Consider the following 72,089-nt stretch of genomic DNA (forward strand, 5'->3'; position numbering starts at 1 on the left):
GCATGGGCTACTAGTACAAGCACAAGTACATGCGCAAGGAGCTGTCCGAGAAGGAGCTATCCGAGAAGGAGCTGTCCGAGAAGGAGCTGTCCGAGAAGGAGCTGGCCGAGAAGGAGCTGGCCGAGAAGGAGCTGTCCGAGAAGGAGAAGGTCGAGAAGGAGCTGGTCGAGAAGGAGAAGGTCGAGAAGGTCGAGAAGGAGAAGGTCGAGAAAGAGAAGGCCGAGAAGTAGAAGGCCGAGAAGGAGAAGGCCGAGAAGGAGAAGGCCGAGAAGGAGAGGTCCATGGAGAGTTGCAAGTAGAGGTCAGTGAAGAGGCCCATGTAGCGGCGCATGGAGCGGTGCAAGTGCCCACAATGGTTCTTCTTCCAGGAGTAGGGGCACAGGAGGAAATTGACTTTGGAGCCGGGGTATCATGTCAGGAAGACGAAGGCACTCCTCCTGATGATTCATTTTCTCCCAGCTCCCCAGCAAGGAAAAGATCAAGGAGTGTGTGTAGAAGTTCCTCTTCAAGCCCCGCTCCATCAGATGATCTGGATCTAGATTGGCAACCATCTCCGACGTCTGAGAGGGAGGCACACCACTCGCTGCGAAAGGTATCAAAAGTTAAAAGGAAGGGCCCCGGAAAGCTCATACTTATGGATCCGAACGCCGGACTTGATGAAGTGGTTCATTCTGATGTTGATGAACAGAATGACAGCAATGACCTAGTCATCACACACGTCATTCCAGCCACACCGGCCATGCAGCAGACAGACATTTATACCCTATCCCGACGTCATGCTGAGCGTGACCCTGGCGACGTGGCACTGGTAGCACCACCAACGCAGTCAAGTAGTACGACAAGTTCAACAAAACCTACAGCTCCCATATTTTCACCCCAGAGGGGGACTCCATCCAGCTCGACTCCCTCAAGTAGGGTTGCTGCAATAATTGCACAACACAGTAGATGTCTGCAAGGCTCATCCACCCCTGCTTCATCTGGCATTGGCAGTATCATCTCGTGCGTCAAAACCAGAAGTTTCCAGTCCCCAGTTTGGAACTTTTTTAGTGTCCATGCAAAGTATGATAACATAGCCGTTTGTTGCATTTGTAAGACTAGAGTTAGCCGTGGTAAGACTGGTACCAACTATGGAACCGGAGGCCAGATAGGTCATCTTCAAAGAAGGCACGCTGTCGTATGGTTTGCGCACCTAGCAAACATCAAGGGAAAGCAATCCCAAAGGGCAAGTGGCCAAAATATACCCATACTAGGTGTTTCATCTGAAGATGACGGGGAGGTAGAAGAAGCGTCAGACATTTGTCCGGTTGCACCCAGTACCCCTGGCAGCACCACACCCTCCAGAACACATAGGAGGCACACTGAGAGTCTGGGAGACACACCAATGCGGAAAATGTCAACACTCAGCACAAGTGGGTCGAAGAAGGCATCAGCATCATCCAGTAAATTTGTCCAGCGCACCATTTCAGCCATGTTCTCCTCAGATGCGCAATTTCAACGCAACCACCCAATTGTACGCCTGTATAACACTTAGCTGGCTAAAATGCTAGCGGTGGACCTTCTCCCTTTTTCGTTTGTCGAAGGTGTGGGTTTTCTTGAACTCGTGGCAACACTGGCCCCTAAATGGAAGGTTCCTAGCCGGTTCTATTTTGCCAGGGTTGCTGTTCCAGCACTACATAAAGAGGTGCTTGAGTTGGTTGGGGCAGCTTTGCAGAAGAGTGCTGTTCACACTATACACCTGACAACAGACATGTGGACCAGTTGCCAAGCCCTTGATTACATGTGCATCACTGCACACTGGGTCTCTTTTTCAGGGGTTGCAAAACAGATAAATGCAGGTGGTGACTTGGCCGAGATTTTTAAGGGTGCTCGTAAACATGCAACATTAGCCATGTTTGGCATGGAGAAAAGTCATACTGCAGCCAACATTTTGGATGACTTTAACAAAAAGGTCTCGCAATGGCTGCCCCCAAGAAATTGCAAGGTTGGTTATGTTTCTACTGATAATGGCAGCAATGTAGTTAAGGCCATGGAGAACGGTTACTATTTCAGAGTGCCGTGTTTGGCGCACTGTATGAACCTTGTCGTGCAAAAGTTCTTGAAAAAAGAACTTGCAGTCGACAAAATACTGACCATCTGCAGAAGAATATGCACACATTTCAACCATTCTTTTAAGGCCCGGAAGGAGCTGAGGCGCCAGCAAAATGTACGTAGAATGCCAGTGAAAGCACTTATCCAGGAGGTGGCAACACGTTGGAACTCAACCTTCTACATGCTTGAGCGTCTGCATGAGCTGTTTTCAGTAGTCAATGAGTATTTCTACAACCTGGGTGGTGATACGACAGAAATGATGCTAGCGGTGGAGCAATGGCAGCTAGTTAAAAGCCTGACAGACATGCTTCATCCTTTTGAGGTCTTCACGCGTGACGTCAGCAGGGAGGACTGTTCTTTGAGCAAAGCTATCCCATTGTTGCTGAAGCTCGAGCACCAAGTCAAGGTGGTGTCTTCAGAATTAAAAGATGCTGGAAAGAATGAAGCATATGAGTTGGCGCAGAGATTATTACAACGCCTAGTTAGCAATAAACGGCTTGTAAATATCAAGAAACAACAGCACTACATTTGTGCTACTATTCTGGATCCACGTTACAAAAAGCCAATGTTTGGCAAAGTAATAATTCCTTTTGAAACATCAGATGTTACAGAGTACAAAGGTTGGCTAGTTCAGTCAGCCATTCGTTTTGAAAGAGAGCGGAAGGAAACTGTAGAAGACAGTACTACTAGTGAATCAGCAGGCCATCAGGCATCCCAAAAAAACACTTCTGCATCTGTGCCTGTGGCAGAAGTGAGTGACTTTTCCTCTGAGCCGTTAACCACACCAGCAACCGTATCATCTGCACCAGGCCCAGGCGATATGTCTGAAGCGGATTGGCTAAGTGAGCTAGGGTTTCCTTGTCCCAGAAAGGACACAGAAGTGCAAAATACAGGAATCCGGGAGGACATTCTTTCAATGGTGCAGGCCTATCTGGATGACTCAACAGCGGTCAATATAACTGAGGACCCATTGGCGTATTGGCATGGGAAAAGAAACATATGGCGAGAGCTCACCAACCTGGCTATCAATTACTTGTCTTGCCCACTCGCAAGCGTGTCTTCAGAACGTGTTTTTAGTTCTGCTGGTGGCATTGTGACTTCCAAAAGGTCCCGCCTCTTGCCCGCAAATGTGGAGCGGCTCACCATGATAAAGATGAACCAGCACTTCATACCACCAGATTACAAAGTACGAGAATGCACGCAGGAAGAAGACGAGGACACCGACCTACCTGAGGAAAGTTCTCCTCAGTTACCAGAAGTACTACCGACTCAATTTGCAGAGTTTGAGGACGAGCTCTGCTTCCCTGACAGCGAGTTCTGAAAATGAGTCAATGATCCATTAACTTTAATATTAGTCCTTATTCACTTTTATTCCTGTGTGTCTGTCTTTCTTTTTTTAGCAAGTGCTTCATCACATTCACAACAAAACTGTAATCACCCAATCAAACAACAAGCCCATCAACAGAACTGTCTTGATTTTGATGCCGCAGCATTCCTCAGGTTCACAACAGTTAGTTGACAAGAACTCAGTCCTGGTCGTCTATCCTCCTCCTCCAGACTCACCCTATCCATTTCCCGTAATGCTGATGCCTGGATTCTGCACAATGAAGAAACTTACGTTGACGAGTCCCCTAAAGAGGGACTGTCTGGAAGTAGTGAGTCCTCATTTAAATACATTTTGCTAAGTGTGACTTTTTTGCGTTTGGGTTTACGGGTCTTGGCTGGGCCATTGCGGGCAAGGTCTATTAAGGGATGAAATTGGTTAGGCATTTACTTTGGAAAACATTTGGCCTATTACACGTGAACGTTTAGGAGTTATTATTGCTCGCTTGCCTGTCTTAGGGGTGCTGTCTGTGGGGCTTCTAGGATTTTGGGGTCTGTGAGCACCGCTGCCATATTTCTAATGTTGATTGCTTTTGTTTTGCAGACAATCCACGCCGGGAAACTCCAGTTGGGGCCCTGCTGCAGAACGCTTTAGGACACTGTGAATTCCAGGTGGAGCCAGCCCTCAAACACAAATTACAGGTAAGATAAGCGTTTGGATGGGAGGTAGTATAATGGAGTATTAGGAGAGGCGAGAGAGTGACAGTGGTACTAGTAGTAAAGTCCTAGGACTCCTCAATTAACAAACTCTGTGACAGGCATTTACTTTGGAAAACATTTGGCCTATTACACGTGAAGGTTTAGGCGTTATTATTGCTCGCTTGCCTGTCTTAGGGGTGCTGTCTGTGGGGCTTCTAGGATTTTGGGGTCTGTGAGCACCGCAGCCATATTTCTAATGTTGATTGCTTTTGTTTTGCAGAAAATCCACGCCAGGAAACTCCAGTTGGGGCCCTGCTGCAGAACGCTTTAGGACACTGTGAATTCCAGGTGGAGCCAGCCCTCAAACACAAATTACAGGTAAGGTAAGCGTTTGGATGGGAGGTAGTATAATGGAGTATTAGGACAGGCGAGAGAGTGACAGTGGTACTAGTAGTAAAGTCCTAGGACTCCTCAATTAACAAACTCTGTGACAGGCATTTACTTTGGAAAACATTTGGCCAATTACACGTGAACCAACACGATGACAGTGTTCAGTAAAACGAACTTACTGCAAAACCACCACCCACCAGGCTCAAAAGTAGTAAAAAAAAAGATATGCTCAGATAAAGTTTGAAAAAGTATATTTTTAAATCCCTAACAAAATAATCTCCCGCAAGACCCTCCCTAACCCCAACAAATAAATAGTCCCTCAAAAGTCCCCAAAAAACCCAACTCCCAATTCCCACCCCCCAAAAGTCTCTAAAAAAGGGGCAAGGGACACTCTAGGGATGCATGGTGTTGTTAACTTTGGCCTCCAGGGCATCATGCCTTAGGGCCAGGGCATCGTATTGCTCCCGGAGGGTGGCGTGATCTAAACGGAGGCCCTCCACCAAATTTTGGTACTCTTTCCATTTCCGGACCTCGGCCTCCAGGTCCGACACTCTGCAGATTGCTCGGCGCAAGCGAGCCTTTACAGTACTGTGAGGTGCAGCCTTTGCTGCTCGGCAGTGGCGTCTGCCAGCACGGCTCCGTTTGGCTGGAGCACTGCGCTGACCGGCAGAACGTGGGGTCACGGAGGAGGATGCAGATGTCACGTTGGAAGTACTGGACTGCGTGTCGTCCCCCTCCAGTTCCACCAGCAGCCGATATTGGGCAACAGTTGCATCCAGCCTCCGTTGCCGGGCCAGTACAGCCTGCATACTCCTTGTTGGTTTTGTTTTAGTATGACCAACTATATGAAGAAAGAAAGACATAATCTGTAACCAATGCTCTTTAAGAATATGATTAACACAAAATGATTCAGCAGGAAGTTGTGTCACAGTACAACTAGCAACTAGCCAGCGCAGTACAAAAGAAACTATTCAGGCCAATATCATGGGCGTCCGCAGGGATGGGCAAGAGAGGGCGCGATTGCCCCCCCCCTGGATCGCAGGTTCATCCAGTGCTGGCCCAGTGACAAATTACAATATGGTAATTACAGCAGGCTGGGACCGACAGACAGATAGAGGCAGAGACAGAGAGAGAGGAAGACAGAAGGAGAGAGAGAGAGAGGGAGGGAGCCAGAGGGTGACAGAGGGAGGATGAGGGAGGGAGACAAAGAGAGAGGGAGGGGGAGAGAGAAAGAAAGATGTGTGTAATGTGTATGCCAGGTCTGGTGGCTCAGTGGACGAAGGCATCCGCTGCAGGGGCATGATTTCAATTTCATGGTCATATTTTTTTTTGTTGCTCTAGATCCACCCCCTCCCCCACTGACCCTGCCCCCTTCGGTGCGGCCCTTGGCCACAAACCACACTATCAATCATGTCAGGAGTAGGACTCAGGAGATGGTGATGATGTTGCACCCCCCCCTGGAAACATTTCATAGTATGTTCGTAGTTCATCCAGTGACGTCTACTCTCTGTAGATACACATCATATGCTATCTAAGAGTCAGATAGTACCATGATCCAGCTTACCTGTACCCGCCACCACCACTGTCTCCTTCCTCACAGTCTGTACTTCTTGGTCCTCTTGCGCCGCCTCCTCCCCAGAGTGATCCTCGGACTCGGAGTCGATCACTATTACCACATCCGAGCTGGCCCCGCCACCAGATGTTCCACCTACAAAGTAGATTTAAGAATGTTAGATTACACCACTCACTAGTATTTGGTCTATGAATGAAGAATGTGAAAACAACAGAAAAAGTAATTGACTGTCTACTCTAGTCTAAAGTAAAAATGTCCCTCCTACCAGGGAAGGCTGTTATCTTGCTGCATTTTTTTGTCATAATTGATGAATGCTTGATTAATTTTAACACACATCATTTTTCTCTGAACAGACAGAAACTGGACTTCTAAGGACAAGAGCAACATCAACTTCAAACCAGGTGAAAGCTCGGCTCGACCACAAGAAATGTGTTCCATTACTCATCAACTCAGCACCAAGCACTTTTCCATTTCCAACTAACTTTATTTTAATATATGTGTTTACTTTAACTTTTAATAAAGCTTTTAAACTTGAATAGACTCTGTGGTTTTTGGTCCTCCAGACTAGAGTGACTGAGCGAAAGGTTTTGCAATTTTTGCAAGGAGGAGTCCGTGCCGCTGACACTACCAGGTTTATACAGTGTGCCAAACACGCCACTCTGAAATATTATTACTCTGGTCTTTGGTGTCCATAGTTAGGTTTGTGGAGAATTGTCCCTGCAACAGTAGTATTATTGATTTTGCTCCTATCTAAACTCTATTTTGAAAAAATTAAATTAGGAACGCTTGGACAACAATAGGTCCTCTATATTTAAATGAAAACTTACTGGGGCCAGCAAAGGAGCACTCGCCGCCCTGGCCTGCATCCTCCTCCTTTGGAGCCACTGCATCCGCTTTTTCTGTCCGCTTGCCCCTGGGCGGACCTGACGTACAACATGAAAGAATGAACAGAAAACATTGATGATTGCTGCTTGTCGATGTCCTTGTCAACCAAATCAAACATTTAGAAAGAACAAGAACCAACTATTTCAGCCAAAAAGAGGGCTACAAAGGAAGGACTGCACCTGAGCCTCTACTCTAGGGGCAGATTTACAAGCCCCTTGCAGCTCTTTTGCTCCGTTCTTGCGTCACTTTTGTGACGCAGCGCCACAACAAGAGAGGCGCCATGGTGTGGCGTATATTAACAACGTGACGCATATGGGAGATGCATCCCATTCTAAAGCCCTGCGCCATAAGGGAGCGTTCCAGCGCAAGGGAGGGCGTTCCTGCGCAGGAACGCATGCTAAAAGTGGCTATGGGGAATATATAAAATTTCAATCAGTCATTTAGGACAATGATGCATCACTGAAACCCTGCGCCTGCATGAAGCAGACTTACGGCTTGACGCAGCATTGCTGGAGCTGCGCCATCATTGCAACGCAACTCCATCAATGAGCCGCCTTTAGGGCACCGATGCGTAACGCTTCGGTGACGTTTTGGGACCATGGTGTGCCGCATTGTAAATACGGCGCACCATGGGTGGTGCTGGCGTGCCGCACACTTTGCAGGGATGCGCAGGTAATTGCTAATCTGACACTTAGGGGCATACTTACGAGTTCTGAGCTGGACACCTCCAGATGTGCACCAGAACAAATGCGTAACGCAAAACTAACCTTGCGTCACGGCAGATGCGCCGCAATTACAATGCGGCAAACCCTGGCGCAAGGGTAGGCAGATGCGTGACGCATCTCGTGACGAAAGAGGGGCGCATCTCTAGAGTCGCGTCGCAGGCGCGATGCAACTATAGCAATGCTCAGGGCTGCCCAATACTCAACATACCGCATCAGTCCTTACGCCTGCTTCAAGCAAGCAGGCATAAAGAATTGACGTAGCAGCGTCGCGGAAGTGCCTGCGTTAAATCTTGTAGATTTCACGCAGGCACTTTTGCGAGGCGCACAGCTGCCTGACCGCCACCCCCCACCCCCCACCCCCCCCCCCCTGCGTGGGAAGGCACCCATTGTGGCGCAGGCCCAGGCCTTAACGTGGCGCATCTCCTTAGATGCATCTCGTTGTACATGACTCGCATGGATTCGCCACGTTTACGTCGCTGTGCGTCAGGTAAGGCAGCGTAAACGTGGCGCAAGGGGCTTGTAAATCTGCCCCTTTGTGTCTAGCATTACGCAGTTCTGTAAAGTACACTCATACATTACTCAGCCCAATTAAATGAACACAAAATAGAAAACAAATAAGCAGTGGCACCGCCACAGAGAAGGAGAACAGTGGACCTGAAATGCACAGAAGATTTTGAAATATTAATTTACCTCTCCTATCAATGTAATCAGCAGCATTATTTTTGTTTGTAAAAAAGTTAAAGCAAACATTTGCAATATAACACAGTCACACAGAGCAGGAGAAAAAACAGAGTAGTGAGTGATGAAAAAATTGCTACTACTACTCACCAAGCCCAGGGACCTCCACTCCCAGCAGGTCTAGCAGGTCGCGCTCCCGGTCCAGGATATCGGTCCAGCGGTGGGTCACTTGATTGTAGGTGCGCTGGACCCCCGTGATGTCAAAAAGGGCCCGGCACACCTGCCCCCACCGCTTCCGTCGCTCCTGGCTGTTGGTATAACCAGCAGCGATCCTGCTGCCTGCCGCGATGGTCCTGGGGAGACGGCGCTGCACATAAAAAACGAGTGAGCCCACCTCCTCAGGGCTGAAGATCTCCCTGGGCACCACCATTTCCGCCCTCAAACGGCCACACCGGAGCCGGGCACGGGCTGCGGTGCCCGTCTTGGGCAGCTTGACAGCTGTCTTCACCATGTTCTGGGCAGGTGTTAGCAGTAAGGAGACAAAATGAAAAAGAATAAGAGTAGGGAAGAAGGAAATAAAAGTTTAAAAAAGTAGTTGAAAAGTAAACAAAAGTAGCCTAAAACACAAAAATATAGACCTAGAAAACTAGAGGGATAGAAAAAAAGTTAAATAGATCAAAAAAATATTAAAACAAGCAAAGGATGGCAGAGATATACAGAGGATAGAAACACCATGCCCAGACACATAGGAATGAATGAAAAACAAGATGGCGGCCCGAACACGTGCGTGTAAGTAAGTTCGCACGCGATTTCTCTCGCGAACTCGTGCGAACTTGCATTCGCAAGGCGCTCATTGCGCGAGATTACACATAGCGGGCGGAAACGGAAATACGTCACGCAAACAAAATGGCGGCGCCCATACTCAACCTTGGGGTAACTCGCACGAGTTCGCGGCTTCCACGGTCGATTTCGCACGACGCCGCGCCTCGCGAATAGGGCGAAATTACCGAAAAACGAGTTTTGCAAAAGCAAAACCAACGAGCAGGTGCAAAAGTTCGAGCTCATCATTTGTAACCATTTACCTGTAGTGCTTCCTGAAGGGGCCCTCCAAAATCCGGTTGTCTACTTGCAACTATTGTGTGACCCTGCTCTGACAGTCACAGAATAGTTACAAGTATGCCATTGCATCCTGTTATTGCAACAAAAAGGAAAGGGAGCAGACAAGCAGGTGCCAGCCTTCATTAATGTCAGTTGGGGCAGGGCAGGTGTTGTTGTTTGCAAAACTTAAAGCACTTAGCAGGTGTGCTTGGCTTTGCCACAATAATGTACACTCACTGGTCAATCAGAGGGTGCTGTGATGACACCGAGGGTGGCATGGGTGTGCCAGCCAGAGGGTGGCATGGGTGAACCAGAGTGCCAGTGTTGATAGAGGATGGCAGTGCTTTGCTTTGCCCCAATAATGTACACTGGTGAACCAGAGGGTGCTGTGATGACACAGAGGGTGACATGGGTGAGCCAGAGGGTGGCATGGGTGATCAAAGAGAGTGTCAGTGGTGACAGAGGGTGGCAGTGATGAAGAAAGCCTTGCAAACAAACAAACATTCCTCGGCTTGTTGCGCTGACGTGGTGTTGCATATTTAGGTGTTTGTCCAGAGTTATGCCTATTGATCTAGTTGAGTCCTCAATATGTGGAGTGCAACTGAGGGCCGTTGGTTGTTTGAGCCAGCCATGAATGGGTGTAGAGAGATTAGGAGAGGAAATCAGGAGGTATTCATTTTCAGAGTATTTAGCATAAGGTGATAATGGGTTAAACAATGTTGAGTTATCACAAAGGCAAAGTTAAGAGTTTTGATGTCATCCAGTGTGGAAATTTCAATGTACGACTGAGTATCTTCTGTGTACATGTGGTAATGTTCAAGTGGTTCAGAATTTCTGTGAGAGGCTCCATGAACAAGTTAAAGAGTGTGGTTGATAGTGCTGAACCTTGAGGCACTCCAGTTGAGACTTCGATACTGTTAGAAAGGGAATGGTAGGCTTTGATTCTTTGCGTTCTATTATGTAGGAACGAGGTCAGACCAATTTAAGACTGGTCCTAATAACCCTATCCTTTTTAAAGAAGAGTAATCAAGTGGTCATGTTTGACTAGGTAAAACACCAAGAAAAGATCAATAAGTATAAGTAGGCAATTTTCTATTCTGGACCAGTAGTCTCAGAGAGTCGTCAACATTGTGTATCAGAGCAGATTCAGTACTGTGTCCCGATCTGAAGCCTGATTGCTGTAGGTCGAGGAGTTGAAATTGTTCGAAGTTATTACATAGTTGCATGTGTATGCATTTCTCAAGTAGTTGGGATGAAGCCATGATATTGGAAATAGGCCTGAAGTTGTAAGGATCAGTGAGCTCTACATTTGGCTTTTTGAGATTGGGGTGACTTGACCATTATTGAGGCAATCAGGAATCAGTCCTTGCAGGAGAGATTCTTGGACGATTTTTGACCAGAGTAGGAGCACAGAGGATAACATTTCTTTGAAGGTATCTGTGGGCAGAGGATCATTGAAATGATTTGAAGGTTTTAATGAAGTTATAACATTGAGTAGCTCAACGTCGTTTGGGAGTACAAAGTTATTTCACGATGCCTGGGTTTTTAATGGGTAATACATAAAGCCAGAAAGAGGGGAGCTCAACAGGGGTAGCGGAGATGCAGTGGACTGGGATAGACAATGAGTATTTGGTGTGATGCATAGTAGTTCTAAACGATCTTTCTTGTCCTTTCAATGAAGTGTGCACAAAACGTCTCACTACTTGGGATTAAGCTATTGAGTGCAAAGTGTTAGTTAGTTGAGTGGTTTGCTTGCTATTTGATGATTTTGAACAGTTTATTTTGGCCTGTTCTTGTGTGGTCAAGAGATTGACCTAAAATGAGCAGTTTTGGCACTGCAGATGTGTTTGTTGTAGGTACTTCTTCTCACCTTCAGCTGCTTGAGGTTTGTAATGGAGGGAGAGTTTCTCCATGACCTTTCCCCCAGCCTTAGTTTGTGTCTTTCCTCATTAAGGGAGCAGTTGAACCAGGATTGGATGGTGTGCTGGGAATTCTTTTGAGCTCTTTTGGAGCAACTGAGTCAAATATATTAGTCTTTAAATGATTTAAGTGTTCGGTGAGGTCATCCATATTTGTCAGCTTAGGGGGCAGAAGAAGTAGGTTATTACCGATGCTGGTTAGTCATTCAAATTGATGTTCCTCAAGCCTCAAGCATCTTTTTTTCCATGAATTGTATTGTCATTTATATCATATAGACATTGTTTTACAGCCGGATATCAAAGTAACTGTGTGGTCCTCCGACCTCCCCTCCCGAACATATTACAACATTTGATCATATCATTTTCCAGCTCTCACATTTATCTAACCTTACAAGTCCGAAAACTCTAACGAGCGGAGAGCAGGTTCTCAGTTGCCAATTAACTAAAATGGAATAACATTCATATCCAGTACTTTACATAATGTCTACCTGAGTTTTGCCAACCTTAACTCCCAACTTCCCCTTCCCTCAAACCCTCCCCTTTCCGCACCAAACATTGAGTCATGGTTCCTTTGTTATTATATGCATGGTTGCTGTATCCAGTTCTCAACGTTTCATGTTAGACCATGCCATGTCCACCTCATACATACTCTCCTGTGATGCAACTTCTCTTGGATCTTCAGATACCTGTTTCCCCGACTTCTGTTCATCCCTAAGATCTGCCATCATTTGAGACCATGCCCGAAGGTCTTCCTCCACTTTTTCATCCTTACGTACCACCTTCATTCACACCCTCTCTGCCGTCGCCCATTCGCCTATATTTTTCATCCACTCTGCCACCAGAGAGCGGCCTGGGTCTGAGCCATCCTATAATGATGTGTCTTCTTGCTTATAAGAGCCCCCACGAGAGAACACACTGGGTTATTTTTTTTAACTTTGGGGCTAGGTAGGAGCCCTAATATTACGTGTCTGAGTTCTTTAGATATCTCCCATCCTGTGGCTCTCTGAATATGCGTTAATACTACATCCCAATAGGGGGCTATCATGGGGCATGTCCAAACCATATGGATGAAGTCCGCCCCCTGTGCCTTACATCTCGGACATTCAGCATTTCGTGTAGGATAGATTGTATGTAGTGTATGTGGAGTAAGGTATACCTGGCGTACTAAGTTATATTGTAGGAGTTTAAACTGTGCATTTGAGCTAATGGTACGGATCACTTTCTGAACTCTCTCCCACTCTCTATCAGATTGTGGCACCTCCAGCACAGCATCCCACCTGCGCTTTTCCGGTAGAACGCCCCAGGCAGGACGTTCCTCAGGTCTCTGTATATGTGGGAGATCAGTTATCCACCCTGTGCCATATATGACATTAATTTTAATGTATTGGTACTAGAGGGTTCATCGGGGAATCCCGGGCATATTTCTCGGGTCACACTGGGGATTTTCCCTTATTGGAGAAATTGCTCCATCCCCAGATTAAAGGCGTCTGTTGCTTCCTCTTGTGTCAAAAATTTACCATTCGTATATAGATCTCCCAATGTCTGGTAGCCCCCTTCCTTCCACTTCCTTACGGACATAGAGTCCATTGTAAGAGCATAGGGTCGTAGTGCCCACAGAGGCATATCAGGAGAATAGGGTGCTTGTTGAATATAATATAGCTCTATGAAAGGAACTTCCAACCCTCCCCGGGTCCATCTCCTCTGTAGCTTTAGTAGCTGTACATGTTTTAGTTTGTTCCCCATAAAGGGTCTATGAGAAGTTGATCAAGTGTTCGAAAGTAGGCCCGGGGAATAAGATGAAGCAAGTGTTCCATTGTGTACAAGCACCTGGGAAGGATAATCATTTTGATTATAGCAATTTGACCCATGAGGGGCAGCGGCAAGTCCTGCCAGAAACTTCTAGGGCCCCATAGTCCCTCGATGACTCTACCAATATTGAGATCAAAATACATGGATGTGAGCTTGCCCGCCTTATACCTAGGTATCTCTCCCCCCTCCCACCCATGGTAGTTCATCTTTGTGGAGTTCTGCCTGTGGCACCCTCACTAATTCCCAATGGGGATTAATCTGGATTTTCCCTGGTTAATCCGGAGTCCACACACCACACCAAACTTCCTTAGCTTAGCAAGCAGCAGTGGCACTGATTCTGCTGGTTGGCGGAGATATACTAGGGTATCGTTGATGTATAGGGACACCAAGTGACAGTATTGATTAGGGGAATAGGCTTTAATATTACAGGTTTCCTTGCCATCCATTCTACCATGCAGAATGACATACCTTCCCTCTGGATCCACTACATGGTGCTGGTATTGAAATGAAGCTCCCTGGGCCATCCATATTAGAACCTCCCAGGTAAATTCCGAGTATGAGGTGGTATACAGCTGCCCTCTCCAGCACTTTTTCAGACAGTGTAGAGAGTCCCCCCAAGTATGCGTCTCCCGTAGGCATGTTATGGTTACTTTGTAATGCTTCATATATTAAAATACCCTCCTACACTTTTCATAGGGTGCTATCCCACGTACATTCCATGAGATTAGCTTTTGTACAGTGGCTGTCATCTTTTGTACGTCCGTATTCCACCTCATCTTCTTAGCCATGCACTGTAATAATTCCCCTGGTACTCATGAAACCTTGACATTGACACATATTCCTTGACTCCATAAGCAGGTGGAGGAAATATCCCCAATTCTTTCCCAACAACAAAGAATAACCTCCACCCCTTGGGCAGTAATGCACCCCCACCCATCGCAACATGGACAGTATAAAGACATGCTTTTCCTGCCCCATTACCTCTTAAAACAAAACTACAGGAAATAATGCAACTATGTTATAGGAGCCTCTCCACTATGCTAGTGGTAGACTCTTCACTAAGGTGCAAGGACATACCTCTAGCCCCGAATTAGTTGTCCGCCCCTTGGGGGGAGGCAAGGCCCCCCCATCAGTTTCCATATCCAGAGTTCCAAATATACTCAATTCCATATATAATAAACATTAATGTTATCATTGTTCCTCTGTATATAATTGGGGATGGTTTCAGTCATCTTCTAGCAATAAACAGCTGAATACGTATCAGGACCCAATCTTGGCAAACCCTGATCCGCCTGGACTACGTGTTCTGGTAGCGGGCTGTCGTGTATTCTGTGATCTTTTATCCCTAGGAGGACGTCCCGAATCATCATTTCGCGATGAGTTCCTCGACGAGGCCATCCCACTCTCCAGATGTCCCAATGTATTCAGCCATTCACTGGCCTCTGCTGCTGACAAAATCTGAGCTTAACTGGAAAAAGGAGACTGTACTTGAGGTTTAAGTCTCTAAGATGACGTTTTACCACCAAAAAAGACTTTCTTTGATCCTATACACGTTGTGAATAGTCTGGATAGATTGAGATCTGGTGTCTTTTAAACTGTACAGGGGCTTCTTTACGTGTCATTTGTAAAATAGCATCACAGTCCCTGAAGTTGAGGAATCTTGCAATGATAGCTCCGGGTGGTGCTCCCAGTCAGGGTGGGGACCAAGTTCCCTAAGCGCTCTCTCAACAGTAAAAAAACTTTGACAATTTGTTCGGAGCCACTGTTGTGGTAATCTATTCCCCCAAGAAAGGTTCTGCAGAGGGGCCCTTTGCCTTTTCTTGAAATTCCAGGAAGCATAAGTTGTTTCTACGTGACCTCCCTTCTGAGTCCTCTACCCACTCATCCAGAAGAGTCACCTTTGAGTTCTGTGACCGTATCCCGCAATGTGTGAACTTCCTTTTGCATGGTATTTACTGCTTGCTCATTTGTAGTGACTCTATCTGTAACTTTGCAGAGGTCGTATCAGAGCAGATTGACCTCAATACCTACTAAGTCTATCTTTTGTACCATTTCATTGCAAGTGGTAAGTATAGCTTCCAGGACATCTGCCATAGAGGGAGGTGGTTGTCCATCCCCTGCAAGTTCTCTTGCTGCTCTGCTGGTGGGTCTATTTGCATCTCAGGCGCCTGTGAAAGTGTTTGCATGTATTATGAGATCTTATTATTTTGAGGCACACGGTTTCCCTTTTTTGTAACCAAATAGTCAGAAATGTTAAATGTTTTGCATTGCCCACACCAATTTGTGCCTCGACTAGTATGGATGTGCCCTAGGACTGTAGATCCTCTTTTCGTTTGTCCCAGCGCCCCTCTACGGTAGCTATTAAGTACCTGTTCTAAGAAGAACTGGGCACAGGTCGGAACGTGACTATTATTCCTGGCTGTCCGATTTGCGAGGTTGCTAGTTCCCCTCATCCAGTGTTTGTGTGCCCTCTTCTAGTGCCTTCACTTGTATCCTGTATCCCTGCAGGCAGTCTGGTCCAGTGATATGCCTCTCCCCCTGGGTGTGCTGCGGCCGAGGCCAATGGGGCCAGTTCTCTCCCTTCGTTTCTACCCCATTGCCGGCTTATCGTGGGTCTTCTCTCCTTCCGAAAGTGCCGCTGGAGTTCAGGCTTCCTCTTCCCAAGGGTCCCTCTGGGGTTGCACCCGGCTCAGCATACAGTTAGTCCCCGAGGCAATGTTCTAGTGTACCGCATGCGGCACCGTCTGGGAGGTCCCCCGCTGCACTAATCGACCTCCAGCTCTACCCGGACAGATCAGAGCTCTCCGCGGGTCATCCCTTTGTTTTCCAAGCCCCGGGCTATCCACCGCACTCCCAGGGCAGTGACCATTCACATTCCAGACAGGAAGCCAGCTCTCACCTTCTCCACCAACGGGACTGTCAGCTACCGCCACCGAATATCTGCAGTGCCGCTCTGCTTTCGTCCCTCCCACAAGGTGATCCACTGACAATTTCTGTCCCTTAGCATCAATCTGCTGGCCTGCCAGCCACCGCTTCACTTCTTAGGTCAGGTTGCAACGTAGATTGTATTCTTGATTCGGCTCTGCTCTCGATCTGCTCCTAGGCCTGTCCCAAAAGATGACGGCTGAATCAGGGTTCTGTTTCTTTATTTTCCCTTTTCACAAGCAAATTTCTTCCAGAGTCCTGTATTATCACCACAAGTGGTTGCCGTATGTGCACCTGAGTGTTGTCCACTGTTCCATATGGCAGTTTTATCCATTGGGAGTGCTGAGAGACATGTCTACTGGGCCATCTTGCCAGGCCACGCCCCCCAAGCCTCAAGTCACTTGACCATTGTTGACACCTTGGCCGTACAATGTGGTCCATGCCTAAACGCCACCCTTTCCAAGATGCAGAATAAAATTAGGTAATGATCCGTCCAGTCACATGGTGATATGGCATTCAATTGAATAACATTATCCTTAGCAATGACTAAGTCGAGGATGAATCCCTTGATGTGGGTAGGTTTATTGCAGGACTTTGTGAAGTTTAAGTCAGGGAGAAAGTCCTCGAAAGTGCACAATAAGAGATCATTTGTGTAGTTCCAGTGTAAGTTAAAATCACCCAAGAAGATATAGTTAGCGTTTTTGGTCTCCATTATTTGTTCTACTAAGAGAAGATTATCACCAAGGGGTGATAGATTTTGTGAAATATACAAACTAAAATGTATTTGTTCCAGATGTCCATGCCCTGGTGCTCAAAAGTGGACATTGGGTCACTTTTGGTGTGTGGCTTAGGGTGAGAAGTGATTAAAATATGCAAGCAATGCCACCTCCAACTTTCCGAGGCCTATCTAATCCGATTATGTCATACTCAGTAGGAACTAAAATGTCTAAAATTGATGAGGAGGAGTCATTAAGCCAGATTTCTGTTAATATTAGGAGGTCCAGTTCTTGAGAGAGAATGAGGTTGGCGATATCAGCAGCATGTCGTACTGCTGACCTGCAATAAAGAAGCATTGATTTGATGTGTGATTTAGTTGCTAGAGCTTCAAGGTGAGAGGTAATGACAGGGAGTAAATTGTCCATGTTCGTGGTTCTGTGATTGACACTGGCTTTCTAAACGTGTTTGACAGAATAGTTTGGATATTGAATGGTGCGAGTGAAGAATTGTTATATGAGGTATTTTAAGATAGTAGAAGGTAGTGGATATCATCATCCCGAGAAATGGTCAATGATCCTATGGCATATAAACACTGCTAAGTCTGACCTCTATTGAACAGAAATTCTCATATTTTTAGAGTCTTCAGGGAGTTCTATCTAAAATGTTCAACTTTCCAAACCAGTCCAGACTATTATCCATGAACTGCTAATCCTTACTGTTTAATTTTAAAAAAAGGAATGTCAATAATCACATCACCTGCACATAACCAAGTGGTTTCAAACCATCACATAAATGTGTACAACAGAATATGTGAGACAAGGCCAGAAAGCACCTCATGTATGCAAACCCAACGAGCTGCTGGATGGTACTAGTCAGTTTACCCACGTTATCATTATCGGTTGCTTTCTTGGCCTCAAAAAGAAAATGTGTGCTTAAAATTCCTCAGAGGTGAGAAATCAAACAAACAGTGAAACACAAAAAAAATTGTGTGACAGACAGCACTGAGAATGTTTGACTCACTTAGTGCCCACTGATCCCCAACCGTGAAAAGAGAAAACGTATTCTCGCTAAGTATAGGCAAATTTTGCAGATTTGTGGTCCGCGAAATCTCGCAAAATGGCAAAAAAATCCACGAGTTCGCGGGAAAATCCACGAACTCGCGGATTTGCACAAATATATACTAGAGTTCTGATCCTACTGGCTAATCAGTAAGTGCTAGCTCATTGGGTAAATGTCTAGTGCTTTTACTACACTGCAGCTGCGTAAAGGGCCAGAAGAGTTGTCTCCAGTGACCACGTGTGTCTGTAACTTTGCCACCACACCGAAAGGCACCGAGGTCCCTCGAGTGAGCTGTCCATCATAGTGAGGAAAGGGCGCGAAGACGCTGCATACCCTAGTGTGTGTGGGGTGGGGTCAAACTGGCGGGGCTTCTATGCGAGTTCACATGCCTCTTGTTTGTAAAGGGTCAGAGACCGATCAGAGCAGCAGATGAGGAGGAAGCAGCCTCCTGGTCACAGGAAGTACACGGTGATTTGGCTCGAGAAACTCTTGGATGCAAAGACCTCCATCAAGGATTACATCTAATTGTAGATGGTAGTTATAGGGAGGAAGCACACCTGCCTAGCCTCGACCGTGCTCACTAGTTGTTTGGGATGATTATAATGCGTTACTGAATTTGAGCTTCAACTCGGGCACCTGCTTTATTTATATCTGTAAGTGCTTCCTGTTGAGGTTTAATTTTTGTGACAGGAGCATCGTGCCAGAATAAATCCTGCCTGCATATTTATCCACGAAGATGCCACCGTGTTGTGCCATACCTCTACTCAACTGGAGTACTTTCTACTGGCTAATCAGTAAGTGCTACCTCGTTGGGTAAATGTATAGTGCTTTTGCTACACTGCAGCTGTGTAAAGGGCCAGACGATTTGTCTCCAGTGACCACGTGTGTCTGTAACTTTGCCACTGCGCCGAAAGGCGCCGAGGTCCCTCAAGTGAGCTGTCCATCATAGTGAGGAAAGGGCGCAAAGACGTTGCATACCCTAGTGTGTGTGGGGCGGGGACAAACGGGCAGGGCTCCTATGCGAGTTCACATGCCTCTTGTTTATAAAGGGCTAGAGACCGATCAGAGCAGCAGATGAGAAGGAAGCAGCCTCCTGGTCATAGGAAGTACATGGTGATTGGGCTCGAGAAACTCTTGGATGCAAAGACCTCCATCAAGGATTACATCTAATTGTAGACGGTAGATATAGGGAGGAAGTACACCTCCCTAGCCTCGATCGCGCTCAGTAGTTGTTTGGGCTGATTATAATGCGTTACTGAATTTGAGCTTCAACTCGGGCATATGCAAAAAAACAAAAAAATCCGCCCACGAGAAGATTTGCGGATTTTTCAGCAATTTCGCGAGATTCGCGGATCGCGTAATTGCCGAAAATCTGCAAATTCCGCAGACGGAACGGATTTTGCGCTCATACTTAATCTTTAGTCAGATGTACTCCGGGTATCTCTAAAATACGATTGTAACAGGTATAGCGAGGACAATGGCTCAGACCTGCTCCTCATCTGGCAAAATGTTTCAGCCAGATGAAAATAGTCAAAACTGTCTGGGGCATTCTTCAGGCCGTGAGGATCCCTTCTAAAGTAAATGTGACTACTAAGAGTCTCTGGAATGAGAAAGAAAGCTAACAGGAAGGTGCATACTACCTTTTAACTCAGGTGATTCCTACCTGGTTCTGGTTCTACTGTTCAATAGACTCCTACATCTAAACGGTGGATAAAAGTAAGCAATTTTTTCATTGCAAACAAATTACATGAAAATGAGATTTGCTAACACAGCGTATATAAGCTATTTATACAACTGGAATTGTGGGTATGCAAGTGCAATATCACAGCACACATAGAAAACAGAAATGTAAAAGTGACATCGCCCTGGCAATCATCACGAGTGCATATGCTACAATTTAGGTGTGCCCATTTACTTTTATTGTTACAACGTTAAAACATTATTTAAGCAAAGCATATTTCTTCCTTACCCTAAACTTTGGGGGATACCTACTAGTTGGTCTCGAAGAGGGTGATGTCTTTTGTAGTCACACTCTGAAGTATAAGGTAAGAATATTTGTCATGTTGAAATACGAATATACTCATGGGTGAGAATATATCAGTAGCAGGGTAAAAAGAATAGGCCTGGGTGGTAGACTCTGCTCCATTTGGGGAGTTTGTGGATCTTTCTGCCCACGGAGTTCTGAAAAACTCCATTCCACGAAGCAGAGCTGAGTTTTTTCCTTGCTTGTTCTTGCCAGCGTTAAGCTGGTGAGCGGGACCGAGGAAATACCAATTGTATAAGACCTTCCAATGAGATTTCTCAACATGGGCCACAACCGCTCGCATTGAGAAACCATCCATTTGTGTTGACAAAGCTGCCACTTGCGTAGAAAATCAACGAGAGCGACAGAAGGAAGCAGTGCCCTGTTGTGCTGAGCAAATCCACTACTTATAAGGGTACCACCCCATGTCATAATTGTGGGAACTGCAACAGCATTATACCGGGCACAACTTTGATGCATCCTACTCAAGGTACTCCTATTCACCTGCAGGTTAATGCTACATGCGACACGGCTAATGCCATGTATCTACTTAAATGCCCATGTGGCTTGACCGATGTAGGGAAAACTGAGCAGAAAATTAAGGTGCGTCTAACAGAACACCGCAGCAACATTCGGACTAAAAATTTAAAATCATGTGTAGCGGCACACTATGTGAATGCTGCCCATAACGTTAGTCAAATTCGGTTTCTAATATTGGAGGTGGTCAAGAGAGTTGAAGGTCGAGACCCCAGAACATTTCTCCTACAACGTGAACTATATTGGATGCATAAGCTGAACTCTCTTCATCCAATGGGTCTTAATGAGAGACTGGAATACAGCAGTTTCCTGTGAACTCGCTTGGCTGTTCCGTGTACCCCTTTTTTTGTTCTCTCTATGGCTTTTAATCTGTTTATCACTCAAATCCTGTTTACCCATTATTGTGTTTTTTTCTCGATTGCTCTTTCTATGCTGTTTTTTTCCACAGATTTATTATTTTTCCTTGTTGACTTACCTTTTCCCCCTTTTTTCCCTTTTTTTCCCTTTTCCTTTCTTTTCTGGCTCTGATATTGTCCACCACCTCATCCCATCACATCTACCATTGCACTCATTTTCTCTTATAGTTCTCTTTCCAGTCCGTTTTACCCATCGACGTGTTACTTTCCATCAGTAGCGGTTTCTCTTTATGGGCGTCGGGGCTCCGCCCCGTTACATAAAGCAATAATAATTCTGAATGCTCATTTATTTATTTCCATTTAAACAGATGCCCCCTTTTTGTACTTTAACTTATTTTATGTTGCACACGGAGCACTGTCGAGCAGACACTGTCTGCACTGACAGTCATCACGTGATTGTTTGTTTTCTCCCCGGTCGGGCTGAAAGAAATCTAAGTGTTTGCCGGGTGGACAACCTCACATCCCTGAAGGCTGTGATGTCATCAGCTCGGCAAAGACTTAGATTCAAAGCCCAGTCTCCTCCCCCTGATGGCGTGGAGGTGAAGTTTGCCCCGGGCGTTTTAAATGCAAGCCCGGGATAACATAACCTCCAAATCAATCACGGAGTGAGGAGCCTTGTCACCCCACCCTTTCCCAACTCTTTACAGGGTGTGGGTGGGACACTCCTGTGACGATTCGGGAAAGGGCGTGGCAGTGGGGACCCAAGGATCGAGTCTGCGCAGACACGACCTCTTGTGAGTGAGGCTGCTTCCCATGTGACTGGACGTAATTTCTTACATACTTCTGCGCAGCATGACTGACTGCATGTTTTTTGGTCGAGTTGATCGAGGCAGCAGTATGAATTACTGCTGGGAGGCTGCAGCAGCTAGTCAATGGGCACAAAAGTTAGCTGTTAGGAGAGGGACGTTTGCTGTGCACCTTGTGACGGTGTGCAGAGTCTGCAGACAGTGTTATGTGAATTAGAGCAGTTCACCACCATCCGGTAAGGCCAAGGCCCATTTTTTCAATTCATTTTATGATTTATTTTACAAAGGGAAGCAAGTGGTGTGCCATCATGTGTCAGCACCGGGTCTGTTGCATTTCTTCCTCCAAAACTATAGTGATTGTATTAGCAAGTGTCTGTGTTTCCTGTTTTTTACAGTCTCGGTTTTCATGACACAGCACTTCCCAAGGAGTCTGCACGTGACAAAGTGATGGGCTTTAGGTGCATGGTTTACTGATGCACACTGGAGAGTAAGTAAGGATGAATGAACATGAAGTTTTTCTGCTCCTGGTTGTATGGATTATAGAACATTTTGACTGGATAACTCAATTTGTGTATATTCATAGGAGTTACAGAGGATGAAATCCCTTTTCGTTTTTAGTGGCTGCTGTGAATAAGGTAGCAAGGCTGGGACTACATAATATTTGTGTTGTATGCCTGTAATAAAATCAAGTCTTTCTTTTACTGCCATAGCTACGAAAATCTCTTTTATTGATAATAAAAAATATGTTTATACTTGAGCTCAAAGCTGGGACTGTGTGTACTTGAAGTGAACATGGCAACCACTTAACTACAGAAAGCCGAGGACCGTGCATTACAGACTGTTAATAAACTGTTTTTATGCAGTGAAGCAGGTGTATAGTCGGTCATACAGCACATTCAGTATTTTCATCACATTCACTACTGTTCCATGTCGTGCCTGTTGATGGGAAGCAGTATTATAAATGTACAGTCTGACATCTATGTTCTCCACCATACCAAACAGACCCTTTTTTAACGTTGATCTACCAGTCTACTGTGTGCTTGTTAGCTGCAAGGCCTTTGTTTATCATACATGTTCTAGGTACAGCTTTTAAACACAGTAATTAGTCAGATTTAAAGCTAAGTACTTGACTTTTTTCCATTTGCCACCAAGGGAGATGCTTTTCCGCCTCGTTTATGAAAGGTTTAAATCTTTAAAAAGGCCGCCTTCGCACCTTATCACCTTTTTTTTAGAGTTTGCTAATATATTCACACCTTCACTGCCAGCTACGTTTACATGGCTGCTTTTTTTAAATTTCTCGACCCTATCCTCTCTGTATAATCACCTTTCTCTCACTTGGATTCTTTTATTTCACAAATTAATCCTGCATTCTCTCTTTGCACTTCTTTTTTTACTCTAATTTCCTTTTATGTGCACAGTAGAAGGAAGCAGTGTAATGCCCTCTACTTAACTACTTCATGTACTTAAGGTGGCTCCTCCAATCGTGTGACATCTGCATTGTCAGACAAAACTTTGCTCTCATTTATATAGCCACTTTCCCACACACAGCCTCTTGACTGATGGACGTCTCTGTATCTCTGAGCGTTGGAGGTGGGAAGTGGGAGAAGGGAGAGAAAGACAAAGGGCATAGCCTGTGAGAGGGCGATGAGAGAAAAGAGGAGAGGTGGGCAGAGAAAGGGCTATAGGACCAGATTAAGGTGTGACCAATATTGCTATCTTGAGATCCATTTAAGGCACATTTATGCATGGTTTTTCAAAACATTTTCTTGGAGGGAAGCCAGAAGGTTTCTCGTAAAAGCTCAGCCTGAAGAGAACACGTTAGCTTTCAAAGAACTAATATTGTAATTCTATTTGTTAAACTTCGATACGTACAAACCTTGTCCTATATACGTTAAGTTTGCAAAGTGGGAAGAGATGCGACCATCTTCTTTGCATTCTGGGAAGCGTAGTCATGTTGATTCCATTTGGAAAGCAGGACTAGAAGTCCTAAAATGCAAAGTATAATGCAGGAGTAGACGACCTACTCATGCAAGGATCTTGAAAATGTAAGAATCGTGGAGCATCTGGTAAATCCTGGAGTGGATCGTCTCTGACGGATCTCCATTGCGCTTCTGCATGACAAGCACTGAGCAGTAATAATAGGGAACAGATATGTGCCATTTATCACTTGAGGAGCGCACACTTAACTGACTGAGTAAAGGGAGCTGCAGAGAACAGACAGAGGACTTGAGCTATATCAATGAGACATAATTGGTGTTATGTGAACTCGAGCAGTTCACCACCAGCCGGTAAGGCCCAGGCCCATTTTTTCACTTCACTTTATGATGTTAGAAAGGGAAACAAGTGGAGTGCCGTGTGCCGTCATGTGTCTGCACCGGGACTTGCTCTCTTCGACGCGCACAAGACCCCTGCTGTCTACCCTTCAAAACCATTCTAGCAATTTCTGCGTCTCTGCTGGTGACCCCAATATCCATTTCAGAATACATGAGCAATGGTCAGAATGTGAGGGAGTGCTCACACTTGTCCTCCCGTTTAAAAATTGGGACATTTAATACCCTAGACCATGCTTTAGGGGGATCAGCACAGCTCGCACTCCGAAGCACATTCACCAGTATTAGGACCCAAAGTGGCAAACTGTCCTTAAAAGGGTCACCAGGCACCCATCTGGTACCAGTGCTTGTTTGCTTGGGCATCTATTCAGAGCCGAGATTATGTTTCCAAGGGAGATTGTTTGCTCTTCTGCACCTCCTAGGCCAATTGAATCCTCAAAGGATTTTGTTCTGGATCAAGTACATTTGACACTCACATTGAACTATTTCAAGTTTCAGGGAGAACACTATCTGCCGGTACATGGAACATCAATGGCGAGCACCTTTGCTCCCAGCCCAGCTTGCCTCTATGTGCACTCCTTTGGATCAGATTTTGTCATAAATTATCAAAACCCTTTGCAAGACAAAATAAACCTTTGGAAACATTATATCAATGACGTCTTGCTAATTTGGACCAGCATTAATGAGGAGGCTCAAAACTGCAGGAACTGGCTTAATGCCCTGAAACCCTTTTTGAAGTTTACTATGACTGTGAGTGGTAGTAACCTCCCCTTGCTTGCCCATCTGATAAAAAAGAGTAATGGAAATGGACAGTTGGAGAGTTAGGTTTACTACAAACCAACAGACCCCAACAACCTCAGACAGTTCAAGAGTTTCCACACCCGTGGTTTAAGGGAGAACCTCCCTGTGGGACAGCTCTTACAACAACAATGTAACTACTCAGAGGTTAATGATTAAAAGTATTATGCTAAAAAATTGTATTAAAAGGTTGCTGAGGAAAATTATCCCCCTAAGTGTGTGATAAGATCTGAAAAAGAGCGTTGAACCACAACAGGGACCAACTCGTCACAACATACCAAAAATCAGGCAGTGACAAATTGATCTGGGTCACTACCTTAAATACTATGCCCAATACCTTTCAGAAAGTGATGAACAAGAATTGGAATATTTTACTATCAGGTGGTTTGAATTTGAAAAAACTCACATACTCCTTTAAGAGAGCGAAAAGCTACTGGTGCATAAAGAAAGAGGACAGACCATGATAGTCAGTCTACACTTTAAAACCTACCATCTCCAGTTGGACACTTCCCATGCAGCAAATGCTATGTATGCAATTTGACAAAAAAAGAGTAAAAGAATCAGACTTGGGGCTGAGGGCACCTTGGAGGCTGAAACATTTACCCAATTCCAATATCAACAATACAGTTTATGTAATCAGGTGCCCCTGCCATCTAATGTATATTGGGATGACGACCAGAAAAGTACACATTCGCAAAGCAGAACACAGGAGTACTTTCTGATGTCATAGGGATGCCACAAAGCTAACATACCACTATATAGAAAAAGGACATGATGAAAACGAAATAGAATGGTAGATACTAGAAATACTCAAGCAAACACGCACAGACATGACGTAATCACTACTAAATTTTGAGCAGCGATAGGGGTACAGGTTACGCACAGATCTACAGGGACTTAACGATGGAATACCATGGGTACGCCTCAGAACCTGAATCATATAAATATGCCTATTAACTTTCTCAAATTTAGCCTTCCGAAAAAAGTCCCTGTGTAAAAAACTCCAGTGTGGAATCAGCTCCACACCCACACCCCACGCAATCCTCTTCCACCATTTCATGTGGAGGGTTCCCCCCAAAAAAAGTGTACGTTCTTGAGGCATGTTACCTGGTTTACAACAGAGCACAGTAATATCCCTTAAGTAACAAAAACACATAATTTCCCATGAACCAAGATGGCAAGCAACCTTCCAATCTCCCAAACAGAATTGTAGGCATATTGTTTTAATTGATTTCCGCCGCTCGAGACCTGTGTACCAGTGGTCCGGAGGGGTATACACATAGATAAACAAACATGGTGTACATTTTGATGAAGTAAGTAGGGCTGGGGCGGGCGTAACGTTAAATCTTTGGTTCCACAAGGGAATCCAGTATTTGCTTGAGCGTACGACTGCATGAATGATTTTTCCGACATTTCAATGCAATTGAGGAGCTGCTACCCAATATATCACTCAATGGCTGGATGTATTTTACAAAAACTGGGCCTGGGGGGGCACAACATTAAAAACTCTAGTTCCATAGAGGAATTTAGTATATGTGTGAACATGCAACTTCATGTGAAGTTTTGTACCAACACCTACTTTATGTAGAGGACTTGTTACTTTCTATATCACTGAATGGCTACCTGTATGAAAAACAAAGTGACAACAGCAATTTGCAGGCATGTACGGCTACAATTTGACCCCCCCTGCATATCTTGTGATGATTGCCATGCAATGTCACTTTCACATTTCTGTTTGCTGCAGTTCGCTTTGATATTGCACTTGCGTGCCCACAATTCCAATTGTATATATAGCTTATATACACCTTGTTAGCAAATCTCCTTTTCATGTATTTTGTTTTCAATAAAGAAATTGCTTATTTGTATCCACTTTTTTGAGCTAGGAGTCTATTGAACCATAGAACCTGAGCCTGGTAGGAATCACCTGGTTTTAAAAGTAGTTTACACCTTCACTTTAAAGGTTTTTCTCATTCCAAAGACTGTTAGAAGTCACATTTTCTTTGGAAGGGATCCTTTATCCCTGAAGAATTCCCCATACAGTTTTGGCTATTATTATCGGGTAGAAACATGTTGGCAGAAGAGGAACCGGTTTGAGCCATTTTCCTCACTGTACCCAATTTTTTTTTTAGAGATACCCGGTATACCACTGAATAAGGTAAGAACCTGGCAAAACTGAGGTATTTTTAATAAAATCCAGATCCCACCTTTATCCAGTTATTCTTATCCAAGAACTCCCTCCTTCCATTTAAACTTCGAGAAGGTTGAGCCTGCCCTGGTTGTATTCACCTACCAGGGTGGGGAGAGGACACTGATGATGAAGCTTGACACTATTATGTCTGTGAGGTTTCCTCTACCATAAAGGATGACTTCCTTTGCAAACACAGCATAATCCCAAAAAGTATTTTGTTTCCTGTCTGTTCCTACAATAGTTACGCTACTAGATAGAGAGATCTGTGATATTCTCACACTGTTATTGATGCCACCATATTCATTCATGTGGTATGTCTCAGCTTCCTGGAGGGACATACGGTGACCTACCCTCCTCCTCTCTATTTGTGTTTTCTTTGAAGATATATTGTGGACAGATGTCTGTGGGGGCCCCACAGTGGATGGTTTTCACGAGAGAAGCATTATCTTCCTCTGTGAATGTTCTCCAGTTGGTTAGGTTTGTGTCTGCGCGGGAGGTGGGCAGGTTGCTGATGATGTTCTTAGGGTTCGGTTGTTTGTCAAAGTTATTGTTGATCTTTTTCAATTTGCTGTGGAAAAAGTTAGAGAGATTGTGGGCAATGGAGCTGGCTTAGGCTGCTGAAATTGAGAATTTCTTGACGAAGGCAGATATCTCTTTGTCATTGTTGGAACTGGCTTTGATCTGGTCGGTGAGGGTTCTTCACTTGGTGTCTCCCAGAAAGAGGTGGTTGTGCCTGAGAGTGGCATTGTAGGTTGAGTTGGGGTTGGCATTGTGATTGGCTCTCAATTTCCTTTTCAGTTGGTTACAGTACCTTTTGGAGTCCTGGAGTTCTTCTATTTGCCAGGAGGCCTGTTTGTTGGTTCTGCTGTGTTTGTGAGTCTTGAACGGTGCAAGAGTTTCAGCTCAGTTGGAAATCCACTGGTTAAAGTTGGTGATGTCCTCAACTAGGTTGTCAGTGGCATTGGTTTGGCCAGTTTGAAGTGTGTTGTGCAGATCAGTTTCTGTTATTTTCTTCCATTTACAGCTGCATAGGTTGGTGCTAATGGGAGCATAGGCTAGTGGTGTGAAGATTTGTAAGTGGATGATGGAGTGGTCGATCTATGTGAGCAGTGGGGCAGAGAGGTAGCTGATGCTATTGCAGGAGTAAAACATTGCATCTAGAGTGTGTCCTGAACTGTGTGTGGGGTCCGTGATGAGCTGGGAAAGACCTATGTTGTGCAGCCTCTTGAGAAGGTCAGTGGAGCAGTGGTCAGAGGGAACTTCCAGGTGGAACTTGAATTTGCTGAGAGGTAGGAAGTCTTTGGAGTTGATGATGAAGAAACAGCTGAAGTCAGCAATGAGGTTCCTGAAGTTGCTTTCTGGTCCCATTGGTCTGTATACTAGGGTTCCCTTAAGGGTGCACCTGTCATTTCCTTGGTCGCTGAAGTGCAAGTGCTCCATGAAGAGGGTGTTTGGGTTTGTGGAAGTTGAGTAGTTGGGGATGTCTTTGAATACAATAGCAAGTACACCTCCGGGTCAATGAAAGCAGTCATGGCATGCAAACTTGCATCCAGCTTGGATGACCAGAGCAAGAACAAGCGGAGTTCATCTAGGTTTCTCTTAGAAAAATGAGGCCAGGTGCATTGCTGCTGAGGAGGTCCCAGATTTCGATTGTGTGTTTTTTTTTAATAAATGCATGTTGAGAAGCATGCATGTGAGTGCTTGCTGGGGGTCTGGTGTGATTTTTGATGAGGTGATGTCATGAGAGGGTAGTGTGGGAGCTGGCATATGGGATGAGTGTGACGTGTGCGGCTGTAGGTGAAGCAGCAATGGAATTAGAAGAAAGGTTCAACTGTGCTGAGAGGTGCAGTGTGATTGCAGCAGGAAGATAGGAGTCATGGATCGAGCATGCGTAGGGTCGTTGTGGCACAGGGTCAAGGTCCAGAAGGACACAGACGGGCTAGCCTTTGGCACACCATTGGCGCACCATCTGTGCACCTGCTGACAGTGGTTGCGCTAAGTCCACCATTAAGTAGGGCTTGGTGGGGAGTAGTGCAGGGGGGCGGTGGGTGGAGCTAAAAAGAGTGAGAAGAAGACAAGGGAAGAAGCAAGAAGATTCTGGAGAGCAGGTAAGGAGCAGAGAAGCAGTAGGAGGAAATAACATGGAAGAGGGGCTGTGGGGACCTGAAGGAGCATGGAAAGGAATTGTGAAAGGATTGAAAAAAATTGAAAAGAGCTCAAGAGTCTGTGGTCTCCACCTACCCTCACCACCTTTGGGTGTCCCGTTTGGACCGGGACATCCAAAGGATTAAAGAAAAACAAGAAAAATGGGGCAAATGAAAAGACTTTGTGGCTCTCCTGAATTCAATTCAGTGGGGTATCTGCTAATAAATATTCACTGCTACAGCTAAGGGAGTAACCCATAATGCCCTGTGGGGCCTTATTTGGCATAATTTGAGTTGCTTGTGGTGGCCCGAGTAGGGCACCAACAATAGGAATTTTTAAAATATTGAGGGGTGCTGCATGGAAACCAGTGCCCCCCCCCTCAAAAGCAATATCAAAACTGACCTTAAGTTTGTTGGGTCTTGGAATGTATGTCCCTCTGTCCATTTCTGTCTTTTATTCAACCATTCTGAAGGCTAGAACTTTTGTTCTACAGCCCGGGTTCCAGTGATATCTAGTGGTTGGATCTATGGCAGATTTTTATGATTGTAAATGCATTATTGGTAACATTTTGTTGACAGTGATTTTTGGTTAGCATTGCAATGTTTTATTAAAGATAATGTTTGCCTTTAACATAACATGTGGATTATTGTTTTTTTAATATGATGACCTTTGACAAAGCTAGTAGGCTTGCATTATATTATTGATGTGATTACTTTTTTACAAAGCCAATAGGCTTGTCTTATTTTCACAGGACACCCCCAGTATGTTGTGTTGTTTCATCAAGTATGGATGAGGGTTATTGTGATTTTAGAGCGTCATGACCAGTAGAGCTCAAATGTGATTTCAGAATATCACCAAATGTATTTCAATCTAGCTGATGAATATATTTGAAAATGAATGTGTGTGTGTGTGGGGTAAAAGTAGTTTTCCTTCTTAAAGAAAAATGCTGACTGGACAATCATTTTAACTGCATGCCAGCAAATGGTAATTACAAGCCCACTTCCCCTCCCCTGAGAAGGCCTTAGAGCGTCCTGCTTCACTACCGTGAGAGGGTCAAGTGCTACAAAGCGGTGTTTAGTTCCAAATAAGGGAAAATTGTTGACCTATCACTTGTGCAGGCCTCACATCCTGTACATCGAATAACCCAGTGACCATATTTCCTACATTTCCTTACAGTGAGCTCCAACTGTCATCTGACAGCTAATTACCCCCTTGGTGAGGTGTGAAAACTGCCGCAGAGTAGGAAAAATGCTTGAGTGTGGGGATGTGTTTCTGTTCATCTGGCAGGATGACCATCAGGGCTGTGCCGAGGAGTTTCATATACTTCATGGAGGCCTGATGTATCAAAACCAAATGTTTGCTTACACCTTAGCAAATTCCTTCTTTGTTTTCAAAGACAGGCAGGCTCCAATCACAGTGGAAGAGAAGCCCCCCGAGTCATGATTCAGAATTACCACAGCGAGGGATAGCTTATTTCTTTGTCCACATACCAGGCATTGCACAAGGACGGAAGGGTTTCACCATCATGGATTCCCCAATGTTTTCTTATGGGAGGGGAAGACCTCAATAGTAGTGAAAAACAAATGTAGTTTTTTTATAATGAGTGCATGTAAATGTACATGTACAGCCTTTTAATTACACAGCACCCTGCCATATGAACAACTTAGGGCCCACCTTAAGTGTGAAGTTTATGTAATAAAAGGGGAGTTTAAGTTGTTTAAGGTTTGGCAAGGGGATTTAAATGCCAAGATGACATGGCAAAGTGACACTGCATTCAGGCTACAATGGCAGAGCTGGACATGCTTTGGAGGGCTACTCAAGTGGGTGGCACAATAGGTGCTGCAGGCTCACTGCATGTATTTACTTTACAGGCCCTGGGTATATGGTATAGCACTCTACAAGGGGCATATGAGTAAATTAAATATGCCAATTGGGTATGTGCTGATCAAACCATGTTTAGGGGAGTGAGCACAAGCACTTTAGCACTGGTTTTGAGGCAAAAAGTTCTAGTTAAGACCATCCTAAGGCTGAGAGGTGTAACAGTGAAGCCGACCCCTCGCTAAGAAGGAGCAAATTAAGGCTGTCACAGTAGTAAACCAACTGTTTGTGATATTAAGAGGGAAATTCTGCAGCACATATAGGAAGCATTGGAGCACGATCATTTTAACTAGTGATACCCTACCCAACTCTTTCAACAGGGGCTTAGACCAGTTATGAAGGTCCTCTTTGGTCTTGCACAGGAGGGGGTTAAGGTTGAGACTATGAGTGAGTTCTGGCACTACAGATATATGCACTCCAAGGTATTTAAACTGAGACACAGGAAAGGGATATTTGACTTCCATGTGATATTGACAATATTTCCCTTTAGAGGATCAGGAGGGATTTCCTCCATTTGTCGCAGAGTCTAGAGCCTTCTTTGTATATCCCCAGGACATCCATGACCCAAGACCCGACTCCTGGGGACTGGAGAGGAAGAGGATCAAGTCAACTGCTTAAAGCTTGATCCTGTCTCCAGTAACTCTCCACCGTTTCTCCTTTCTAACCGGGCATCACAACATATTAATATGGCCAATGACTGAATGGTAAGGCCGGAAAGGAATGGGGGACAGGGGACACTCCTGCCTAGTTCCCCTTCGAATTGAAAAAATATTCAAAATGACCCCGCTATGAGGACTTTTCCTAAGGATTCACTATATAGAACTTGACATATCCCTGACTCAATCCAAATAGCACAAGTAGACTGTGTCAAAGGACTTCTCAAAATCCACCAGCAGATGGGCTATGTGATTAGAGATGATCTGGACTTGGGCCAGAGCGGTGTGGACAAGTCGTATGCAGTGCCTGGTTCCCTGTTTAGATATGAAACTACAGTGGTTGCAGGGAATACAGATGTCCAGGACTCGCAGAAATTTTAATTGCCAAAATGTTTGTGAACATTTTTAGATCAGTATTGATCAGAGAAATAGGGCTGTAGGCATCACAGTTTTCCTCTGGAAGACAAGCCTTGAGGAATACCACTATAGTAGCAAGATCCAAGTCAAGTTGGGAAAATATTTTTTTTACCTGCCTCATGTACAGTTTGAGCAAATGTAGGGCAAGAAATGTATTGTAATATTTAAGAGGGAAGCAATTGGGCCAGTTGTTTTTTCCGCATTTATTTCTTGAATTGTCTCCCCTATCTTCTCTTTGGGATTTCATAAGCTGTTGCGCCCTTTCCGGGGTCAACCTCAGTTGGTGGGTATGTAGTAGTCTATAGGTGTTTGCAAATGCCTGTGCAAATATCAACAGATGTATATACACGGTGGTCTGTGTTGTCCATAATGTAGGGGAATCAGGGTAGAGCCCCTCCTTCTCCTGGCCAGCAGTATGGAAGTTTCCCGCCCTTGTATCTGTATTTATACACATGCCTGATGGAAGCCCTCCAACATTGGTGAGACTTCTCCAGTTCTATGTCTTGCAATGAGACCCTATCCAGCTTGATTTGCCACCTGAGGACTGCTGAAATGCAGGAGAGGCTTTTGCCTCTAGTTGTTGGATCTGGGCCTCAAGTTCTGTAATGTGGGTCTTTTAAGCTTAGTTTGCCTTTGTAGCTACACTTTAGCCTCACCCTTCAATGTAGCTTTGTCAGCCACCCATAACATGGTGGCCTCTGTCACCAACCATTTGTTCGTTTCAAAAAAGGACTGAAGCTCTATGGCTAAGTGCACACTAAATGTTCGTCCAGCAGGAACAAGATATTAAGGGCTAGATGTAGGTAAACGTTAAACACCGATTCCTTAATACCGAATTTTACAGATTCAGTATTAAAGAATCGGTATCACCGATGTATGTAAAGATTCGTTAAAAATTACCGAATCGGTATTAATCGGTAAAAAAAACGATTCTGAAGGTTTCAGTAAAAAAAAAAAAAATACCGAAATCCCAATACCGATTCGTAAATACCAAATCCAATACCGAATCGGTAAATACCGATTCGGTAATTAAAAAATTCGGAATTTGTTGAATTAGCCAATCCTTTGCATCCCAATTACCTCCCAAAGAGGAAGTGGCCACACCCAGGCAGCTGCACTGAACCAGGAGCTGACTGTGAGGCAGGTAGCTGAGCAGAGGAGCAAGGAGCAACACAGCCTCTCTTTGCAAAAAAAGATTCAGAGCAACATTAATGCCATTGGGGTCACCTGGTACAAAAGGGGGTGGTGATGGATGGAGCATCTGAACCAATCAAACACTCAAACCCAGTCAAAAGATCTGGGTTTGATCCATCACCGTTCTTTAGCCCACTCTGCCACCCCAATTCAGACATTGGGGTCACCCAGCGCTCCATTGAGGACATAAAGAAAAGGTCGCATGACCTGAGGATGACTGCGAAGGTGAAGATGGCAGAGAAGCAGAGGAAGGCTAGCAAAACTGGTGGATGGAGGAGTAGAGCACCTGCACCAACAGCCCTGGAGCTCATGGTGGAGTCCACCCTCCAGCCGGAGAGTGTGAGTGGGATCGGGGATGCAGACAGCTCTGCCAGAGCTGTCAGCAAACAAGGTAAGCTTCATTCACAGCATGCTGTGCACCCTCCTCCCCAACCCAAATCCCCAGAGAGGCATAGGTACTCCCACTCCAGTTCAGATTTGACTCATAACCTGCAATGCATTATGGGAGATGTAGTCATAAGTAACACATGTTGTAGTGTAGTTCCTATCATCCCAATAGGCTCTGCGCATTGGAATAATACCTACAGCAGTAAAGGCCTAGGCCAGACGTTAACTAGGTCTACTACTGTCGATACTAGACTTAAAGTTTTGGGTTTGCCAGCTTAGCTCAGAGTTCACTAGAAACTTTCTCGAATGTTCAAGGAGGACTTAACTTCCCTGATTAGACAAGAAGGGATTTAGTTTCTGACAACCATAGAACATGACAACTTTGCTCTCCCCTAATCAAGAGTAAATCTCGAGAGTCGTGTGAACAAAAGGCAATTTATTTTACTCAGTCAGTACGTGCATTCTTAGTCTCATCAGAATGTAGAGAAAAGGAAGAGACGGGCGTGTTCAATAAAAAGGTGTTATTTATTGATCAGTCTCTTTTCTCGTACAAGAGAAATGGATCGATATTATTGCAATACTTATGGCTAAGTAAAGTGCATACATTAAAAGCAAGAGTATAAAATAATACTGTAAAAACATTGATATGGTTTCTAAGCCATAAGATGTTTTAAAATGAATAAAATATATTACATACACATATACATTTGACTAAACGTGCTCAAATGGTGTTTCTAGATACGCCTACCCCGTGTACCTGACCTAAGCCTAATACGTGGGCGGGAATAGAAAGTTACAGTTTAAGTTAAGTTTGTTTTTGCCAAGTGAATAACTAAAGAATTCTCTGTGAGGGGTTATTCAGTTCTGTACCTGGAAGTTAGGATGAATGAGGAATGGTATCTCTCTCTCTGGTCTCGATATTCCAGGCTGCCTGCGAGGGCTACCCAGAAACGCCGGTGCTGGATTCTCGGCAGGAGAAAGCAGCGCGTCTCTCAGCGCGTCAGGAAGGCGGGGCTGCTGCCAGCGGGGTCTGCTCTGCTCTTGGCTTCGGCAAGTATGGCTGCTCCGTCTCGTCACCACGCGTGTGTTTTCATAGGGCAAGATCGGTAATATTTATACCTTTAAGGTGCCGAGATTGATGTAAGGATGGACATAGATACGTCAATAAGGATGTCATACGACTTGCTCGTTAGCACATTCTTTTACTGAAGTTCTCTGTGAAATCAAAACAATGGCCACAGGGTTTTGCCCAGGTTGTCATAGGTTTGATTTGTTATGAGAACTCCGTATGCCTTATCAGGGGCTGGAGGAATATCGCTTGTCTAATTAGATCGCAAGCGTTATGACCTAATCAGATAACACGTTCCTGTGCCGTAGTGTGACTGCGTCAGATAACGGTATCTGCATCATGGGGGTTTTCTGCCTCATGGGCTGACTGCTAGTTAACTTGTTGGTTTGTTTAACTAGAATAGGGTCAGGAATAGGGGGATCGATTCAGAACCTATAGGAATACATGACACCCACTCCACGCTAACTATGGACATATTTACTAATCTAGGCATAGTATAACATAGTACAACATACTGTAGAGTAGTGTGTATACCTTACCACCCCAAAATACATAAATGCATTTCGAACTTTTTCAAATATACGGAAAAAATTGCAGTCATATGTATTGTATGCACTCAAGCTGTATAATAATGCTAAAGTAATAACGCATTTGTATACATTATTGCTTATTTGGTATATGAGAATTACACATGAAATGGTTTCTTAAATACAGAAAAAAGTTTCGAGACCATTCCATCACATAATAAAGTATTTGTGAACATACCTGCGGGCAGCTAATGTCTATAAGCTATGTCTATAAGCTATCTAAAATTTAGAAACCTTAGTTCTCTAAGAATAGTTCTTACTTTAAGCAGAAGATAGTGTCCCGAAAAATATGAAAAAATATTTTGGGGCTGCTGAAAAATTGCTGTCCGTGAACTGGAGGAAAGATTGTTCATGTGACTTTATTTTTAAAGTTGAAGGCCGAATTCAGGGAACGCCGTGTGCGAGCTTGTTCAAAAGTCTCTATTTCTGTTCGGGTGAGAACATCATATCATTTAGGCTTTCGAAAAAACTGTCAACAGCTTCCTGGGAAAGTTCCACTAACTCGGAAATAGGTGTAATCATGCATTCTTGTGCATGATTGTCTCCATTGACATTCTGATACGTATTGCTGACAGAAGGTCGTACCTGTTCGATGCTGCTTTCATCTTGAACTTCACTACCCATCAATCGCAGTGGTGAAGCTTCCACGAATGCCGTCATCAGGATTGGTAGCCTTTGAGGGCAGCACAAAGCATGAACCTTGATCGGGCTCAACAATGTTTCTGCATCCATCGGCGCATCTGATTGTAGCGTCAGACATGTGTCTAACACGCATTCTTCTCCGCATAGCAGACACCTCAATACAGGTAAAACACATCTTTGCCACATTGGTCGAAATGATAGAAACCAAGTCATGTTCAGGTCTCTAAGCCGGGAGAGTCCCAGGATTTTTGATATCCGGTCCCGGTATCCAATGGCTAGGATTGTTTCTTCTCTTGTCGCCAGAGTTTTGTCTGTGACATGGGTTGCCATAACGAAAAATAAGGACTAAGAATAGGATTCCTGCAATTAGTCCCAGGATCAGGGGAAGTCCGCCAAAAATCGAATGGACGAAATCTGGAAAAATACCCAGTATGGCTTTGAATGGTGTTAATGCCATCGAAAATACTGTCTTAAATACCTTTGAGACCCCATTGGTATCAGAAATATTTAAGAATTCATTCAGGATTTCCGCGAAATGTACGGGGGAATTAGTTGATAATAATGTATGTATCTCTGCAGTCGTCCTTGCGACTTGTAGATCATACGTTTCTTTTGATGACGAGAGCCTGGTAGGCGTCTGAAGAAGCACTGTTTTCATTCTGCTTAAAGTATCTATTCGAATAGAAGTAATTTTCAAATCGGGCCATGCCCTTGCCTCCCTGTCTGGGAAGGAGCTGGGGAACAACGAGCGTCCACAGCACTTGACCTTCGCAGTGGTAGTTACTAGATAAGGAGTCCCGGGCATAAGACTACAACATCTGCGGTCTACAATTAGAATGTAACTCCCATTATAGAGTCTTTGAAAGAATGGTTCTATTTCTGTTGCAGGTGCGCCTTAGTGGTGACATGAAAGGTTGTATGAATTCCCTTCACAGGCTCCATGCAAACTAATTCCGTTACACAGAAGCGTGCCGCTTAGTGACATCGCACAATTATTGCCACTAAGAAACACTTTCTGTCCTTTATTACTGACACATGCATGTGAATAGGGCAGGTTCCATGATGTTTTAATGTACCCCTTTCCCAATTTCTCTTACATGCCAGCCTGTATATATTTTTGGCAGTATTGAAACCTGAAGGTTGAGATTGGAATATTTATTATCCCATGTATTATCCATTCACTGACAGGTCGTTCTGACATTGTCACTGGTAATCTTTCGAGTTTTTCAATGCTCAAGATTGTATAATCAGCACCCTTTTGTGCCATACTGATTTGTCTATCAGTAAGGTTAAAGATTTGGAATAATGACGTTGTGTTGATTAGACGCCAAGGCACTTAGCCTGAACGCAGATTTTGTAACGTCCAGCCAAGCTGTACAATAGAACGCAATTGTGACTGACCATGTTGTAATAACAGTAAGTCTTGCGATAATATATCGATTGCTGAAGACACAATGCTGTCCAAAGAAAAAATTCTGGAGGACAGAGTCATTAACCCATTGTCCACTACAGAAAGTGATTTTTCCAAATTAATACGGTCAATTTCCCGTATTCTCTCTGCTGTTTCAATTTGAGTAACCTTCCAGGCCTCATTGTATGCTGCATATACAGAGGCTGCTATGAAACGCTTTTGACGCTGTTTGCGTGGTCCCATAGTGAAATCACGCAAGTCAGCACCATCAGTAAGTAAAGTTAGGTGTTGCTTAATTTCTGCCAGTGTGGAAGTTTGTAGCCATTGAAGGCATAATTTGCCCACACTGTAGGTGGTTATTATCCCTGGGTGATGTCTTTGAGGATATCTAGGGTCTGGCCTGGTCATTTTGAACCCCTGCGTTTTGTTCAGGAATCTGTCTTGACAGTTATTAGTATCTGTGGGCCAGATCAACCACTGTTTCCAATCAGGATGTGTTCTGTTTTGGTTTAATATATGGTTTACGTCTATCTCTTCATCTGTATCAGAGTTATTGCTAAACATTGTTGGCTTTGGAATAGACGGTTTATTTAAATCTTTGATTTTGGCTAAGCCAAGACAGGTGGTCTGTTGAACAGTGTCATTTAAAAATATCATTTGTTCTGGGATCATGCAGGCTCTAAACAAAGCTTCTATACCCTGTACTTGCCAATCTTTTGTACCCCAAACACTTTTCAATTCAACATTTTTGTCCCAATAATCAAACCCAAAGGTATTAATTTTTTCAAAGAATGAGTCTGAATATAACAATTTTGTGTTGGTTATCATGGTCTTGGTCCCTGTCTTATTTGATAATTTAAAATAAAATGCTTCAGCATTACTTGTGTTAAAACCTGAAAAATATGAATATTTGTCGTAAACGGTTCTTGAGCTCCCTTTTGGAGGTGTTGCACAATGTTCCCATTGATTATAGTTTAAAACATTTCTAGGTTGTGCAGATCTATGTAAAAAATGGTTACCATAGTGGTTATAACAGTACATACTATCATAATTGGTAGAACCCTGCAAATAATCATGTTTGGTAAATTTAGCAGACATTACTAAATCAGACATCATATTATTAATGCTTTCGAAATCCCAATCATCAGCAAATGAGTTTGGTTTTACAAAGTCACTCAAGGAGATCTTAATTTGGTGTGGATATTTCAGGATCTCGACCGGACCATAAATTTCATAGTCAGTGTTGTCCCAGGCTACCCCACCAGGTATCGGATTGGCTGTGAAGTTTGGCTGAAGAAAGTTCTCTTTTCTCGACGTGTGAAGATGTGTGTGGTTTGAGGATCAAGTTGATTTTCTGACTTGCTGTGTCCATTTTTGCATATTTTCCCTCAATAAAGCGTCCCAATGTTAGTATCATGATGAGCCAAAGTATGAGGATAAATGCACCAAAACCCACCCAAAATTCAATCCATGGAGAAATCAGATGTGTTTCTTTCAGTTGTTTCAAAAGTTCTTTAGCTTTATCTTTAAAGGTTTTTGATGATGGCTGTGTCTTTGATTCACTGAAGCCTTCAGAGGAATCATCGAAGTTTATGAAGTAGCCAGATGCTGTTCTGTCAATTGTTCCAATTGCTTCAGGATTACTGTTTCTTGCATTTTCACTTGGTACTTCATTATAGATTGGTGTGTCTCTGCTAAATGTTTTTATTTGGGTTTTCAGAGGTCTGAGTTCTATTGCATTGTTGCATAGTCCTTGTTGTTCTTCTGTAGGCGTTTCGAATGTGATGAGCCTCTTCGTTAGGACCTCTGTACTGGTAGCAAACCTTGGTGTTCTGCTACTTATTGGGAGTCCACTTGGCCTACTGTTTGTTATCGGCCACATGTTGTGGTTTTACCAGGTCGATGGATACAACTCGGTTCTCCTTTTTACCAGCAAGTGGCGGTAGTACAACTGATCTTGTCCCGTTGACAGACAAGACAGGAACTGCTTTTCTGTAAGAAGGCCCAAATTCCTTCTTTACCGCGATCTTCTCCCTGACTAGATCCCCGACTTTAGGAATCCAGACAGGTCTTGCTGGGACAGGTGGTGGTTCTTCAGTGGTTGTTGGCTGTTGTTTCAACTTTATGTTGCTCAGGTCTTTTCTTGTTTTGTTTAAGTCCTGCAAAATAGCCAAACGGTCTTTGATATCAAAGCTTTTTTCTTTCACCACTGAAGTCTGACTGTCAAGGTCAGAGATAATCATCCTAGTTCCGAATAATAATTCGTACGGACTGAATCCCTTCAGAGAATTTCTTGGCAAGTTATTGAGACTACGTTGGACACTTATTAGATGTTTGACCCACCCAGCTCCCGTACCTAATACCTTTGCCGTTATAGATTGCTTTATGTCACGGTTTTTTCTTTCAACAATTCCGTTCCCCTCAGGGTGAAATGGACAAGAGTACCGCAAATTCACGCCCATTCCGACCATGGCCTCCTTATAAGCTCTAGAGCTAAAAGCAGGACCATTGTCCGAATGCAGCATGCCAATTGCGTATGTGCCGATAAAGACTCGCAAATCTTTTATAACAGTTCTGGCGTCAGCCGTTCGCTGGGGCCACATCCATATGAATCTCGTGCATGAATCCACTGCGACCAAGATATATTTATAGTTACCATCCCTTTGTAAGGGACCGCAGTGGTCTAGATAAACACATGCTAATGGTTTATGCAAGATTAGAAGGGGCGTCTGAGCTGGACGTCTCACCGTTGATACTTTCATTCTTTGACATATTTCACATTCTAGAACATAGTTCCTTGTTTGTCTTCTCATTTGTGGCCACCAGTATCTCTGTTTTAATAATGATACTGTGGCTGAGACGCCAGCATGTATAGAAGCAAGCGCTTCGTGTGCCGCTATTATTAGTCCTAACCTATGTTCCATGTTTGGAATTGCCCTATCCCCCACTCCAGGGATTCGAGCAAAAGGAACATTGTTTGCATCAGTTATGTATGAGTATTTTACTGGAAAGCCTTTAGGGAGTGGTTCTATCGAATCCTTTTCTGAAGCGCTGACAGCTTGTAATATTTCGCTGTCTATTTTTGTTTTTGACCGGGTGACGGCAGCTACGGAAGCCGTTTGCACAGCTGCCTTCGCGGCCTCATCAGCCAATGAATTCCCTGCAACGTGAACGCCATCACGTTGATGACTCAGCGTATGTATCACGTGAGTCTTTGGTAGTTCTTTTTGTAATAGAACTATTTGTTCCCAGAGCAGTTTCTGCTTTATTGGTGCATCTGTGTCATCTTTGTAACCGTTGAATCCATGTCTGCAAATCCTTGTTATATGATTTGACGCAGTAATATGAATCTGACACTATAAGTGTCGGGAATTCGCGATCCGCATTATCTAGCGCCATTTTCAATGCTATTATTTCTGTTTGTTGTTCAGAATTAGTTTCTACTGAGTATATTTTTGTTAATAGAGGTTTTAGTTTACCTCCGCGCCACACTTCTTTTGTAATCTCACATGTGGGGTTGTATGCCTGTTCTCCCCAAACGGGGGGTTGAGCATGTCCGTCTGTATAGATTACACAGGCGTAATGTCGTAAAGGCAGAATGTCGATTGGCAGAGGATATGTTTCTTCATATTCTAGATTTTTTAATTCTTCTAGTTCTGGATCAAAGTAGTAGTATACTTTGTCCGTTGTGATTGAATTCACCCATTGTATCCATTCTGGATTTAATGTTGTTGTTGGTAAATTACACGGTGTAGTTAGTGCCTCGAAGGCTGATTCTGCTGTTCTGACTGTGATATGTCTACCGTCAGCTTGATCTTTTTCTCTAGCTATTGCGGTTTGAACTGCATGAACAATTTTTTCTTTGCTGCTGAATTTCTGTTCAGCTTCTGTGTACAAGTGTGATTTGAATGCAATTGGTACATTTTCTCCCTCATTAGAGGTCAGGTATGTGAATCCGCATCTCCCTGGGATGACTCGAATCACAAGATTGCGTGTGTTATCACGTGTTTCTAATTTTGTTTTAATTAGCATGTCTGTTTGTAAGGATCTCAAAATTTCTGTGTGTATTTGAGTCCAATTGGATCTTTTAAAATCTGGTTTTATCAGATCATAAAGGGGTTTGACCCTCTCTGCGTAATTTGCAATGTATGTTCTTCCGAAATTTAGGAAGCCTAGAATCGACTGTAGGTTTTTTAGTGTTCTAGGTGCTTGGATTACGGCACATTTCTCTAGGAAATTGTCAGCCAGGCTTTTGCCTTCACTTGATAATTCATATCCTAAGAACAGGACTGTCAGATGGGCAATTCTGGATTTTTTAAAGTTGAATTTGTAACCATCTGCTGCGAACCCAAGTATTATGGTGTTCACTCTCTTCAAGTGAGTCTCCAAGTCATCATCTGTTAAGTAAATGTCGTCGACATAAGATAATGCTTCATCATCATATATTTGTAGTAATTCTGTTACTCTCGCTGAGAATACTCCCGGGCTGTTCTTGTACCCCTGGGCTAACCGACAGAATTGTTTTTGAGTGCCATTTATTGAGAACGCAGTTAAATATCTGCTCTCTGGTGCTATGTTTTGACAAAAGAATCCATTAGAGATGTCCAAGGTTGTTTTGAATTTTTTGCGCACTATGTTATTCATTATTGCAGCACTGTGTGAGTTTTGCACTGCAAAAGTTTTGCAACATGTGTTAAGGTGTCGGTAATCCAAAACTAGACGATATGAATTGTCTGGTTTGGAGACCGGAAACAAAGGGTTGTTCATTTGTGAGGTGCAAGTTTCAATCACCCCCTGGTATTCTAGCTGATCTAGTATTTCATTTACCTGTTTTTTAGCTTCTTGCTTAATTGGGTACTGCCTTTGTGCAGTTGGTTGTGATTTTAACTGGATTTTGTGAGGAGGAGAGTCCTCATCCCATCCTACATGATTTTTATATAAGGCAGGAGCTAGAGCCACTGCCCATTTTCTGGCAAGTGTGTATTTTTTATGAATCGGGATATGATTCGAGAAGGCAGGCATAATTACTTCTTCGCCATGAGGGCACTCCCTTACAAACTCTGGTGGCCAGTCTTTTTCAGCTAGAAGGATATCATAGCCCTTGGAGAGATTATCCCAAAATAGTCCCCTTATTTTCCTAGTCTTATCTCCCTCTATACGCAATGTTATTTCGTATATTTTGTGAGGTTTGCTAACTCTGGTGTCCGCAGTTTCCACTTGAAGATATTCATTCGTGTCCACTGTCTCCAGATGATTCATAAGGACTTTGCGAGCTATGCTCACTTCTGCTGCTCTGTCTAGCATTGTCTGAGCCCACTCTCCGTTTTTCAGTTGTGTCCTCAGTATTCTCGGCATTGTTAACTACCTTGATACTGGCTACCTTCTTTTTTGGAAATTGTAATTTCTTTTTTAGCTGAGCAGGTTCCTTGTCTTTGGACTTGGTGTGCTCTTCTCTTTGTTCTGATCGTCCTCTTCTTTCCGATTTCTGCGAGGAAGTCTGAAAAGATTGAGAGGGACGTGTATCAATGTCTTGATATCTATCAGGCTTTTTTATATTATCCCTATTTCTAAGGTTATATCTTTTCCCAGAGGGGTCACTCTGGGGTGACCTGTGTCTTTGGTTCGGAGATTTCTCTCTTCGCCTAGGAGACCTTCCTCTGGACTGGAATTTCTTTTCTTTAGGATTGGATTGTTTGTTTCCATCCCAGTTCTTTTTTGGTGAATTATTATTAAAAAATATTTTTTCTGGACTTTCAGTCAGTTGTGGTTTTACTGGTATTCCACCTAAACTATCTCTACCTAGTTCCTCATAGGATTTTTCTATGATTCTGGCAATTTCAGCTGGTTGGTCTGCTATATCTGTCTCTTTTAACCTCTGGCGGATCGCCACGTTTGCTGCTTCTCCCTTTATGTTGGATAATAATATAGCCGAGACCTGCTTGAAGTCTTTTAGTAATTTCATACCAAGAGTTAAAGCGGGTTCAGGTCCATATTCATCTTGAATTTGTTTTAGCACATCTGGTATTACCGAAATGGATGGAACACCGTGCGTTTTTGTGTAGATGGAAGCAAAGACTGTACCCCAAGTGTCACAGTCCTCAATGTGTGGTGCGATTCCCATTGGAAGGCAGATAGTCAGAATCCTGTGCTTTTCTAGCGGGGTGGTGTCAGGAAACACCGCCTCTATTTGGGTGAATTTTTGCGCTAGCCAGAATGGTATTTGTTCCCGTTTAGCCGGTACTTTACCTAGGCAGGATTGGATGTTCTGTGGTGTAATTTTATTTGTGTTCCCCTGGTGAGGGGTCAGCTGTGGAAGTTTAATCGCTGGCTGAATTGTTGATGTCCGCATCACATACTGAACTAATTGTCTATGAATTTTTATTAATTGTTTTAGCTGTGTTAACAGCTCTGCTGCAGACATCCCATTGATGTCTGGATGTGGTGTGTATCCGGCTAGGACCGGCCACGTTGCTCCTGGTCTACCTAAAGGACCGAGCCTGGTGATGTGATTGTTATGTTTTAGGGCGCCATCAAATAAGTGCAAATGCTCTTGAAATTTTAGTGGTACTTCCACCTCCTCGAAAGGAGTGTACTCATTAGGAGGTTCCTCTATTTTGTAATAGTGGAAGTACTTTGTTACAGCATTTGCTGCTGGAAAATGTATCCATGAATAGTATACCTCTGTCTGCCGATATTCGTGCGCCTCAATTACGAATATGACTGTGCCACCTCTAGGTGTCAGTCCATTTTCTATAAGTTTCAGGGTTATAGATCTCCTTTTGATGACCGGGATGAGTATTATATCCCCGTCCGCATCTAGTGCTGCAGCATCAGTCGCTGCGAGTTCAGCTGCTAATCTAACTGCCTCTCTTTCTTCTTCATTGTCTGACATTTTACTGTCCTGAAGGTTATTTCTTTTGTTTGCAGATCAGGTTCCTTATGGAAACAAAGATTAGATGCACAATATTTTGGAACAGTGTATCCTTCAACGTTGACTATACCAAGACCCATACATAGGAGTTCCCTCCTGCGAGGTCTGGCGGATATAACCTTTCACCCACTCCAGACGTCTTTGGAGTATTTGGGAAAAGGGTCTGAGTGAGAAAGCACGACTGAGTTACTCTAAATGTCTTACGTTAGTTTTATCGCCCTTTCCAAACGCGTTGGGCGCCATGTAGTGTAGTTCCTATCATCCCAATAGGCTATGCGCATTGGAATAATACCTACAGCAGTAAAGTCCTAGGCCAGACGTTAACTAGGTCTACTACTGTCGATACTAGACTTAAAGTTTTGGGTTTGCCAGCTTAGCTCAGAGTTCACTAGAAACTTTCTCGAATGTTCAAGGAGGACTTAACTTCCCTGATTAGACAAGAAGGGATTTAGTTTCTGACAACCATAGAACATGACAACTTTGCTCTCCCCTAATCAAGAGTAAATCTCGAGAGTCGTGTGAACAAAAGGCAATTTATTTTACTCAGTCAGTACGTGCATTCTTAGTCTCATCAGAATGTAGAGAAAAGGAAGAGACGGGCGTGTTCAATAAAAAGGTGTTATTTATTGATCAGTCTCTTTTCTCGTACAAGAGAAATGGATCGATATTATTGCAATACTTATGGCTAAGTAAAGTGCATACATTAAAAGCAATAGTATAAAATAATACTGTAAAAACATTGATATGGTTTCTAAGCCATAAGATGTTTTAAAATGAATAAAATATATTACATACACATATACACTTGACTAAACGTGCTCAACTGGTGTTTCTAGATACGCCTACCCCGTGTACCTGACCTAAGCCTAATACGTGGGCGGGAATAGAAAGTTACAGTTTAAGTTAAGTTTGTTTTTGCCAAGTGAATAACTAAAGAATTCTCTGTGAGGGGTTATTCAGTTCTGTACCTGGAAGTTAGGATGAATGAGCAATGGTATCTCTCTCTCTGGTCTCGATATTCCAGGCTGCCTGCGAGGGCTACCCAGAAACGCCGGTGCTGGATTCTCGGCAGGAGAAAGCAGCGCGTCTCTCAGCGCGTCAGGAAGGCGGGGCTGCTGCCAGCGGGGTCTGCTCTGCTCTTGGCTTCGGCAAGTATGGCTGCTCCGTCTCGTCACCACGCGTGTGTTTTCATAGGGCAAGATCGGTAATATTTATACCTTTAAGGTGCCGAGATTGACGTAAGGATGGACATAGATACGTCAATAAGGATGTCATACGACTTGCTCGTTAGCACATTCTTTTACTGAAGTTCTCTGTGAAATCAAAACAATGGCCGCAGGGTTTTGCCCAGGTTGTCATAGGTTTGATTTGTTATGAGAACTCCGTATGCCTTATCAGGGGCTGGAGGAATATCGCTTGTCTAATTAGATCGCAAGCGTTATGACCTAATCAGATAACACGTTCCTGTGCCGTAGTGTGACTGCGTCAGATAACGGTATCTGCATCATGGGGGTTTTCTGCCTCATGGGCTGACTGCTAGTTAACTTGTTGGTTTGTTTAACTAGAATAGGGTCAGGAATAGGGGGATCGATTCAGAACCTATAGGAATACATGACAATGTTAAGAGCAGTCAGTCAAGCAAATCCAAAGGGATGTAAAAGCAATTAGCAAGCAGAGGACAGTCAGTGTGATTGGCAGGCATAATGTTTAATGCAATGCAAATGCTGCCAGATAAGTGAGTATATCTACATTCTGTCTTTACAGGCAAGACATTTCGCAGTGCAGCAAAGGGGAGCAAAGGGAAGACACCCAGGCCAGAGGGGAGACAACAGGCGGAGGAGCAGTCGCCTGCAGGGCACACAACCCCACCACCACCAGCACTACCAACGTCTCCATCCCCACCATCACTACAGCTGCAGACAAAGCCGCCATCACCAACAACACAATCACCACTGCTGCAATCAACACCACCACCACAGTCAGGCAGGAAGCATGACGTGGTCACCCTCCAGCAGATGAAGGTGTCGGAGGAGGAGAGCACAGGGGGCCAACAGTCAACAGTGGATGAGGATGGCAACAGGGAAAGATCAGTGTCCCCATCAGAGCGCGCCCACACATCCTCCAGATGCCGCAGGGCAAGAGCAGCCAGTCCTTCAATCCCGGGCCAAAGTGACAGTGTGTTTGCTAGGCTGGAAGGCAACATGCTGAAGGTCCAGCTTTAAACAAGGTCAAGGTGCACCACTTTGGAAATTGTAGAAACTGATAACTTTGATGAGGTTAAAAGCAATAATCACATTAGTTTGTCACTTGTGTTCTTTGAGAGTTCTTTATTGAGTTCAGTTGAGAGTAAAAAATACACACAGGAGCTACAGCCGACGCGTTTCGTCCTCTTGGGACTTCTTCAGGGCTGTTTACAAAAATATGACAATATACAAAAGACATACGATTAAAATCTACATTAAAAGCAAAAGCAGTTATGCTCATATAGAAAAAGCCAGGCTTCATAAACAATTCATTACAGGAATAAAAACTAGTGCAGGTAGTATAGACAAATTGCTAACAACAGTTAGAAATAGATGTCTTCATTAATTTTGAACTTTTTGAAATTTTTCTAATGTGGTCAGGATGTACTGGGTTATTGCATATTGTCCTCCATATAGGTCTATCCCTCTTGTGTCTGTAACCCTCCTCCAAGAATAATAGAACATTCTATATATCTATAAGGAAGTGGAGAAACCAGCATCCAGAAGTTAGCAGAAAGGGTAAACAATAGCTCTTCTACAGGAATAAGTAGCGCTTAAATCCAGAACATACCACAATAAAGAATGAGATGATGTCCTTGTATCCTCTCCCGCAGTTATTAGGATTCGTGGAACTGTCTGTGACGTTTAACTGTGCTCAAATAGGCATCTAGAAATAATTAATGAGAAAACATGGATGAGTGGTCAAGTGAAAGCCATCTTGACCAAAGAACAATCTAAGAAAAACGGGGAGGTTACAATAGCTATGAGTGGTTGAAAGTGCGGCCTATAACCTACCCTGTTCAACAAAATAATTTTCTGTGGAGGAATCTGATCTGTCCGCGCCGTTCTTGATCTTAGGCGAAAGGTATCTATTTGTAGTCTCGTTCTGCAAAAGCTCTTTTATAGGGGTATTTCAATATTGTACATATGATTCTCCTATAGCATCAAAAATGATCTCCCATCGAAACCCAAAATTGTGTACAGACGTGGTCACAACTTGAGGAATATGCTTTGTCCCAGTTTGGTGACCGCTGTGGAACAGAAACACTGTTGGCTTCCGCCTAAAACCATGGGTTTTTTTACTTGCAGAAACTGCAATGTTTGCAATTTAGGAAAGGATAAGACAACATTTTTTTGTTTTAACACAAATAAAACACACAAAATCAAACATCTCATAAACTGCAACACTACTTTTGTAGTATATATTATAGGCTGCCCATGTGATACAATCTATGTGGGTAGCACGAAACGACCTTTGAAACAAAGGATTCAGGAACATGTCCGGGCCTATCGCAATAATGATCATAAATATGCGATGACCTTCCATATGCAGGACAAGCACAAACCAGATGACACACTTTGGTTTATGGGAATAGATCATGTCCCTGTGAACCCTCGAGGAGGGGACCGAACCCTAGCCTTAAGAAAATGCGAAGCAGAATGGATATGTAGACTGCGGAGTGTGGAATTGGGACATAATTATGATGATGAAATGCATTTCCTCATCTCATAAATTGTACGCAGACACCTTGAGTAATCTGAGAAGTCAGTTGCATTTGACTCTCATAGGTCGAATGTTGTGCTTACCTCCATTTTTTGTTTCTCCATACAATTGATAGCTTACTATCATCTTGGCTTGTATCTTTTTCTACCACCATTAAGTTATAATATGTTTAGTATGTTTTCTACAAATGTTAATGAAATGGTATATCAAATGATTGTATGTCAATGAATGACTGTATGTTAATGAATGACAACCGGTGCTATTGACCTGTATTTTATCTCTGACAGAGAAGTGTCTTTGTGAGTGACAAGTTAAAGCTTGATTACAAATCAATTGCATATTGATCCTATATGGGTCAGTGCCAATAGCTCTGGAAAACAGACCTTTTCAAAAACACATAAGGTCCGTTTTTATCCAAACACCTTCTTTTCACAGATTGTTGCAGACTATACGTTTTGCAGCATAAGGAATATACCACACATAACCAAGCCACCTTAATGCTCCTCGCGTTCAAGCCCAAACCAAAATGGCCGCCACTTTTTTCATCGTTTCGTGTATATTATCGAGAGAAGCACTAACTGCCTCACCCTATGTGATTGGATCGAATTCATGCTAAAGCGCTCCCTTAATATTATAATAATAGCTTACTTGGGCCTTCCACTGTATTTTTCACACCATCGCGATTGCAGCCAAAACGGTTTCTAAAATTCACCAACACGCTATACACTTATTAGTGATAATGCGTAAATTTATTATTTTTCAATTCTCGCCACAATAGCCTCGAATACTTGCTTCATAAAGACAAGCAATGTCTCTTGGATTTAGACGGGAGCCCGTTCTTATCCAAAATGGCGACTGTTAGGCTTCATGTCGTGTCCACAAATAGAATCCTGGTACTTATGCAACATGGCCCCCATGCCAATCGCGGGTACACTCTAATTGGATTGTTCAGCCCAAACCAAAATGGCCGCCATATTTTTCATCGTTTCATGTATATTATCGAGGGAAGCATTAACTGCCTCTCCCTACGTTGCTGGATGGAATTCATGCTAAAGCGTGCTTTTAATATTATAATAATAGCTCACTTGGGCTTTCCACTCCGTTTTTCACATCATCGCGATTGTAGCCCAAACGGACTCTAAAATTCACCAACGCGCTATATATGTGTTGGTGATAACGCGTAAATCCATTAATTTTGAATCCCCGCCATAATAGCCTTGAATATTTGCTCAATAAAGACAAGCAATGTCTTTTGGATTTAGAAGGGAGCCCGTTCTTATCCAATATGGCGACTGCTGGGCTTCATGTCGCCTCCACAAATAGCATTCGATCACTTATACAACATGGCCCCCATGTTAAATCGCCGGTATATCTAAATTGGTTTGTTCAGGATAGGCGTTGCAAACCTTGAGGTGACAGGCTGTATATGTGTATAGGAGATTTGTATGTCTGTAAGTTGCTCTTTAAACACCTCCAAGTATTACAGGATAAAACGGGACTCGGTGTAAACACAAGATGGCGACCATCAAGCTTCACAATATACTGCAAATAGGCAATCAGTTACTTACATGACATGGCCGTCTTGGCAATTGTCAATCTATTCAGTAAATTAAACCAGGTATTTCCCATTAGGACCAATTTAAGCCAATATATAAACAGAGCCTAAATGTATCAGTAGTCTGCTGCTACCTGACGGAGGAGGACGTTATATTGCATGCTGCTCTAGGAACCAGGGGATGGTTTAGTTCACTTTATCAAGGTAAGAGGGACTATCAAATAGATAAAACAGGGGTTTATTAGATGCTTGTGTCCTTTTTTTAAAAAGGGAATCCTGAGCAATTAATAATGTTAGCTCATCATCTTTTAGCCAATGGGGACCTTTAACTTAATTCACTGTTTGCTCACATAGATTAGGCAAACTTAACATAAAGGTTTCATTATATAGAGAGAGATGGGACTTTTTAAAAATGAAGTTCTTTTGGGGTCATTTCTTTAATTGGAACCCTATTATTTTTCCTCCTCTTTTTCTACATTTAGAGTGTTCAAGCAGGAGGACTAATAAACACTTCCCTCTACAACAAGTTAACAATTATAGGTAAGACAAACCACCAAGCACATAGTTTGATGTTTGGTGAACTTGTTTTTTAAAAGGTTCTGCCTATCATGGCAACATAGACAGCAATGAGCAGACACATATATATAAAAATATGACTTGCTTAATAAAGAAACTATAGATAGGAACAGCCAGGGGCAGGAATTATAGGTCATTGCTTTATATGCTTAGTCTCTAATAAATCTTATCCCTAACCTCCCCCTTTTTGTGTTTTGTTTTTTTGTTTTTTTGTTTTTGTTGTTGCTTTGGTTTTTGTTTCTGCTTTGATGTAGATAGTCAGACAGAACCTACATCCCACGCCTTTTACCTTGGTTCCAGCTCTACTTGGACTATCATCCATATTTTGATGTAAGTGATGAGATTCTAGTTCATTGCCTATATAGTTAGAACTGGTTAGCCTTCCCCAATGGTTGCTTAAGTACGGTATGATAAAGGTATGATGGAAGTATTTAGTTCCGTTGCCCTTAGATCACTGACTAGCCTTTCCATCTTATAAAGAGTAAACGTAATAATTCTGGGGAGCTATTATTGAGGAGAATTCTAAAAACACTTTGTTTGTCCTATAGGAGAATCATATGTACAATATTGAAATACCCCTATAAAAGAGCTTTTGCAGAAGGAGACTACAAATAGATACCTTTCGCCTAAGATCAAGAACGGAGCAGACAGATCAGATTCCTCCACAGAAAATTATTTTGTTGAACAGGGTAGGTTATAGGCCGCACTTTCAACCACTCATAGCTATTGTAACCTCCCCGTTTTTCTTAGATTGTTCTTTGGTCAAGATGGCTTTCACTTGACCACTCATCCATGTTTTCTCATTAATTATTTCTAGATGCCTATTTGAGCACAGTTAAACGTCACAGACAGTTCCACGAATCCTAATAACTGCGGGAGAGGATACAAGGACATCATCTCATTCTTTATTGTGGTATGTTCTGGATTTAAGCGCTACTTATTCCTGTAGAAGAGCTATTGTTTACCCTTTCTGCTAACTTCTGGATGCTGGTTTCTCCACTTCCTTATAGATATATAGAATGTTCTATTATTCTTGGAGGAGGGTTACAGACACAAGAGGGATAGACCTATATGGAGGACAATATGCAATAACCCAGAACATCCTGACCACATTAGAAAAATTTCAAAAAGTTCAAAATTAATGAAGACATCTATTTCTAACTGTTGTTAGCAATTTGTCTATACTACCTGCACTAGTTTTTATTCCTGTAATGAATTGTTTATGAAGCCTGGCTTTTTCTATATGAGCATAACTGCTTTTGCTTTTAATGTAGATTTTAATCGTATGTCTTTTGTATACTGTCAATTTTTTGTAAACAGCCCTGAAGAAGTCCCAAGAGGACGAAACGCGTCGGCTGTAGCTCCTGTGTGTATTTTTTACTCTCAACTGAACTCAATAAAGAACTCTCAAAGAACACAAGTGACAAACTAATGTGATTATTGCTGTTAACCTCATCAAAGTTATCAGTTTCTACAATTTCCAAAGTGGTGCACCTTGACCTTGTTTAAAGTATACCATAGTTCATGTCTTGAACCAACATTTTAACGGTGGGTGTTTTTGAAGTGTGCACACATATTGTCCCATATATTATAGTGTGGGTCTAAACTAATACTGTGAGAATATTTGACCAGGTGCTGTTCTGTCGGGAATCCTCCACCGTTGTCCTTTTTCTGAAACCATTTGTCACAATTCCCAGTAGCACTGGCCAACTCTGCATTTGACTTATTGTCATAATATTAAATTAAAGATTCCGTCTATTTATCCAATAGCGGTTCACCATGCCAGGCTTCAAAGATAGGAGACAGGAATTAGCTCAAGATCTATTTGCCAACAATCCTAATGTTAACAACAGGACCACTCCCTCTACAGAGGGACTAAAAATAAAATTTCAGAAACTAGAAAAACTTAAAAAGAGTGAAATGTCCCGATGGTGGGATGGGACCACTCTAGGCATAGAAAATGAAAAAATTCCCAGGGGTCTAAGAATCTTAATATTTCCCACGTTTGAGGACCTTAGCCCTGAACAGCTAGAGGACTGGGAAAGTAACCTAAAGAATGCCTCCTTTAATATGATGAAGATACTGATAAGAAACTCTGAAATTAAAGGTGAAAAACTCAAAAAAGAGATAGAAGATTTAGAAAAGGATATAGAAACATCCCTTTTGAAAGATACTATCAAGAAGAATTATGATATACTAGATGGTATCCTTGAGAATCACCAGTTATATCTTCGTGATAAAAAAATGAAGAAAATCAAAAGAGATGATAAGGACTACAAGGAGGGACGAATATACACCTTCTCACACAAATTTGATAACATCAGAGTACCTGGGGATGGCAAAAGACAGAGAGAGGACACCCCCGATTTAACATCAGCAAGTAGTTTGACTTCCCTCTCGTCCATTGCAAGCTCAATCTCGAGTGAGGTGCCGGCACCTGATCCAGCGCTCTCACCAAAATATTGCACAAATGACACTATCTACTACCACAAAACTTACACTACAACACTAGGCCCATAATAACAATAGAGCGCTTGAATCATGAGGCGATAAGATCTAAATATAGTTGTTTAAACCATCTGCAATAATCAAGACCAGCTTGTCATTTTAGAAAGTTTATTTTAACACATCTAGAAAAACTTAGGTTTTGGTATTTTATTAAACAAGCATTAGAAAATGTCATAAAGAAAGATTTATTCAGTATTAATAAAAAGAGCATAAATCAAGAATTATTATTCATTAGCAGGAATAAGTAAAATTAAGCATTTTCCAAAATCCTAACTATATCTCTGTCTCTACCCTCATCACCTAGTAATAAAGTAATTAATAAAAACTCCTGTCCTCACGTGTAAAGTCCATCAGCATAACATCGTCCTCCAGAATTCTCGAGCGTAAGCCAACTATGTGTTCTCTGAACCTATTCTTATACCCTAATTTAGCTGAGCTAACTATTTTTCACATTTCAGCAGACGAATTCTAGTTCTCCATTGGCTGAGCCACCTCGTACCACAGTAAACTGTGACACCTCCTTCTTACATGTCCGGGCAAATTCACTAGTCCATTGTTCATTTAGAAGTCTTGGCAGTTTCTCCTTAGGCTGCTACATTTTGTAGCAACAGCTTCCTTTTAACCTTGAGCTTAGTCAGCTCTGAACTCCCGTGGCACGTTAGCAAACGTTAGCAAATTTCTCCAAAGAGTCATCTTTTTAGCAGTTCAATCCAAAACCTTTCAAAATAAAAACTCAGAGGCCTTTTCCAACCTTCTTGGAATTATTTTCACTTGAGCCATTTTCATCATTAGGCCTCTTTTCAAAGAGCGTCAATTTTCTGCGCCACTGTCCCTGCGCCACTTTTAAAAGGGTACTATTTTCCTGCAGCCATCTCTAAGCTTCATTTGTAAAACTATTATATAAACAAACACAAAGAATAATTAATGCAAGAAATACAGTGTTTTCTGTTGCCTCCCATCATTGCTAATAATTAACCCATTAGTCTAAATTACCTAGCAGTAAAGCACAAATAAAGCAGCATTTTATATCTACCTGTCTTTATGAATCCATAAAACCTTATGTGCACCTAGAATAGTAGAAATGACATCACATAGACAAGGAAAGCAAAATAAGCACATGCCATTATTTCAAAAACAGCTGCTATTAGTTATGACATGACAATAGACAAAATTAATTTATTATTTTCCACATACATAAGAATGCAACATAATGCACATTTATGAGCACACATGTTAGTTTCCCGCGTGTTCTGTGAAAATGCAACTTTAAACTAGGTTGAATTATTATACACACAGCACAAATTGTTAGCATTATTAATTTATTGGAAGTGACTTCACGGGTTTAAACAGATTTCTGTTTTCTATCCCGCTCCATCAACTCCCTCATCTGGTGATTAACAAATCACCACACCACCACCCAATATTTTAGCAAAGAATTTATCTAAGATGAACATGATTCAATTTCACCTGTGTTAGTATTTCTACAGACTTATCTCATCAGTTTATCTACAATTCTCATACTGAGTTTTAAGAAACCCCTCTATTTCTATTTCATTCTCTTGTGTAACATACAACTAAGCTTCAATAAATGTGTTGCAAAAACTATAACTAAAAATTGGCAGTATCTTGCTTGTCATATTAATCTTAAACTTCTCCTTGTTAATTTCAAAAAGAACAATAACCTAAATTAACCAAAGCAGAATTATATTTTCATTAAGCTTGCAAAGAAAAATAAAACAAAAATTTTAAAAATTTTACCTAAATTTTCAAAAAATTTCTAACACCCCCCTTTTTTCAAAATGTTTTTTTTTTTTTTTTTTTCAAACCTTCTAACAGTTTTTCTTCGACCTAATGTCACAAATTAATTTTTCAGCTAACAGAATTTCTTCGACCTTGTGTCATCTAACACATTTTCTTCAGCCTTATGCCAAAAACAGAAAACCTAAAATTTTAACATGTATGTACTTCAATCATTGTCACTTTTGTTTTCAATCTTTTTCTGACTTTCATCATTTACCTCCACTACAGGTATCACTTCTATTTTCTTTCCTGCCTCACTTTTCTTTACAGAATCTTTTTGACTTGATTTTTCATCAATCTGTTTCTTTGATCTGTATCTCAATTTGAATTTTAGGCCTTCATTTTCTCCTGGCCATTCATCACTTTTTTTTGGTAATTTCTTCTTTTGCTTGGTCACATTACATTCTGTTCTCCAAGCTCCTTTTCTGAATTTTCTTATTTGAGAATCTTCATCATTCTCATCAGTTTCAGTGTCAGAAATTTCAACTTCAGACTCAGGCACTTCTTTACTCGGCAGCTTCACTCCGTTAGGAACGTCATCTTTGTAGCTGGTACTTGGCAATTCATTTTCTTCTTCAATTACCTTCAACTTCCCAGTTTCAGAATTCCTGTTCCTGCTTTCAGAGCTACTTTTCTGCTTTTCAATACTCTCCTGGTCTTGAATCACAATCTGATCACCTTCTTCTTCTGCTTCTTTTTCTGGCAGATTTCCATCATTTTCTGAGTCTTCAGTCACAACTTTCAAGTCTTCTTCAATCAAGGCTTGTTTTCTATTCATGTTCTCCAGATATCGACCAACTTGTCGATCTTCAAGATCTGGATTCTCTTCAGGCTCTTCTTCAGAATCTGAATCATCAATTGTGACACTATTCTCATCAGGATTTTCAGGTGTAGTTACACGAAAAGTATGGCCAGTGTCAATCCACCTCTTCAGTCTTTTGCACTTCTCTGCATTTGTTGTGACAAGACTGACTAGCCTCCTTTTCTGCCACCTTGGCACTAGAGAATTCCCTTTTAGACGAACCTTTTTCCTGATTCTTTTTCCTCGTAACAGATCAAGTACTTGCTCTTTTTCTCTTGTTTGCACTTCAGTTTCATCTTCATCAAACACAGAGATCATTTCATCTGATAAATTCCTGCAGTTCTCCAAATTGATGTTATCATTGATAGACATCATTCTTTTCTCTGGTATAAATGTTTGTCTCATGACCTTGTCCATCATAATCTCACGTGGACTTAAATCTGTCTTTTTATCAGTAGTGTTTCTCAGAAACATCAAAACAAGTGGAAGAGTATCTGTCCACTTTGTACCTGCAGCTAGGCACATTTTTACATCTCTGACTTTTATAGTAACATTCTCATGCTCCTCAACATCTGAAATTTCTAGTCTATCTGTACAATGGAGCAATCTGTTTTCAATATGTTTTCTGTTATCTGATAACTTTGCAACAGTAATTGTATCATCATGTCGCATCTGGAATGTTTCAACCCATTTTGTAATCAAACAGAAAATCACAAAAATGTAGCACAGTTTATAATGCAGTGACATCTCACAGAAATCTATTTGTAATCTGGTCAATGAACCACTCTCCTGTAATTCTGTTCCCAATCTCACAATTGTTCTCTTAATTGTGTTCACTTGCTGATATGTCAGACACCTCTGGTAAAGAAATTCTGTAATTTTATGGTACATTCTGTCCATATCAGTAATCATGCTATTTAGCAAAACTACTCTGTCATCTTTGTGTATCCAAATCTCATCCTCATCTCGCTGTCTAAAATCTGTTCTCAACCATGTGTTTCTCAACCATGTGTTTTTCTCCTCATGAGTTGCATCATCTTGTAAGTCTTTGACTCCTTGCCATGTTTCAACTACAGATGTTAGTATTAGTGAACTCAAAGCATGTTCATCATTCATTTTGTATGCTGCACATATCACGACAGCAAACCTTTCTGCCAATTGAATATCATCAATCAACCTTTTAATTAAATTTGCATTTCTGAAAAGTGAACCTGCAGAAGTCAATGTTTCAATTTGTTGATCAATTGTGTCCTTTACTTTGATGTCTTCACTCAAAAGAACATCATTTTTATACCAATATTCTGGAAGTGCATTTAATCCTTTTGGACTGTTTTCCTGTTCTTTATTTAATCCTGTATCTGTTTTCTCTGTCTGTTTATTAACAAAAATTTGTAATGGCAATGAAGCCATCTCAATCTGCTGAATCATTACCTGTCGCTGTATTTGTAACTGTTCATTCAGCTCATTTATCTCAATTTCCTTTTCTTTTGACCATAATTTTGACTCATCAGGCTGTGTTAATTCAATTAGGTCAATGTCAGACTTCTCACTTACCAGAACTGAAGTCATCTCTGTTTCTTGCTGAGTTTTGATCCCTACCAGTTCAATCTCAAGTACAATAGAATAAACCTTTTCAGTTAATGGGACCTTTAAAATTGCGGAATTAATTTCATCTTTTCCCAGCACAGGGACTATCTCTGTTTCCATAATTTTCATGGACTCCTTTAAATCATTTGATGAATTTACATGATCAGGAATATTAATTCCAGAAGTACTAAACATTTCATCATGCTTTTCTGTCGCATCAATTTTAATAAAATTCTCAACTGTCACTTTATCAATCTGATCTGACACTTTTGGCGTTGTATTAACCTGTTCTGGGGGTCTTCTTGAATTTCTGTTCTGATCCATATTTACAACATCAATTGTACACTGATCTATATTTTCTACTCTGACACCTTTATTATTTATTTTCACTAATTTGGGAATTTTTAATTTACTCTCGCATTTGGCAACAACCTTTTTCATTTTCTTATATAAGAAAGACATTTTCTTTAATTAATTTGTTAAATGTACTCTGTAAATTTTATCTTGCAGCGCTTGCTGATCAATTAATTAATTATTTACTATCAGGTGTAGAAAACCTTATAATTTGGTCAATTTAATATTTCTCCTAATTTACCTGTATCACTAATTATAATTAACCTGAAAAAAAAATTATCAATTTGCAAAAACAATAGCAACGCAAATATTTATTTATAACAGTAAATATCAACATATAATCACATGTGTTTTAAATGTACTTAATTTTCACTTACACACCTTCTGCAACATATACCTGTAAAAATTTAAGCCTAAATGTGCTTGCTTTTAATTTAAATAAAATGTTTTGCTGCAAAAATATATGAGAAATAAAACAAGGTCAGTAAAGTGATTGCCTCAGGACCGAAATGTTGCCAAGCACTAAGCTCTTAGAACGTTAAATAACAGCAGGTACTAATAACAATGCTCATTCTCTACCAGGCGCTCTGCTCACTTATTTATAAAATCAGTTATTAGGCATAAATCAGCAGATGAGAACAAAGCCTCAGTGACTTCTGCTTTCTAAAAGCCCATTCCTAATATTATTAATGAGGGACGTTTTCTTTCAAAAAAATGTTTTAATTTGATTTATGTCATAAAAAAAAACGAAGCTCTGGGCACTAACACTAGAAAAATCGAAGCCCTAACATTCTCGGCAGATGTAAACAACACTTCGGCCAATCACAGCATCACAAATGCCTTGGCCAATCAGAGCACGGCGCTCCAGCCAATCAGAGTGCTGCTTCCACGACGCGCAACCAATCACAACACAGCTGTAGCTGTAACACTACTGCTGCTGCTATACTCTCTCTCCTCGCGCTCAGCGTCTCCCTCCCCTCGCGGTCAGCCCTTCATACATCTGCGCACCTGAAACAGCGGGGTAATGTTAATTTATGTGGAAGGTTATGGCTCATAACATCGTGCCATTAATTCTAAAACAGCGCACAGCACTCGTCGCTATACACAAATCAGGGACACACAACAAATCAGAAATGACACACACTTTTCTTTCTTTAATTACTAATTAATAGTGCGGTTGTAGCGGGGATACTTGTAACCATTTATCTCAGCAGTGGTGACGTACATTGGCCAATGGGAGCGCAACCACTCCAAACACAGGAAACGGTGTTAGCGAATTTCAGCACTGCTTTGCACAACGCCTGAACCAATCAGAGCGCGGCTGAGAGGGCCTCGCCCAATCAGAGCGCGGCTCTGCCTATGACGCGCCGGCGTTCTAGCCAATGGCAGCGCGGCGGCTGACGCAAGCAGCCGCTGCAGCTGGCAGCTCTCCCCTTCGCTCCTACTCGCTCCTTAACAGCCCCTCCTTCACCAAATATTTTTGTAATACAGCGTGTTACGCTTGTGGCATATCATTAGCTAAAACAAAGTTCATGGCAGTTGCAGTTTCGAGCTCCTTTCCCTCGCGCCTCGAATTTTATTGTTTCTTAAGCTTTGGGGCACTTATATAATATCTTATCTCACGAGCAACCACTTTAAACATAAAAACGCTATCAGCGAATCACAGCATAGTTCTACTATGACGCGCCGGCATTTCAACAAATCAGGGCACAGTTTTGCCGAGATGCTTAAGACACATTAACCAATCAGATCGCGGCGATTCTCACACACCCACATTCGCTGCGGATCCAGCTCTCTTTCAGCGCTTCCACTCTTTACATTGCCTTTCCCTTACCAGGTGTGTTTATAATAGTATTCACTAAGCATCTATAAAACGAAGGAAATAATTAGATCGGGCACACTTTTAAAATGGGAATAATTCATTTAGCTATGATACTGGCATTATTTACTCGTGTATTTGTTTTCAATTTATACTTCTAAAAACGGGGACACTTCCATTTATAAGCAATTTAGATAATTGTGGTGGTACACATTAACTAGATACACAACCATCTAAATTAATATAATGCTCACTGCTTTGTTGTGAGGCTTTTGGCTTTTAACCAATCGGAGCCTAGCTTTACTGTGACGCTCCGGACGCCTTACCCAATCAGAGCGCGCCCACTCTGACGTAGGGAGCTGCTGCAGCTTCAGTCTCTCCCCACACGGTTTCACTCCTAAAACAGCCCCTCCCTTACAATTTTCGATCGGGGCACTTTTTAATGGTTTTAAATAGCGTGCAGTGCTTTTAAGTTTATTTAAACAACGCACAATACTTTTAGAAAGTCTTAGAATGGTACAGACTTTAACTAAACTTTCCTAAGTACCTTAGAATTACTTTTGGTACATTTTAGTGAATACATAAAACGAAACACATCTGTCTGCTTCTCTAATTAGGATAGTTTACATACATTCAAGTATCCACACTTCGGAATAGTCGGCGCTATTCACACTAAGGATAATTTCCATTTGCCAGTAGAGCAACTCTTACCCTACCCTTCTAACACGTAAGAATATGAACTCATTTTCCTCTGAACGCACCGCGAAGTGACAGTATCTAAGAGTTCCACTTGAACATACCTTACAAAACAATCACGCACTTTCACACTGAAAATTCCCTAACTTCAGTCACACATGAAATCCGTACAGGACTCTCACCTGTTTATAGAAATCATGCACCGTTAGCAAAATAACACCGTTATCCGTACAGGGCTCTCACCTGTTTATAGATATAAAACATGTACCCGTACAGGACTCTCACCTGTTTATAGATAATCATGCACCGACATTACCCTGCCCTTCACTCAAGCTCGAATATAACTAATACTCTTATCACAGTGAGTTTTATGGAAGGCGCTTTGTCCCTATTCTCATGCTGCTCTAATTTCTTAGAAAACCCTCACTATACAAGATTCACACCTAGCCCTAAAACTGTGTTGCACGGCGACAACACTGTATTGCACGGCGACAATACTTCTGGTACACGGCGATACCAACAGTGATACTCGGCGATATCACAGAAACAGATCAGATATTCTGCATGACTACCTTCTCATCACACAGTTTTTGTACCGGTACACACTTAGCACAAAATAAACAAACTCAACATGTGTTAAAACTTAATCCTATGAATTTACCAACATATATGTATCATGCATGTAACATGTATGTCAAAAACAACATATATAAACCGTCCGATGGCTACCAGAAATTGATCCAGCGCTCTCACCAAAATATTGCACAAATGACACTATCTACTACCACAAAACTTACACTACAACACTAGGCCCATAATAACAATAGAGCGCTTGAATCATGAGGCGATAAGATCTAAATATAGTTGTTTAAACCATCTGCAATAATCAAGACCAGCTTGTCATTTTAGAAAGTTTATTTTAACACATCTAGAAAAACTTAGGTTTTGGTATTTTATTAAACAAGCATTAGAAAATGTCATAAAGAAAGATTTATTCAGTATTAATAAAAAGAGCATAAATCAAGAATTATTATTCATTAGCAGGAATAAGTAAAATTAAGCATTTTCCAAAATCCTAACTATATCTCTGTCTCTACCCTCATCACCTAGTAATAAAGTAATTAATAAAAACTCCTGTCCTCACGTGTAAAGTCCATCAGCATAACATCGTCCTCCAGAATTCTCGAGCGTAAGCCAACTATGTGTTCTCTGAACCTATTCTTATACCCTAATTTAGCTGAGCTAACTATTTTTCACATTTCAGCAGACGAATTCTAGTTCTCCATTGGCTGAGCCACCTCGTACCACAGTAAACTGTGACACCTCCTTCTTACATGTCCGGGCAAATTCACTAGTCCATTGTTCATTTAGAAGTCTTGGCAGTTTCTCCTTAGGCTGCTACATTTTGTAGCAACAGCTTCCTTTTAACCTTGAGCTTAGTCAGCTCTGAACTCCCGTGGCACGTTAGCAAACGTTAGCAAATTTCTCCAAAGAGTCATCTTTTTAGCAGTTCAATCCAAAACCTTTCAAAATAAAAACTCAGAGGCCTTTTCCAACCTTCTTGGAATTATTTTCACTTGAGCCATTTTCATCATTAGGCCTCTTTTCAAAGAGCGTCAATTTTCTGCGCCACTGTCCCTGCGCCACTTTTAAAAGGGTACTATTTTCCTGCAGCCATCTCTAAGCTTCATTTGTAAAACTATTATATAAACAAACACAAAGAATAATTAATGCAAGAAATACAGTGTTTTCTGTTGCCTCCCATCATTGCTAATACTTAACCCATTAGTCTAAATTACCTAGCAGTAAAGCACAAATAAAGCAGCATTTTATATCTACCTGTCTTCATGAATCCATAAAACCTTATGTGCACCTAGAATAGTAGAAATGACATCACATAGACAAGGAAAGCAAAATAAGCACATGCCATTATTTCAAAAACAGCTGCTATTAGTTATGACATGACAATAGACAAAATTAATTTATTATTTTCCACATACATAAGAATGCAACATAATGCACATTTATGAGCACACATGTTAGTTTCCCGCGTGTTCTGTGAAAATGCAACTTTAAACTAGGTTGAATTATTATACACACAGCACAAATTGTTAGCATTATTAATTTATTTATGGAAGTGTGACTTCACGGGTTTAAACAGATTTCTGTTTTCTATCCCGCTCCATCACACCCACGGTGACTGGAGAGACAAGACCAGGCCAGAATCCTTTTTTAGTGGAAATGGAGAGGGTGAGGTTAGGAACAAGACCAAAAGACCCAAAACAAGGAGGGGGGGCGCAGTTGGAAGAGATCCAAACAGAGGCAAGAACTCAAATGCAGAAACGGTTGCAAAGAGGACAAGGTCCAACAAGAATTAATTGATGTTAACACCGAAATGGGGAGAGGTAAAGAAAGTATGAATGAATCAATTATTGTGAACCTTTCTGATAAATGTCTCTCTCAGGATGAAATGTCTGTACTTGAATTGGGACTAGGTTTTTGTCCAAATCAAACAGGGAACGACACTGGAATATTGGTGGATTTATGTAAATTTGTTCGCACACTGAAACTAAAAGACCATTTTGCTAGAAATCCTGTTAAAGCAAATGATGTTTGTAATGATGTAAATACTGTGACTCAATATACTATGAATGAAATAAATTTGTTACAATCACTGATAACCATTGAACTTGAGACTTCTATTGATACAGAAGATATTTGTAATGAGTTGGATGTGTGTGAGAATACATCGAAATCAAGTGGTTTAAAACCAAGATCAAACTTTGTACCTGTGGGCACCCATCCCAATATAGATTTATTCAAAAAAAGAGTCACGGCAGGATTTTACAAACTTACAGATTCTCCAGTTAATCATAGAGACAGGAACCAAAATCTCACCCCCCAAGAATTCACTGCACTAAAAAATCTAAAGGCAGACAATTCTATAGTCATCCGCGAGGCGGATAAAGGGGGCAATATTGTCCTCATGAGAAAAACTGACTATATGAATGAAATTGAACGGCAATTATCGGACACTGAGTGTTACAAAAAATTGACAACAAATCCAGTGGGTAATATCATCACCCACATTAACTTGAGACTGTCAGATTGGCGAGAAACAGGGCTAATTAGTGAAGAGGAATATAGGTATTTGGCTGTAACTTCACCGACCTCGCCCTGTTTATATATTCTTCCGAAAATTCATAAAGGCGGTCCCTTTCCACCGGGCCGCCCCATTATTGCAGGCATTAATTCCCCAACAGAGAGACTGTCGGAATATGTCGACACATATATCCAACCTTTCGTTCAGAATTTACCAGCCTACATTAGGGACTCTAAAGACATTCTATCGAAATTTCAAAATTTGACATGGTCGGAAAACATGCTTTTTGTGACTATGGATGTGTCAAGTTTATATACTTGCATTAAGAAAGAATTTGGAATGAGAGCGTTGGCCTTTTTTCTGGGACAACGGACTGCAGACCACAGGTTACACAATGAGGTACTCATGGAAATGACTGAGATCATACTGTCCAAAAACTTTTTTCTCCACAATTCAGTGTGGTTTCAGCAGGTGCAGGGCACGGCAATGGGTTCCAGGTTTGCTCCCGCTTACGCTGGCCTATTCATGGGCTGGTTTGAGCGGGAGCATGCCTGGGGCCGTCACTCGGCAAGGTGGTCGGATCACATTATATTCTGGGGCAGGTACATTGATGACGTGATTATGTTATGGAATGGACCTGCCCCGGATTTATTGTCATATTTTGAATTCTTGAATGACAACCCTTACAATGTGAAGCTCACCATGGAATATAGTGAACAGCAATTGACTTCTTGGATTTAACCTTTTTTATTGAGAACAACATGATTCAAAGCAAGACACACAGAAAAAGTACTGCATGCAACAGTACGTTGCACTTCAAAAGCGCTCATCCCCGCCATGTGGTCAATAATATACCATTTGGCGAAATGTTGCGAATGCGAAGAAACTGCAGTACTGATGAGAGTTTCCAGACAAATATTAGAGAAACCGAGGAACGCTTCCTCCAAAGAGGTTATCCTCGAAAAATATTCAACAAAGCAAAGGAGAGAGTCGCCAAAATAACTAGGGAAAGCACATTGGAAAATAGGTTCCCAAAAAAGATCAATAAATTTCCCCTTGCTTTCTCTACGAAATTCACTGATGAGAACAGTAGAGTTTTTAATACGTTAAGAAAACACTGGCACCTCTTGACAGAGATCCCCAGCATCAAAAATGATCTCCCATCGAAACCCAAAATTGTGTACAGACGTGGTCACAACTTGAGGAATATGCTTTGTCCCAGTTTGGTGACCGCTGTGGAACAGAAACACGGTTGGCTTCCGCCTAAAACCATGGGTTTTTTTACTTGCAGAAACTGCAATGTTTGCAATTTAGGAAAGGATAAGACAAAATTTTTTTGTTTTAACACAAATAAAACACACAAAATCAAACATCTCATAAACTGCAACACTACTTTTGTAGTATATATTATAGGCTGCCCATGTGATACAATCTATGTGGGTAGCACGAAACGACCTTTGAAACAAAGGATTCAGGAACATGTCCGGGCCTATCGCAATAATTATCATAAATATGCGATGACCTTCCATATGCAGGACAAGCACAAACCAGATGACACACTTTGGTTTATGGGAATAGATCATGTCCCTGTGAACCCTCGAGGAGGGGACCGAACCCTAGCCTTAAGAAAATGCGAAGCAGAATGGATATGTAGACTGCGGAGTGTGGAATTGGGACATAATTATGATGATGAAATGCATTTCCTCATCTCATAAATTGTACGCAGACACCTTGAGTAATCTGAGAAGTCAGTTGCATTTGACTCTCATAGGTCGAATGTTGTGCTTACCTCCATTTTTTGTTTCTCCATACAATTGATAGCTTACTATCATCTTGGCTTGTATCTTTTTCTACCACCATTAAGTTATAATATGTTTAGTATGTTTTCTACAAATGTTAATGAAATGGTATATCAAATGATTGTATGTCAATGAATGACTGTATGTTAATGAATGACAACCGGTGCTATTGACCTGTATTTTATCTCTGACAGAGAAGTGTCTTTGTGAGTGACAAGTTAAAGCTTAATTACAAATCAATTGCATATTGTTCCTATATGGGTCAGTGCCAATAGCTCTGGAAAACAGACCTTTTCAAAAACACATAAGGTCCGTTTTTATCCAAACACCTTCTTTTCACAGATTGTTGCAGACTATACGTTTTGCAGCATAAGGAATATACCACACATAACCAAGCCACCTTAATGCTCCTCGCGTTCAAGCCCAAACCAAAATGGCCGCCACTTTTTTCATCGTTTCGTGTATATTATCGAGAGAAGCACTAACTGCCTCACCCTATGTGATTGGATCGAATTCATGCTAAAGCGCTCCCTTAATATTATAATAATAGCTTACTTGGGCCTTCCACTGTATTTTTCACACCATCGCGATTGCAGCCAAAACGGTTTCTAAAATTCACCAACACGCTATACACTTATTAGTGATAATGCGTAAATTTATTATTTTTCAATTCTCGCCACAATAGCCTCGAATACTTGCTTCATAAAGACAAGCAATGTCTCTTGGATTTAGACGGGAGCCCGTTCTTATCCAAAATGGCGACTGTTAGGCTTCATGTCGTGTCCACAAATAGAATCCTGGTACTTATGCAACATGGCCCCCATGCCAATCGCCGGTACACTCTAATTGGATTGTTCAGCCCAAACCAAAATGGCCGCCATATTTTTCATCGTTTCATGTATATTATCGAGGGAAGCATTAACTGCCTCTCCCTACGTTGCTGGATGGAATTCATGCTAAAGCGTGCTTTTAATATTATAATAATAGCTCACTTGGGCTTTCCACTCCGTTTTTCACATCATCGCGATTGTAGCCCAAACGGACTCTAAAATTCACCAACGCGCTATATATGTGTTGGTGATAACACGTAAATCCATTAATTTTGAATCCCCGCCATAATAGCCTTGAATATTTGCTCAATAAAGACAAGCAATGTCTTTTGGATTTAGAAGGGAGCCCGTTCTTATCCAATATGGCGACTGCTGGGCTTCATGTCGCCTCCACAAATAGCATTCGATCACTTATACAACATGGCCCCCATGTTAAATCGCCGGTATATCTAAATTGGTTTGTTCAGGATAGGCGTTGCAAACCTTGAGGTGACAGGCTGTATATGTGTATAGGAGATTTGTATGTCTGTAAGTTGCTCTTTAAACACCTCCAAGTATTACAGGATAAAACGGGACTCGGTGTAAACACAAGATGGCGACCATCAAGCTTCACAATATACTGCAAATAGGCAATCAGTTACTTACATGACATGGCCGTCTTGGCAATTGTCAATCTATTCAGTAAATTAAACCAGGTATTTCCCATTAGGACCAATTTAAGCCAATATATAAACAGAGCCTAAATGTATCAGTAGTCTGCTGCTACCTGACGGAGGAGGACGTTATATTGCATGCTGCTCTAGGAACCAGGGGATGGTTTAGTTCACTTTATCAAGGTAAGAGGGACTATCAAATAGATAAAACAGGGGTTTATTAGATACTTGTGTCCTTTTTTTAAAAAGGGAATCCTGAGCAATTAATAATGTTAGCTCATCATCTTTTAGCCAATGGGGACCTTTAACTTAATTCACTGTTTGCTCACATAGATTAAGCAAACTTAACATAAAGGTTTCATTATATAGAGAGAGATGGGACTTTTTAAAAATGAAGTTCTTTTGGGGTCATTTCTTTAATTGGAACCCTATTATTTTAAATCCTCTTTTTCTACATTTAGAGTGTTCAAGCAGGAGGACTAATAAACACTTCCCTCTACAACAAGTTAACAATTATAGGTAAGACAAACCACCAAGCACATAGTTTGATGTTTGGTGAACTTGTTTTTTAAAAGGTTCTGCCTATCATGGCAACATAGACAGCAATGAGCAGGCACATATATATAAAAATATGACTTGCTTAATAAAGAAACTATAGATAGGAACAGCCAGGGGCAGGAATTATAGGTCATTGCTTTATATGCTTAGTCTCTAATAAATCTTATCCCTAACCTCCCCCTTTTTGTGTTTTGTTTTTTTGTTTTTTTGTTTTTGTTGTTGCTTTGGTTTTTGTTTCTGCTTTGATGTAGATAGTCAGACAGAACCTACATCCCACGCCTTTTACCTTGGTTCCAGCTCTACTTGGACTATCATCCATATTTTGATGTAAGTGATGAGATTCTAGTTCATTGCCTATATAGTTAGAACTGGTTAGCCTTCCCCAATGGTTGCTTAAGTACGGTATGATAAAGGTATGATGGAAGTATTTAGTTCCGTTGCCCTTAGATCACTGACTAGCCTTTCCATCTTATAAAGAGTAAACGTAATAATTCTGGGGAGCTATTATTGAGGAGAATTCTAAAAACACTTTGTTTGTCCTATAGGAGAATCATATGTACAATATTGAAATACCCCTATAAAAGAGCTTTTGCAGAACGAGACTACAAATAGATACCTTTCGCCTAAGATCAAGAACGGCGCGGACAGATCAGATTCCTCCACAGAAAATTATTTTGTTGAACAGGGTAGGTTATAGGCCGCACTTTCAACCACTCATAGCTATTGTAACCTCCCCGTTTTTCTTAGATTGTTCTTTGGTCAAGATGGCTTTCACTTGACCACTCATCCATGTTTTCTCATTAATTATTTCTAGATGCCTATTTGAGCACAGTTAAACGTCACAGACAGTTCCACGAATCCTAATAACTGCGGGAGAGGATACAAGGACATCATCTCATTCTTTATTGTGGTATGTTCTGGATTTAAGCGCTACTTATTCCTGTAGAAGAGCTATTGTTTACCCTTTCTGCTAACTTCTGGATGCTGGTTTCTCCACTTCCTTATAGATATATAGAATGTTCTATTATTCTTGGAGGAGGGTTACAGACACAAGAGGGATAGACCTATATGGAGGACAATATGCAATAACCCAGAACATCCTGACCACATTAGAAAAATTTCAAAAAGTTCAAAATTAATGAAGACATCTATTTCTAACTGTTGTTAGCAATTTGTCCATACTACCTGCACTAGTTTTTATTCCTGTAATGAATTGTTTATGAAGCCTGGCTTTTTCTATATGAGCATAACTGCTTTTGCTTTTAATGTAGATTTTAATCGTATGTCTTTTGTATATTGTCATTTTTTTGTAAACAGCCCTGAAGAAGTCCCAAGAGGATGAAACGCGTCGGCTGTAGCTCCTGTGTGTATTTTTTACTCTCAACTGAACTCAATAAAGAACTCTCAAAGAACACAAGTGACAAACTAATGTGATTATTGCTGTTAACCTCATCAAAGTTATCAGTTTCTACAATTTCCAAAGTGGTGCACCTTGACCTTGTTTAAAGTATACCATAGTTCATGTCTTGAACCAACATTGTAACGGTGGGTGTTTTTGAAGTGTGCACACATATTGTCCCATATATTATAGTGTGGGTCTAAACTAATACTGTGAGAATATTTGACCAGGTGCTGTTCTGTCGGGAATCCTCCACCGTTGTCCTTTTTCTGAAACCATGCTGAAGGTCCAGCGCCTGCAATGGAGAGCGATGCGGTCAGTGCAGCGGGAGATGTCACACATGAATGCGCACATGCATCGCATCGAAAAGGGCATCAGTGCAATTAACAACACCATGTCTGAGGGCATGAGTGACGTGGCGTCGGCTGTGAGGTAGCTCTGCATCAAGTTTGAGGAGGACCACCTGTCTAGATGATGTTTTACAAACGAAGTGCACGATGGGAAATGTAGTGTGGAAAACGAGCTAGCAATTTGCATACCAGTACTGATGACTCATGAGAGCAGGAACATTTTGAATAATGAACCAATCGGGAGGATGTATGGAGGGAAGATGTAATTGATATAGGTGCGTGAGAAAGCGAGGAAACAATCATGCTTGAAACGGGAGATGAGGTCAGGTATGAAGAAAGCTTGCAAATGTTGGCATTTAAAACCACTAAGCACACACGACGGTTTTCCTGTGAACTCGGGGTGAAGGCAATATAAGGAATCGACAGGTTAAATGCACACATACGACCTGAAATGGGCAGAGGTGAGGAGTGGGACGTTGTTAGTAAAGTTCACAGTATGAAAGGAAGTGAGTAATTTAGAAGTGTTGCAGGGGATGAAAGCAACGAGTGAGAGTGCACGGGAGTTGAAGTGTAAAATTCGAGGAAGGGATGAGAACATGCGCTAGGTTTGATGTGTGATGTGTGATGGTGAGCTGGAGCAGTTTGACTAGTTATCAAGAGAGATGAATGGGTAATGGGACGTTGGACATGGTAGAGGTAAGTAATGTGAGAGATCATATGGATGCATGGTTGGTAGATTAAAAGAACCGATTTAGGTTGTGATTGGTCAGGTGTCGAAAGGTATTTGAGAAAGCAGGGCATATGCAAAGTGGGATTCTGTGCGATTGGTGGGGACGTAAATGGCGCCCCAGTTCATGTAGGTGCAGGGAGAGGCAGAGACTGGATGCATACACCAAGGCGGTGAACCGCTTGTCCACTGCTACCTCCCTCATGTGCAGACGCTCTATTGCCATGCAGGAGGAAATGGCACACTGTAGTAGGGATGTGGCTAGGGGGATGGTCACAATGACCTCAGCACTTGAACTGCTGCAAACAGAGACGGTGGCCACTACAGCAGAGGGGGGGGCAGTGAGGAGTCTACTAGTTGTAGTAGCATTACGCCCTCTCCCACCGAGACCCGGAGGCGCAGCGAACACCACAGCGCTCCCCAGGAACATACTGGCAGTGCAGACAGTGGGGCCAAGGAACATGGCAGTGTAGAGCATGGGCGCAAAAAATAGAGCCAGCCATGGTTGTACATTAATGGGCGATGTAACCCCCGGGTGTATGGAGACTGTTTCAGATCTTGGTGGTGTGAACTGGTCATTAAACACCATCATTCAAATGCAGTAACTGGCTATGTCTCCTTACTTAATCAGAAAATGTTACGTGTTATCCCACTCGTCTGTGTCTTCCATCTGGTGTTGCTGCCACACCAGCTGCGCAGGGCTCTGGCAGTGGGTTGTCCTCACCCTCGTCTTCAGAGTCAGTTAGTTCCACTGCTGTTCCTTTCTCTGTGGCAAGGTTATGCAGCATTGCGCATGCTGCTATTATTTTGCAGCAGATGATTGGACGGTACTGACGTGCACCTCCACTTTTGTGGAGGCAATGGAACCTGCCTTTTAGCAGTCCAAAGGTGAGCTCCACCACGTTGCGCATGCTTTTATGTGCCACATTGTATCTCCTCTCCCTTGGGGTGGATGGGTTGAGGTATGGAGTTAGTACGAATGACCGGATATGCGCTGTCACCTAAATGGAAAAGAAAGTGCCATTAATTTCGGTCACTAATACCTTAATCCAAGGTATACATCAGGGTATGTCACATTGATATACCTAGTAGGTATCCTTCTCTGAATTGACCAGCAGCCAGACGTGTATAGATCCCACTGTTCCTAAATATGTAGGAGTCATGGGTACTCCCTCGGAATTTGGCCACAATGTCAGTAATGATGAAGTTTGAATCACATATCACCTGCACGTTGATGGAGTGAGTGGATTTGCGGTTAGGGTATATGTATTCTGTAGCTGCAGGTGGGCAGAATGGTATGTGGTTTCCATTGACGCAGCCTATTACATGGGGGAACTGTGCCTTTTGGTAGAAATCCAGCTTGGTCTGCTGCAGCTCCGCCCGTGTGCTGGGGAAGCGTATGTAGTGATGCATTCTCTGCATCATGGCGTCCAGAAAGGAGTTGAAGAAACGTATTGTGTGCGCTCTTGGTGTCTGATGCTCCAGGTATGGTTGCAGGTCCCGTAGCAGGTCAAGGATGGTGTGTGGGTGTAGCCTGTACCTGTCATGGATTTCTGGCTCAGTCATTTGGAGCAGTGTGACACGCAGTCTTTACACACGTTCTTCCTGTCTCTAAACCCTCTGTCCTGCTGCTCGCAAATGTAGCCGCCTTGCTATGACGCAGAGGGCTGCCATTGTGTTTAAACTGTTGCATTTTGGGGCTGTTTTCATGCACTGCACCTGATTACCACCTGCTCTGGGTCAGTGCTAATTACTGGTTCTTTAATACCGACTTTGGACAAAGTCGGTATTAGCGAATTTTGCTAAATCGCATTACCGAATTTTTACTGATTCGTTATTTACCGATTCGGTATTTTGAGGTTTCGGTGTTGACCGATCGGTAAATAAGGAATCGGTAACTGTCTCCCTTTAATTTACCGATTCGTTATTACCGATGGCATTCAGTAATACCTACATCGCACAGGGCTACATACCGGTCGGTAACGCAGAAATTTACCGAATTTCGGCTTTATCAACCGGTATTTAGCCACCTACCTCTAGCCCTAAGACACCATAGTGACCACTTAGAGTGTTGGGGAGCACCTATGTGTAGTGTGACTGGTGATTAATCAGAAATCCATATGGGGAGCCTATTGCATGTCAGTGGCTGGGAGGAGCAAATGGGGTTTGATTGAGAAGTACAGAGTTCCCTTAGTAAGCGCTGTTGTCCCAATTCCGAAATTTGAGAATTCTAGCGTTCATGGGATTTGGGGGCAATTCCGGTGATGCGGGAGCAGGACCAGGGTCTGATGCGCCCACCCCATAGCAAACAAAGGAGACAGGGTTTCCTCTGGGACTCAGGACATGAACCAGGCCTCCAGGAATATTTCTGGGTTTGAGGTTTAGCCTCCTCTGAGAATCTCACAGAGCGTAGAGTGTTCCAACAGGATCAGGTTTCCACATCTTCTTGATTGGCCAGCCCAATCCGCTAAAAGGAATGAAAAAAAAAGAGGCTTTGTTAAATCACCAGATCAATAATGCTTATCTATATATTTTAGCTGAAAATGTTAAGATTTTAGCAGACTTCTCACTATCCTGTGCTTTCATACTAAAATGTGATTTTGCACACCTTAAAATTGCCAATTCATAATATATCAACTTTATCAGCCACCAACGTAGATGAAAGGATAGGTAATAGTTGAGTATGTCACAACTAAATTTTCATCTACTGTAAATTCAGTCCCACAACAAGTTCCAAACATGGATTAGCTTTGAGGAGATATTTTTCCCACCAGTTTAAAAACTATTTTAAAGGAGGTTGAACTATTCTAGATTTTTTAACATCATTCAGTAACATAAAACATTTCAAATATAAGGCGTGTAGCAAGTAAGGTAAAGGTGCACAATGTCAACATTTTGGTAATGCAAAATACAGATTAGTATAAAAACAAAGTAAAACTATAAAAATGGGTGTTTTGAAATGGGAACTTTCAAAACTGTCATA

Source organism: Lissotriton helveticus, chromosome 6, assembly GCF_964261635.1.
Source record: "Lissotriton helveticus chromosome 6, aLisHel1.1, whole genome shotgun sequence".
Lineage (NCBI taxonomy): Eukaryota > Metazoa > Chordata > Amphibia > Caudata > Salamandridae > Lissotriton > Lissotriton helveticus.